At 48.9% G+C, this 71,734-nt stretch overlaps 1 protein-coding gene across 1 annotated transcript; it reads right to left on the bottom strand.

The window, feature by feature from the left end:
• Nucleotides 1-29,593: 29,593 nt before the first annotated feature.
• On the bottom strand, nucleotides 29,594-71,507 carry SMAD6 (SMAD family member 6). The gene is made up of 4 exons (XM_065641571.1): nucleotides 70,452-71,507; nucleotides 68,058-68,114; nucleotides 66,658-66,735; nucleotides 29,594-30,462 (listed from the first exon to the last, which is right to left on the bottom strand). The coding sequence occupies exons 1-4, from the start codon at nucleotides 71,239-71,241 to the stop codon at nucleotides 29,921-29,923; spliced, it is 1,467 nt and encodes a 488-aa protein (XP_065497643.1). The 5' UTR covers nucleotides 71,242-71,507; the 3' UTR covers nucleotides 29,594-29,920.
• Between the last annotated feature and the right edge of the window lie 227 nt (nucleotides 71,508-71,734).

The raw sequence follows: 71,734 nt of genomic DNA, 5'->3' as shown, positions 1-71,734 counted from the left end.
ACCTCCAGAGCAAGATGCCTCCAAATCCACTCCCATGCCTCATAATGCCAGATCAGACCCCAAAATCTCAACTATAGGCAATGCCCAGTGCTTAAACCACATCTTCTGCCTTTCCATTGGAGAAAGCTCTCTGCTGGTCTCTGAAGCACCATCCCATTATTTTGACAGATGTAACGCAAGCCTGCTCTAATTAATTGTACTCAAACCAGCTTGCAGTCAGTGTGCAGTAGCTGCGTGACATACCTCAATGGAAGCAATTAATGCTTGACAAGTATTTGAAAACAAAGAGGATGTGATATCACTGTAAACAGCTTCTCACATCTGGTCATTGCTGCCCCACGGGAGTTCACAGGAGGTCAACTACGAGCTGCTGCCCCATTCGAGGGGCTCTCCCTCCCTGCATGCAGCTCGTTCCTGCTCCATCCATCCCTGCTCCTCTTCGCTCCCAGCTTCTGGGAGAAGAGTTGCAGAGAGTTGAGGTCACATCCTGGGGGCAGTAGTGAGGATAGACACAGTGATGGGTAGAGGTGGCTCAGAGTTCATGGCCATTACCTTCCCCAATGAGCTTGAGAAGCTCTAGTGCTCTTCCAATGGCTTATATTTCAAAGTGGGAAACAGCTGTGAGTTTCATGATGTTGGTAAAGCCTGATGCCACCAAGTCAGCCCATCCTCAGCATGCCCACTCCACCACCAGAGTGACGGGGTCCACCGTGTCCCCACCAGTATGACCCGCCCAAAGCCAGTGCCCCCAGGGACACGCTGGGGAAATGGGACAGATTTTGGACACATCTAATAGCCTTACCTGCCATCATGCCAGGGGAAGGAGTTAAGTATTTTCCAGGAAGATCCAGAGAACAAACAGATTTTAAAGCAGGACCCCCATCAGCCAGACCCATCTCCCCATCACCTCCCAAAGGAGCCAAATGCTTCTCCATCCCATGTGTTCAGGACACACCAGCCCTCAGCCACATTACTCCATGGTTCTCTCCTAATGTTTCCCAGCCAAAACAGGGCAAATATATTTTGGTTTGAGGACTGAAGGAAAGCTCGGTGCTTGGATTCACAGTTCTGTAGTAAGCACAGTGACACTATTTCCTCAACACATTTTTTTCCAGCTTCACATGTGGAACAAATTAGCAGCCACATCCACCCCACACATGCTCCTTGCTCCTCTGGGTGTTTTCCACAAGCTCCTGATGGTTCGCAGTGGCTAGATGTCACTTTTTGTTCCCTCCACTGTTACGCTACAAAACCTGAGCTATCCTTCCAAATAAAGACAAGCGGGGACATTCCATTTCTATGTCCTTTCATTGTTTTTCATGGGTATTTTCTCCCCAGGCTCCCTTTGATCTAAGTTGGGATCCAACCCCTCTAGCCACGGCACGCTGGTCCTGCAGTTTTTGGGTGCTTTTAGACAAAGACCCAAACCTCAAACCCTGTGTAAGTGCAGCGCCCATTCCCAAGCAAAAGGACAAGCTCTGTTGCGGGTCACGTTGATGTACCCACCAAGGGAAGGGGGAAGAAAGCTGGCAGAGTGAGGAGGCAGAGCTCCAAACCCACAGTCTTGCCTCTGCCCATGGCCAGTCTAATCCCTGGGTGTCACTCAGCATTTTGTACTAGCACAGAAGTCCTAAAATCTTCTGGTTTGCATTCTCAATAACTTTTCTTACTTCACCCTTTTTGGTTGGGATTTAAGTCCGTCTTTATTATACTTTGATTTCTTCTCATAAGACCTTTGTATTAGCTGTTGGTTTCTCCTTTTGCTTCCCCAAAGTCTGTATTTTCGTTTTTTCCCTTTTTATGCTTCGGGGTTCATCATCTTTCCTGGTCACCTTTCCTCCTTGCCACAAGACCTTTGACGTGTCTTGTTCTTCCCTGCAGCAGGAAAAATCTCACCCAGATCCCACACATTTCCACCTGCAGATGTAGCTGCAGATCGCATAATCCCAGGTTTATTCAAACCCCAGGGCTGGGGCTGGTGGCCACACATGACCCTAGGGGCTCCTGACTGCTTTGAGCCTTGTCTGGGACAACTGTCCTACCCCAAAAAATCAAGACATGTGTTTGAAGGTCTCAGCTTCCTGCAGAGATGCAAAGTCACTCTTGGTATTAAGAAGGCAGATGAAGCATCAAGACACATGGCTACCAGTGCTCACCAGGTACAGCCACACCTTGGACAGAAAGGTCCATGAGACACAGTTCTGGCCATGCCAGGTACATTTTCAACTCTCAATTCAGTCTCTGGCCCCAGGCTACTGAAAACAAACCCGCAGTAAGTGGTTTTTGCAAGAGCAGCCAAAAGCATCTGACAGGTGTTATCTTCCAGCCTAAATCTTAAGCTGCCATTATCTTCAATCAATCAGGTTTCTCCTGATGATCAGCAGAACTGAGCAAAGCTACTGATCCCACAAATAAAGCCAAATCCCAGGAACATTCCTCTCCCAAAGGAAAAAGCACCAGCTTTTGTGAAATGAATTTTTTTTTCCCCTGTCACACCACTGTTTTGAAACACTAATCTGAGCTTCTTTCCATTTCAAAGGCTGGTTTGCTGACAGCTGTCGCAGCCCACGGAATCCCACTGGCTCCCAGGGTCTGCGGCACAGCTACAATCAGGGTTTCCATCTCTCCCCACTTTATAAACAAGATTTTAAACTGGCTGCAAAGTTAACCACCATGAGCTAATGGCAAGTTGCAAAACAGGTTCCTGTTTTATCTTGAAAGCTTCTGTTCTCAACACAAGTCATTGAAAGTATCATAGGAGATTTGCACAAGTGTGTGCAGGCAGCATTTTAGACATTTACTGAAAACAGTGTTACTGTGAACACCAATTTTTTTCTAGACCTACTTACTGCTTGCTATCACAGCACAGACAAGGGTAGAAGCTTGCTTTTTCCACCAAAAAAGGTCTACCCAGTGGCTCCCCCGCACATCCTCCAGCTGCATGGCCTCAGCCTCGCCATCAGCCCTCGCTGGGAAATTCAAGCTCACGTTTGGAGGGGTCAGGCAGTCAGTGTTTTGCCTTCTGACCCGACTGAAAGTCTAATTTTCAGGCAGTCCCAGCCCACCCCACCTAACATCCAAGCTCCTTCCAGGGTCCGCATGATGACCGATTAAATCAGTGGTCATTCCCCTTCCCTACCCAACCCACCCATCCAGACAGATATTTCAGCAAAGCCTCAATCCATGGTTTCAATCAAGCCACACACACCATGGGACAGCACCTGCTTAAATCAATTCCAAAACTGTTTTAAATAAATTATTACAACTTGCCTATAGACGCGTGGCTTGGAAATTGGACTTTTGGCTTTATGACAGGAAGAGGTAAGGCAGAACCATGAGATGCATTTTTTTAAAATGCTTGATAGGAACAAATGTGAGACTGGTTTATCGGGCATATGCACAGCACGTGGCCTCCTGGGTATCTACGTTTTTCTCACGGCTGAATCCTTCATTGAGGTTTTTCCTTTCGGCAGCCTTTGAAGCTGCCAGCTGAGGCTGCTCAGCAGGGGGATGTGTTCAGAACCCAGAACCCACTTTGTCAGAGAAACCCACATCACAGGCATCCCAAATGCTACTTCCATCATCTCATAATCCTCCGGTGCAGGACAACATGCCCACTTAAGCAGGGATAGTCCTGTTTCTGTGGGAGGTTTATCTCTAGCCACTCCAAGTCTTTATCCAAGCTTCTCCACAGAGAGAAAATTTCCCTCAAGTTCATTTCTAAAGGGTTTTTTTGAATGCTGACCGCAACCAAAACAGGGCAATAACTCCCCAGACTTCAAGCTGTTTCAAATATCCAGGTTGCTGCTTAAAACTCGTTATTGGCTTCAAGTTGAAAATGGGAAAAACTCCCAGAAATCTCTGTTTCTATAAATAATCCCATTGTGGAGCTCTCCTGTCACGGCCCCTGGTTAGTCATTCTGGATTAGCACCCGGGAAGGGATATCTTTCACATCAAGCTGCAGCTTAGTTGCTCACACTCATACTATGGCAAACACCAGCCTTCACCCCAGCAGCTTTATTTTCCATGAGGAACCACAAACCTTCCCAGAAAGCAAGGATCATAGCAAAGTGCTGTTACAAGCACGGGGAGAAGATGTCACTGGGCTTTTGGTCCCAGACCTGTTGCAAGCAGAAATTGCTGCCCTCTTCCATCCCTTCTGTCAAAAGGTAACATTGCTTTGCTTTTTGACATTGCAGCCTTTCTGTACGAATAAATCTTGGGTTAAACACTGCTGAAACACTATGTAAACAGCTTCCAAGAGAAACAGCATGTTTTCACTCTTGATTATATCTGAGCTGTTTGTACATATGAGCAAGTTCCTAAGAACTGCAGAGATTTGCAGCCTAAAATAGCCCAGATTTTTCCTGTCAAGCCCACTAGCCTCAGCAAAGTTACTCCAGGGATGACTTTGGTCCAAAGCAAAACATTTTAGAAGGAATGTTCACAGTGAGGCAAAGCTCAAAGTCATTGGTAAGGCTTTTGGGACACCACTAAAATTAGTATTATCAAAGGAAGAGGAAGATGGAGACTCCCCTTTTACAAGGAGTCACGTGGAAAAGACACAGGATAATGGATGCAATTTACTCCTGGGGAGATTCTGATTGGACACACAAGGGCAATTTTTCACGATGAGAACAATCAGCCACTGGAATAATCTCCCCAAGGAAGTGGTGGATTCCCCAACACTGGCCGCATTTAAGATTCAGCTGGACAGGGAACTGGGTCAGCTTGTCTAGACCGTGCTCTTGCCAAGAAAGGTTGGACCAGATGATCCTTGTGGCCCCTTCCAAGCTGGGATTCTCTGATTCTATGAAAGGAGAAGTCAGACAGTATCATATTAGCAGATTTGCTAATTGCCTGGTCTGTGGTTCAGCTCCAGCTGCACCTCCACACCTGGCTCTCAAACACCACCAGCTTGGTCTCAGGCTGGCCCGTGTCCCCAAGGATGGTGGCTGTCCCCTCCCCACCGCAGTTTGCACAGCTGTGATTTTCCTCAAGGTTTCTCAAAACCTTTCCAGCAACATCTGGATGTGCCAGCTATACGATACAATATACCGATGCACTTAACACCTTCACACCCTTTGTTGGGGCACATGGAAAAAGCCACATAAGAAAAGCCAGATTTATTTCTCCAAAATCATCACCTCCCTGGCCATCTCTGCCTTGCTGTGCAACCCAGCAGCATATCTGCATTTATGAAGCAGAGTGTTATGCTTACCAGATGCTTTCAGATAACACTGGGACTCATTACAAGTAATACTTTTATCTTGCATGAATTCACCAAAAAAAAAAAATCAAACAAGGGAGCCTGTAAAACACGTTGGCTGCCTAATCTATAAAGACATGTTAGGCTTTAAAAACACCTATGGGGACAAGCAAAGCTGTGAACAATCACTGTCAGCATATTGGGATTTCAACCTGAGCCACAAAAGCCAAGACGCTGCAGTTTTAGCCTAATTCACATTTGGTGAGCAGTCATTCTGTTCAGCTCACAGCTCAAATTGGGCCAATCTGAACCCATTTTGGAAACACAGCATTCTCTGTGGAACTTCATTTTTATCACCCAGATCCCAACATGAATCCTGAACTACAGGAACAAGTGTAAGTGACCCCATTCATCTCCTCCATGGCAAAGACAAGTCCTCCAATCTGTGACAAACCGATACCAGAAAAACACACAACCAAACAAAAACACAGTAAGGTTTGTTGCACGTTTGCTAACCATGTAGCATCCTCCAAGCAAGGAGCTCTACAGCAAAGGTGACATACAGCATCCTCTAAAAACCAGGCAGGTACCCTCCCCAAGGCAGGGCAGCATCCTTGCCACATGCAGGACACCAGCATCACTCTGACCAGGGGAAGAGAAGCCTCTCAGGGATCCTTTTCCAAAACAAAGCTTGAGAGGAGCTGTTTCAAGCATAAATCGTCCCTGCTATGTCCATCACAGCCTCCCGTTCCCCTGAGGTGACAGCTCTGCAGCAGGTTGCACCACAACTTTTCAAGCATCCCTCCCTGCTTCACACTATAGGTGAGCTCTGCCCCATCCTCTGCCTTTCAGCTAACCTGCCAAAGCCTGCCTTAGAAATTAAAGCTATTTTTTTGCTGTAATTCGCAGAATTTTTCAGTAGAAACAGTGCAACTTCCCCTCTGCATGTCAGCTCGTAATAACAAGCACAAGAGGTCAAACCCACAGATAAGCAATCTCTCAAGCACAGCTTTGAAAACCATTGTGAAATGCAGAGGTTTTCCCCTTTCCATGCTGTCCATATTTTCCCAGTGAGCTAAACCACCATATCCTGTTTGTAACGAAAAAGAGCAAAAGGATTTCAAGTCCGTCACTGCCACAGCTCGAGTCAGGATCCCACCTCTCCTTTGCACGTCCAGATGCTCTATCACACAACAGAGCTGATGGGCATCAGTGATGGTGCTTTTCACCAATGTTACACTAAACTGCAACAATCTGGCATGCCATTATCCTCTTCTGTCCCATTCTATAGCTCAGTCTGCCATTAAGCATCTTTAAGGACTTGTACTATTCAAGGGTTAAAATACTCGCTGCTCACACACTTGATGAGAATAAGACAGAGGCTTTTGTGCTGATTAATCATTAGCAGTAGTTTCCTCAGCATTTCCTGCAGAATAGTACCTAAACAGACACCACACCAAGACTCCTCCACGAGCACGTGATGCTTTAAATACTTAAAATATACATCATTGCAAGTGCAAAAGCAGCTCTTTTGGGATAATTTAAAATAGATTAACTTCCACATAGGGCTATATTAAGTGAAGCAAAGTCTGGGTAAGATTACACACCTTGCAGAAAGCCACATACAAAAAAACCTGATTAGTGCTGCAGAAGATTGAGCTGCAAAACCTCCTCCTCAAATGCAAAAAGTATGGAAGGGTCAGGCTTTGGTTTACAGAGCAGACAGATGCACAGAAGAGGGACATTTTGTCCCCTTCCAGGCCACCCTTCGCCCTGTCCTGGCAGGAGCTGTGGCACCGGGACCCCAGCACGGATGGCACTTACTGAAGGAAGCGGCTCTGCTCTCTCCATGCTGTTTCAAAACTCACCTTTGGGAAAACAGGCACAACTTGTCCTGTGACATTTTTCTGTTGGGCACGTCTCCAGTAAATCCACACGCAAGTCCCCAGCTGAGGGTGCACAGGGTGGCCACAGAACCCGTGTCCCAGCAAGGTGGCTCTTGGCTCAGCAGCTCAGACCCATCTGCTTTCCCTCCCCTGCCTTGTCCTGGCTCCTAATGCCCAAGCTACAGGATCGACCCTCTTGCAGGAGACAATTGTGCTCTGGATGTTCCCAGTCACTCCTCCCACTCCTCAAGGAATTCAGGATGTACAAAAAAGAGCAAAAACAACAAAAAGAGTGATGTCAAGATGAACTTAGCATCAGAAAATGCTGTCTGGAGGAAGGAGCATCGCTTGTCCTCACTGATGAGCTTTTGCACATAACGAGCAGCCGCAGCAGCTGCTCCCCGGTGGATGTGTTCATTGTGGTGACATCCCTTACGGGACCTGCTTGGGCAGGACAGGAGGACCATGGTCTTCCACCCAGCTCCATCCGCCGGGGCCGGCGGGCATGCTGACCTGCTGTTTGGCAGAGCCAGGATGCCAGCGCCTCGGCCACCTCTCCAACCACCGCAGTGCAGGTGGGGACGTGGGACCAGGGCACAGCTGCTCCAGGCTGCTGCGTGGGCTGCATTCAAAGGCCTCCAGCAATGAGGCCACAGGGGTTCCCTGTGCCACGTGCTCAGACGCGACAGACAGACATCTGGCAGAATTACTGCTGAGCGGGCTGTTAAAGACACATGGGGACCGATGGACCATCCCCTTCAAGAGCCACACACAGCAAACCACTCTGCCAAGACCCAGCCCAAAAGGCAACAGCGCTATGGCCAGAACTTCTCATCTCCCTACATGTGGGACAGGGGCTTGGGGACTGTCCCACACACCCAGTTGCTTGGGCTTTGGTATATAAATACCATGAAAGTCACATCCTCAGAGAGCTGGAGTAGTGCCTGACTTGTCCTTAAAGCTCAGGCCTAGACCCTTCTCCCAAGCCCACAGCCAAGGTCTGCACTCCCGCACAGAATATCTGGGAAGCTGGTTTCTCTGAGGTCATTCCCGGGATGCTGGCAATCTGATCTAGTTGAAGATGTCCCTGCTCATGGCAGAGGGCTGGACTAGATGAGTTTTGAAGGTCCCTTCCCACCCAAACTATTCTGATTCTATGATTACACCACTCCCCTTAAGGGCTCTGAGGAGCTTCCAGCTCTTCCTCACAAACCCTGCTTTCTCCAGCATTTGCAGAGAACAGCTTGTAACCTTCTCTAGGACAAGCCATCATGACCTGCTATGGAACAGGCTCCCTTCCCTCTCCTCTCTCTCTTCTGGCTGCAGCACCAAGATCGATGCCAAGAGACAAGGGCAGGCTGGTGAAGCAGAGGGGAAAGCCACTTCATCTGGATGCAAGAAGGGTTAAAAGTATGGAAATTTTGCCCTAGTGACTCCAGTCAATGGCTGTTATTTAGGGTTCAGCAAAGCATTGCAGTCTCCTCAAGGTGTTGAACCTGTTCTATAAAGCCACCCCCTTTCACACACTCTTGTCCGGGCTGCTGCCAGGTGCCGCAGCGCTTTCCTGCACAGGAGATTCACAGGCTGTAACGACAAACCTTCTCTCCAAGGGTGACCTTCAGCATCCCTAAAGGAACAAAAGTATCTCAATGGATACCCAAGATAAAACTAGAAAAGGAGACCTCTGGAAAAAAAAAAAAAAATCCACAATCAGAGGGAGTTATAATCATATCCCAGCCCCAAGGCAGGCTCATACACCCAGCATGGGGGTATATATTTACACCTGGGAGACAAACCTGGCAAACTTGAATATAACTCCGTGCTTTTGGAGTTAGAGTTGGTGTGAGGAAGGTCACAAGGAAGCGTAGGCTCTGACACTGAAGCCAACACAGGGCGCTTGCCTTCCTGATGCCGCAAGACTGAGTACAGGGCAAACCTGGAATATTTACCTGTCCCTACGGGCACAGGGAAAACGAGTCAACTGATCTTATGAAATCCGCTAATTAATGTTTGTAAAGATTCAGAGATGAGAGTTGCTATATAATTATTTTATAGCACACCCAGTTCCTTATCAAGAGACCTGTTCATAACCTCAAAGCCTAGAATGACGCCCCAGTTTAATCCGGCCCTTTCCCAGCCCGATTTAGCAGTAGCCAGGCTGGTGCGGCGCAGAGCGTGACTTCTCCAAGCCCTTGAAGGACATGTCAGGGTTTCAGGGCCCAGAATAGCCAGGAAGATAAAACTCATGTTAAAATGCAAGAGACATTTTGCATGAACAGCGCTGATACCATGTAACATCACCGATACCATCTAAAACCACCAAACTCTTGCACAGTCCTTTTATTTTCAGCCAAGACAAGCCTGGCATGAATTGGGAGCAATTCCACTGTGATATCTGTGAGAGGACCCTTGGAAGACCCCTAAAATGCCAATCCTGGCCATGCTGGCAGCTTGCAACACCCGCTCAACGGCTGCAGAGACTGGAACAACTCAGCACCGAAGTGTTACAGCAAGAAAGCAAGCGCATCCTTGCTTGGCATCTGCTGAACTGCTTGCTGAGCCAGGGAATGGGAGCCTTCCCATCCGCACAGGTAAAAAAATCACACATGTGCTATCAGTTTGCTGACAGCCACAAGAGCTAGACACCTTGGAAAGCATCAGTGCAGGAGCAGGATGCAGCTGGGATGACACATGGCACACCACACAGCAGCAAGATTACTCTTAGGAGAAGGTGGTTTCTCAGGTTAAGATCTTAATATCCGATGAATTTTGGTTTTGCGCACCACTCCAAACGCCTCTCCCTCCACTTTCGGAAAGACAGCAGCATCAGATTTTCCAGCAGGAGAAAGTCTTCTGTGAAACAAACGTTTTATTTCAGCAATGTGGTAAAGAAGTGCAAAGGGTCACAGGAGCTTTGAGATGACATCAGCCCCTTTACTATTAATCCTGTGTTGAATATTATCCAGGAGAGAGTAATTTTTTAATGGGGCCCTGGTTCGTCTTGTTTAAACTTGCACATACCTGAGCTACTTTTAGGCCTAAACCCACAGAAAAGAAAATAATGCATCTTGGCTTTAGTGCAAGCAAGAGAAGTGCTAATTCCACCTTCTTTTATCTCCGCATTTACTCAGTAGTACAGAGTAAATACATGAAAATGGAGATTGCTACATTAAGGCACACCTAATAATACTACACCATTCTTAATGCCAATTAACTCTGGGCCCTTTCAACATTGCAATCACTCAGAGTGCACTTCAGATAATACAGCTGATAGAGTGAAAAAAAAAATTGTGGTGTGATCAGCAGCTATAGGTAAGGCCGAGCTTCAACAAGTGAATTGAAAGCGTTTATCACGGCAGCACACAGCATCTTTGTTCTGCAGGGCTCCAGGGCTTTATCGATAAGTAACCCAGCTCAAACACCCTCATACTGTTATTAAATATTACTGCTTTTGTATGTACAAGAGGTGAGCCCCAAGCAGCCAGAAGGAAATTCAGGAACCCAATTTCAGTGCTAAAGTTTCAGCTTATCCCAGATTTACAAATAAAACCAGGTGTAAAGGGGCTGAGCAGCTGGGTTAGGCTTGCCCAGGCGTCCTGCCCCCAGCACACTCAGAGCTGGCTTGAGTCTTGCTCCACATGAGCAGAAACTGCCCAAGGAGACAACCATTATTGAGAGCAAACAACCAAAATCCAGCCCGTGTAAAGGACATCATTGCAGTCCGTGAAGATGCGTTCTCTCTGCCAGAATGCGGATTACACAGTTTTCCAGCCCTTTTATTAGTAGTGTACAGATGTAGCTCTGACAGTAGGCCAGAAAAGCCTATAGAAAGTATGAAGTTACATTAATAACCAAAAAAGGCTTTAAAATTATTTTATAATCATCTATTGTCTCCCATGAGACTGGTGTCCAGGTCTGACGCCGATGCCCAGTTAACACTGCCAGACAGCAGCAGAAGCCAGTGCCCGCAGAGACACGTGGTTCACAATCCCGCTCCCAAATAACTCACGAGACACCCAAAGTTGACAGAGAAAAACCTACAGACAAGCGGGGAAATTCCACGGCTGATGAGCGAGCAAGAGGCTGCAGGAGCCTGAACCGCTCAGGTTCGAGACGGAGCTTTTCATTTTCATGCTCCGAATTAAGTCATCAGGTTTGGTTATTTTTGAGATGGAAGGTATGATCTTCCTTTCTAAATATACGCGTGGAAGGCTGCCAGGGGGAACACAGTCCTCCAAAACCAACAGGCAATTCAGCTTTCAGGAGAAGACAAGCCCTCGGAGACCTCGGGAGCCGTTCGAAAGGTCTTTTTTTCAAGGCAAGGAGAGAAGATCTCGGTAGGCTTTGCAAATGGGGAGAGCCTGATGCAAACTGAAAAGTGACAGCCTTCAAAGCAGAGAAGATGCATGTAAGCAGAGCAGCCCTGCAGTTCAAACAAGCCACAGCTCTTGATTCAAAAGTCTTGTGTTAATGAGCAGGACGGTGCCCTGAGGAGCTGGCGATACTCCCTGTGCCTTTGGATCGCGCTCACACCTTCGACTGAATCAGCTCAGCTCATTTTAAACCTGTTTATGGCCAGACCACAGCATTGCCTGTTGTCATTAGCTACCTAAGGGTGTGGGGCCTGCCTGACAGGAGCTCCAGACTCTGACAAAACCCACCGAGGCTTTGGTGGAGGAAGGCTCAGGCTCCTCACAAGGGTGGGATGCTTTGGGAGCCAGTGCAAGCACCCACAGTGGCATTGCCCAAGCCCTGGGACCCACAATACGAGGGGCAAGGCGGTGCCATGGGCATCATAGGACGCCCTACAAGTAAAACCCCCAACTACTTCCTTTTCCCATCAACCCCAAAGGGTGATCAGATAATTGGGGGAAGGGGTGCTAATGCCACTTAGGCCCCAGTACCCCCCCAAGACAGCAGAATGCTCCGGACTTCAATATGCCAGAAGCAAACACAAAAATAAAACCCTCAAGAAGGGACTGGTCACACACATACAAGTGCAGCATCACAGGACAGGAGCTCCCTCCAAAGCATACCGATGGCTCTGAACAAGGGTTTTCAAGTTTCATAAAAATTCCAGCTTCTGCAAGCATTGCTTCTCTGATTTTGCCCTGAAAATCCAAGATTTCCAAGCACTAAATAGTTCTAAATTTTCCACTGGGGATGAAAAAGCATTTAGGGGGAAAAAATGGGGAGGATTATTAAAAAAAAAAATTATGATAGGGTGGGAGAAGTAACCTGCAACACTTGTGCCGGGCAGAGAATCAGCTCAAAATTCAAACCCAAGTCAGGAGTTGGTAAGTTTAAGAAAACACTTGTTTCAACCTATAAAGGCAATTGATTAAGTCACAGAATCTGACACTATGGAAAAACGTTATTGCTTGAGGGGGAAGGGAAGAAGAAATTTTTTTCAAATGTAAATATAAGTAGACTGATTTGTGCCTTTTGTTTTTTTTTTTAAAAACATGAACTGTTTGTTCTGTAGCACAGACCAGGGAAACCTGGTTTCAGCTCCGAGCTCACGGTTACGGTATAGTCACAGAGCCGCAGAAGGGAAGGTGAGCTAAAAGAGCAACACCCATGAATTTTAACATAATCTCTACTGACTTTTATCTATGTCTTGCTGAAAACATGAGTGGGATCATGGCAAACCAGGTTGTTTCACACCATGGAGCCAAAGGGCTCTCTGGGTCTTGCTGCTCGGGTAGAAGATGGCTCAAGCCAAGCATCGCTTGCACACCACTGACCCACCAGGTTAACCAGAAACAGCCCCATCTGACTTGGAGACTAAAACCAGTCCTATTGCTGCTGTGTCAAACGAGCAAAACCCATCAGCAGGTTTCCAGTGAATTTTTCTTCTTTTCTATTGGGCTGGATCTAATCTGGAAAGGAACAGCACCACCAGAAAAGTTAAAATCAAGCTGTCCCTTCAATTAGGGACACATTGCTGGCAGGGAAGAAGGACCTCTGGGCCACTGGTTTGCTGTTGCTGTCTTTGGTTCGGATCTCCAGGAGCACCACATGCCCCCCTGCCTTCAGACCCCGCTTGGTAGTTGGGTGATAATTTAATGAAATCAGGGTTTTCAGCAATAAAATAGGCGACTTTCTGGAAAATGCATGAGCAGGCACAGGATGACTAGGACTGCTGACCAGGTCACTGCCCTAAAGCCAGAGCTGCTCCTTAATCCAAGAGGCAGAAAAGGAACAGAGACAGAGGTAAAACAATATTGCTGGCTGTGCCGGTGCTCCCCGGTGTCCCAGAGCTCCAGCAGGCACAAAGGAGGAAAAGAGGCCCCGCCTGGACCCAAACTGACCTGCCTCACCCCATAAAACCAGCCTATGTTACGCCAAGGGAGGGATGCTCTCACTAAAAATTCATCAAGATTTCACCCAAACCCACTACAATCATGACAAGAAGATTAACAGGTTTAATTACTAGCTCCTGGATTTGGGTGTTGCTGCCAACTCCTGAGTGCAATACCATCTTCTGAGCACGCATGTGCTCATGAACATCAAAAGACTTGAAGATGCCGCTCGGGATCTGGAAACCAGGTATTCTGATGCAAATGCATCCAGCTCCATTACGCAGAGCTCAAAAGCAAAGCTCAACCAGAAATACGGCTTCTTCAGACCGGGATCCCTTGCGACATCCAGTCTTTCCTGCTTCTAATAAGATCTGGAATTGCCCTGAAAGAACCTTTCCGAAGATAGTTCAGAAGATCTGGTTTTAGACTTCTCCACTTCGCAGCACATATGTCTGCTGAAGGTCACAGGATAGGAGGTGGTGACAGCCCCATCACTGACTTCCAGCCTCCCCAAGAGTCACCTCCAGATGTCTCCTTCCTTGTGATGTGACAAGGATGTCATAGAAACCACACAAGGATCATAAAATTAAAGTATCATCTTCATTTTACAACCCCTTGAGAAGAATAGACTTGCCTGAAACCAGAAGCAGGATTACGGACAATAACCTGTTAGTTCCCAGTTTACCAAACCAGGACATGACTTACTACAGGTTTCCTATGACAAATCAGCAGCTCCTTGGCCCAAGTAGCAAAAAAAGCTTCTGCTCAGTGTTTCAAAAGGAGTGACTTTAATGAGGAATATGTCGATTTTTTTACTAAAAGAAAAAGAATTCTCCCAAAAGACTGCAAGATTTATAAAAAGTGGACCCAAACAATAGTAAGAGAAGAGGCCATTCCTGCACTCTGTTAATGGGGTGTTGAGTTATCCCAACTACATGTGTCGCAATGTCACATGTTTAGCTCTGTAACAAGCAGTAAAATCTTGGCATTGCTTCTGGCCAAAGGCAATTGCTTATCAAATGCAGTGCCAGAGAAAAATGGTAACTATTTCCTAACGCATTAGAGGAATTTTGCACTAGATGCAAAGCTTCATTATCCAAAGACAAAACCATTGTGATCACATGGTTTTAATCTATGTGGGGTCTTAACCAGTGCTGTGAGAACACATTGTTGCAGGGAGGTCTGTGGAAAGAGGCTCCTGTTGAAAATGAGATGAGCAGAGAGCAGCCAAAGACACATGCACTGATGCGTGTTAATTTACTTGCACGGGTTTTTATTATTATTTATTTTAAAAGCTTGCTTTCTACATTCAGCAAGCTGCAAAGAGGGAACATCAGTGGCACAAAAAGGTTTTCTAAGTGTTCATTATGCCACATGAAGGATTTATAGAGCCATAGAATCACTGAGGTTGGAAAAGACCCTTAAGATCATCAAGCCCAAGCACTGACCTCACACTACCAAGTCCATCAACACCACCAAGTCCACCACTTCAGCAAGAAGAGAAGCTGCAGAATCATAGAATCACTTCAGTTGGGAGAGACCATCAAGATCATTGAGTCCAACCATTCACCCAACCCTGGCACTAAACCATGTCCCTAAGAAGCTCATCTACATGTCTTCTAAACACCTCCAGGGATGGTGACTTCACTGCTTCCCTGGGCAGCCTGTTCCAATGCCCAACAACCCTTTCCAGGAATATTTTTTTTTTTTCTAATGTCCCATCTAAACCTTCCCTGGTGCAACGTGAGGCTATTTCCTCTCATCCTACCGCTTGTTACTTGGGAGAAGGAACCAGAAAGCCGGGAAGAGCGTCCCAGGTGCAGCTGCCTCCAGTCCGCATCCACAGCAGCTGGACACTGCAGCCTGGGTGAGCACAGCAATCCTGAAGCACCAAGCACAACCCTACCCCTCCAAGCACCATCCCCACCTGTAAAAGGGAGAATAAAAATGATCTGCTACCCTGAGCAACATCCAGATCTTTGGTGGAGACAGGACACACCAACTCATTGTGTTTGGAAAGCCAGGAGCACCGCAATGTCAGGATTGCTCTAAGTCACACAGGCACTCTCAGATTTAGGTCGCTGGCTTGTTTCAGCCTGGTTTGGAAATCCCGCAGCAACAGCTACAGCCTCCACATCCCAGCCCTGCTGGAACCTGGATGGGAAGAGCCTGCACTGAAGGAAAAAATAACAGGTGGGAGGAAGAAAGTGAGCTGAACTTTCTTTAACCCCAGAAAGAGTGCAAAGGGATTTCTTATTTTCTTCCCTCTGGTTTGTCCATCCCTAATTAGTATCTCAGAGGAAGCCATGTTGGTATTTCATAACTCCGCTAGAATGGGGAGGCTCAGCCAGGATTGCTTGGTGTTGCAGGAATTTATAGTTTACGCTCCATCCTCCCAGCACTTCTTCCAGGCCAGACCATGGGGTGCGTGCCAGGGGCCGGACTGCCAGACATCAAGGAACATTTTGGGCCAAAGAGTCCTAAAAAGGTGACTGAAACAGGATCTTCTGGGAGCCAGAGCACTCTGGCCCAAAGGCAGCACTGGGAAAATGCTGGATCATACCAACCATGGAGTTATAATGACTTCACCATCCAAAGGTTGGCCCACAAAGGAGGTGAAACTGTTGCTTGCGGTTCCCAACTGTCCAAAATTTTGTCTATTTAAGCTCAAAGGTGAGGAGCTCAGCTTGGGATATTGCATCTACCCAAGACACAGCTCCTATAGATGTGGAACGATAAGGATGCGACCCGCTCCCTCCCAAAACTGCAAGTTTAGCAGCTGGTCTTGGGAATGCAAGTACTTCTGCCATCGACTACTAGAAAGCAGGATTTCTACTCAGTGGATATTTATAGATGCTTCTCAGGAACGCTGTGGCAGGGAACCATGGACGCAGTCTGTAAATTTTGGTGAAGACTGAAGCAATTTTAGTCACACTCAGACTTTGAGAACTACTTACTAGGAACAGGCATGTCAGGATTAGTTATTCAAAACAGTCAAACTAAACCCAAAATGTAAGAAGTTCTAGACTTGCCATTAAATATTCACAACAGAAATCAGGCCTAAGAGCTACACTCAGGCCAGGGAACAAAATCAATGCTAAATAATCTCTTACTCAATCAAGATAATTAAATAAAAATGCCATGACTTAACTAAAAAGCCAAAATATGAGATCACTCATGCAGAAACATTGTTGGTCAATTCACCAAATCCTTCCATTCATGGGCCACCAAGACCTGACCAGTACCTGCCTTTGCAGATGGCAGAAGATTTTAGACCAGACATTGACAACCAGCATAAGTTCATCTTCAAAGCAACAGCACAGCTTTACAACCCATAGCATCTGGCTTGCCAGAACTTACTACTGACCAGAAGGTTGTAAGAGGTATCTTTAATATATATATCTCTCTCTATATATATATCTATCTCACACCCCCCAGAGTGTGCCCACCACAACAGGGCTTGCAGATGACTTCTCCTGGAGAAGTGCAGTCATTAACAGCAAGAGGAGGGGTCTCCATGGAAGGGATTTACTCCAAAGACAACACATCCTTCCTGATAATGTGTTTCAGTTTCCTTTTCCCTATTAACATCTGGGCTATATTTATAGGTAGCCAATTTAGCTTCAGCAATCCCACATATGGTACTGTAGCATCGCCTTTTTCAAGCCCTAGCACTTGCTATGTGCATTCAGAGCATGGAGAAACCCTTCTTCTGGAAAGCAGCAAGAAACCATCCCCAGCACTTTATAAAGTTGAACAAGAAGTTGCTAACATGTAAAGAAACAACAGGGGAAAAAAGGAGTATAACTTCTAATAAAGTGGTGCAACAGCTCTGGAAAAAAAAAAAGCAAAAATTATCCAGTTTGTATAAGATATTCCGAAACCCGGTGTCAGTCCATCATGTTTCATATTAAACCCAGATGTATATCATCTTCTCATCAAAGAGAAGTGGCTGTAGTTGTTACAGTCAGCCAGCTGGTTTTAAGCTCCCCTTCTCCCCGTAGTGTAATATATCCCGTGCTCATTGGAGCTTACGTCTCATGGAATATCTTTGCAATTTGTAACCAGCACACAATACGGCTCAGCTGTAATTTCATAAATCACCCTGGAGCCTCTGTTTAATAATAAATCTTCTGATAGCTCCGGATTGCAAGGGACCAAGCGAAGGTCTGAAAGGGGATTTTTTTCTCTTTTTTTTCCTTTCAAAGAGAAAAAGAGATAGAGACATTTGTAAAATCCACAAGGGGTCAGTGTCTTGGCAGAAATCCTCCTTATACATTGAGGAGCACAAGCCTGGTCTCAGCTGCAGGATGTTTTTAATACTCTGAGACAAGGGTAGGATTTGCGGGGGCAGGGGGTTGATTTTTGATGTTTCTCCCTCCCTCTCTTTTTAATGAAAAAAGCAACTCAAGCAGCAATTCTGCTTTGCTGCACTGGTTTTTTTTCTGCTTGCTTTGGCGCAAGTGACCTCTTTGGAGGGGGAGCACCCGGCCAGAGCCAGGAGGGGGGATGCCAACCTTAGACCCACGTTGCTTGACCATGATAGATGTTGGGGCCAGGCAGGGAGGGGGCTCAGCACCACCAGCCTTCCCAGAAGACCTTCCCATTGCTCAGAAACATCCTCCGTGGTGGGACAGCAATGCCACAAGGGGACAGTGGGATCACAGCCTCTTGGGTTCACCTGGTCCCTCAATATTGGTGCAACTCCATGGCGAGTTTGGGTGCCCTGGTGCTTCCCAGTTTAGTGGTGTCGCCCTCACCATGCCTGGGGACATCAGTCCAGCCTGGGCATGAGTCAGGATGGAGCAACGTGAGGCTGCGCGGTGAAGTGGCAGCAGAGCAGTAACAAGCCAAGACTACCCAAACCACAGCCCAAAGCCACGTCTGACCATGGGGCCTGTGACACAGTGAACTTATGTGCACACGATGCCTTGCAGCATCACACAGAGCTTTAAATAAATATCAGCCTCCAAGTCCTTTCCCTTGAGCTCCTGAGGGCTACGTTACCAACAGCAGGTCTAGAGAAAGGAGGAAGGAACGGGACATTTCCCAGCTCATCTCCAAACAATAAACCCAGAGGTGTGTTTTTAAAATAAGGGAACGTCTTGTTCAACATTGCCATGGGAGTTTTCATTCACAGCCATGTAACAAGTAGGCCAAGCTTTCAAAGTTCACCTCCTACATTTCCCAATGCCATTTTCCTGGCCACACAGAGGTTTTCAGGATTGTTTTTCAGATGTTTTCAGTTGACTCAAGGACCACTGCTCCAAGAGGTGATGGCTGGAGGCTTTACGAGCCTTTACTTTGTTTCCCTTACTCTGGTGCATAGTATTGAATTCAGTTCAAACACAGAGCCAGGGTTTCTTATGGGGGAGTGTAGGTTGGTGAGAGAATGAAGATTGCCCAAGTCTTACTCAAGGAGCAGCTCTGACCTCCCACCTCCCCCTCCACCATCACTTGTCATGAAGGAAACGTATTTCACCATATGTTAAAAAAAAAAAACCTCACAGCTTTCTTTAACTTTTAATAAACCAAAGTTTGAGTGTTAATCTGATATCAAAAACATTCTAGAAATCTCATCTCAGCTTGCCTGGTTTCAGAGTAAAAAGGCACAACCATCTTGGCCAACTCCAAAATCATTGCACTGTCCCTTTTTATCTTGCTCGATACCAGCTTATATGCGCATTTTTGTGAGATGTTTACTAATGCAAGAATTCAAGGGCATGGCTATCAAGTTTTTTTTAAAGGAAAATAAATAGAGGTCAGTTCCTATCAGGGCACCACACGCTTGAAGTCAGTTCAGATGTTGAGAGGCTTCCTGCCCAAGTTACTACACACACACTGCAATTTAATCAGTTACTTATACCAGCAGCAGCATAGAACCTCCAGTTTGTGATCTATTATCCTGCTTCTGGAGATTTGCAAGAACTCTACATGCAAGTCAGAAGAAACCAGAAGTGACAACCAACTATGCACAGATCCTGCAGATCTTTCCCCAGAGGCACAAGGGGAGAACACAGCAAAAGCAGAGAGCACCAAACCAATCAGCTGAACTAAAAGAAAAGCCCTGACTTAAAAACCCCCCATATATATATATATATATATATATATATATATAAGACAATACTTTTTGATCAGAAATTTCTGATCTGATGGAACAGGAACAATTTGCAGGACTGCAGCCTTTTGGACTAAGCTGTAAGTGAAAACGGCAAAGCTGAGCTTTCTTCAAACTGCTCAGGTTCTGTCTTAGTTTCTTCATGATCTTTAAAGCAGGAAGAACAGACAAGAACTCCAGTGTTACAGGACAAAGGAGTTCTTGGTTCATCACTGTGTTTTGGGCATCCTTTCTCTGGAGAAGTAATTTAGATGCTTCTTTGAGAGTTCATCCTCCAGTTCACACATTAAACCCTCCAGATCCCAGTGTGGTGGTGCTAACGGCTGGGGATCCACCTCATTAGCTCATCACCATGTACGTGTCCGAGCCGAGTGACAGGTGACACATCAAGCTACATCCCAGCCAGACATCCCACTCCCAGGACCACTCATGCCAGTAGATACAGGTGGATTTGTCTCCTGCTCTCACCCACGCCTTCATCTTACACCAGACCACAGTATTTGTCTCCAGTCTAACGAGAAGGAAAGCCTTGCTAACAAACTAAGGTAATGTCTCAGGCAGCCAAACCCCTTTTTACTCCCCCTCGCTCAGTATCATAGAATAGTTGGGGTTGGAAGAGAACCTTCAAAGGTCTAGTCCAACCCTCTGCAACCAACATGGCAGTGAAGTCCAGACCTAAAGCCTTGTTTTTCCAAGGAACCTGTTCCTTGGCTTGTCCAAGAGGCTCCAACCAGGCACCCAAGAGGTCTCTCGCTGGGAATACATGGACACACGAGGAAGGAGCAGAGTTTTCAGAAGTATTTTAGATCAACAATGTCAAGGGTTCCTTCCAGCCACTTTCTGGAGCAGAACATAGGTCCTACAGGGCATTATTCTGCAAACACACAACCAGCTGGAGGAGGAGAGCGATGATTTACCCTTATGAGATACCAGAAGCAATGACCAGAGGGGAATCTCGTGCAGTTCACTGCACGCAGCAGAAAAACAACTCGGCAGGGACTTTCCTGGTGGGTGACATTTTGAGCAAAGCAGAACAGTCTTATTGACCATCTATGTGCCACTGTTCCCTGAAAAGCTGCAAGTAGAGCAGCTAAAAAAAAAAAAAGCACAGGGAGAGAAGCATGAGGGACATTTTAGAAATAAATGCATCAAACCCGCAAGGTTAAAGCACTGAAGGCATTCCCACGTGCTTGACTTCTTTTGCTAGAACTGAGGAAAGACATCTGTAGGAGGAAAAAAGCTTTTGGAAGTTTCCCATGCCAAGGGTTCAGCTCCCGAAGAACATCCCTTTGTAGGAGCCTCCTCCGCTTCAAAGCCCAGTCAGGACTGGGGGCTCCCTGTGAGCGGCTGGGGGGCCCTGGGCTCTGTGGGGCAGCTCGAAGAAGAGAATTGGGACTTGGGCCACCAAACTATTTCTAAGCCAGCATATGCTTCAGTTTCCAGCTTTATCTATTAATATTACTTCAAAGATTTGAACTTAGAGAAAGCAAACTGAGCTTGACACAAAGAGATCACAGCAGTCCAAACCAGTAACTACTCAAACAAAACCGTTCAAAACAAATCATCTCTAGAGACCAGCATTGTGCACTGCTTTCCACTGGTATGACTGTTCGCCTCCACCACCTTCGCTATTAGATTTGGGACTAAAATCCTGCTTGAAAGAGGCTGAACGTCAAATACACATGTATGGGCCGTAGTGTCTGGAGGGACGGAGTGAGTAGAAGCTCTCAAGGCACCATAAATTATGTTTTCCAGGCAGGCACAGACAGGTCAAGATCCAAGAGACTGGACACGGACCACATGTGGTCTGAAGATGAGAGAAAGGAAGATTCCATAGAATTCAGATATTCAGCAGAAAACCTAAGATGTTTCTGCTGAAACCTCTAATGCGTTTTAACTTTTCTCATGGTCTTCCAAGGCCAAAGAGCAGCTCTGCCATAGGAAAACAGACCATTTCTCTATGAACACCATCCACATGTGAACTCAAATGGGACACCAAGAGCTCTGCAGAGATGAGCAGAGACAAGGGCGACGGCAACATCCCTGCTGCAGTAGCACAAAAGGCAACGTGTAGAGAGCCCTTCTCCTGCAGACCCAGCACCAAACCGCCACAGCCAGAAATTCACATGCTTGGCAGTTTTCAGAAATAACTATGGGTTAATTATTGACTCTGAGCTATTTTTAAACAGCTGTGACAAAGAACTGCAGAAGCTCTTGTAGCATCAGCTTCCCAAGAATGATGGGCCTGCTCAATCCCCACCATGCAATGTGGACCATAGGTTGGCTTGAAGTCCTCAGAAGAAAGGGAAAAACATGCTGAATTCCCCAGCATTTGAATCACTTAAGTGTTTGCCAAGAATGGGCCTCCCTCGTTACAGTTTCATAATTCTTCAATCCTTTCAGACTAACTCAGACACCGTTTGGGTAATAATTAACCGTTCCCAGCGCCTGCTCAGTCGAGCTCCGCATGTTCAAGCTTGGCATACAAGATGTTCAAAATTAACAGCATTGCGAAGTTTATTTCTGTTAATTATGCTATTTTGGAAGGAGAAGAGGAAGGAAAGCAATTTCCAGAGACTAGCGGGGGTTTTCTTCTCACCCTCCCCACCCAGTGTCCTTCAGGAGGAGGCACTTCGCACTCATCGTGTATCTTCCCCAGAAATGTGTTGTAGCTTCAATTCTGTGCCCAAAAGCGAACACAGTGGCGTGTCAGACATGCCTGCTGCCACAGGAGGAGGCACAGCACACCATCCTCACAAGGCCCTTCAGATGGTGGTATTTAGCTCCCTGGAATTGTCGGTACCACCTGCCTGTAAAGCCTCATGTCCCAAACACCATCCTATTGCACAGCACCACAACCAGTGCCGAGATGGGGAGCACCGACCAGTTTAAAACACACAACTCAAGCTGGAAGATGATGGGTGAGACAACCAGGGACAAGGTGCAGAATCTTCTCTCTCCAAAAACCCCAGCTGGGCTGCAAGGGATGCTCTGGGGACTCTTGCCTTTCTCTCCCATCCATGTTTTCTCCCATTGCACATTCTCTTCCCTGTGACGCCAGGGCGTGGAGCCAGTTTTGACCTCCTGCCACTGCACGATACAGCCCCCACTGCACTCCAGCACTGTGCTCACACAGGCAGGATGCTGAAAATGTTGTGTGGCCATTCCATTTGGCTCCTGCCCCACCACGGGCCCCTGGTCCGGATACACCAGGGACTGAGCAAGTGCCAACATCTCCTGCACCACAATCACATATTACCTGGCAGCAGCAATGGGCAACCCCATCCTGGCCACACTGGGAAGCAGGCAACAAGTCAGAGGTGATCTCAATTTATTATTTGGAAAAAATAAATCAAAGACATTTGTGGGTCTTTTCTATGGACAGAACAATCCCATTTCCTCTTTCCCCTGTGTCACAGATCGATGTTCAAACTCTACAGGACCTGTGGAGGATCCAGGCAGTGCCATCACATACACCACAGTGCCACTGGCTTGTCACCCAACCTGGCAGCTGGGGGGTGCCGAGGAAAACACTCGGTAGAAGTTGCAAAGCAACAGGGAAAACAGGAGCTCCAAGGAGCCTTTATTGGGACCGCAGGCTGAGAGCGGGACAGGGAGATGCCACCGGTCCATGAGACCTGGCAGCAGCCAGTCTGGCATCCCCGAGACCGGTTCCCACTGCCAGCGCCAGCCCCCCACACAGATGTGGTCACGCCAAATGCAATCCCATTAACAGCATCCAGATGTGATTCGGGAGGCTAAAGAATAGTTCTTGATCTTCTAACAATAGTGCCCAGAAGGATTTGGAGAAGTTACAAAAAAACTTCAAAGCTTTTTGTCATGTGCCAGGACTTCCACAGTGACAACTCCATCATCTCTGAGCACCCTTCCCACACCCAGAGATGCTGCTGTGTAAAGAAACACGAGCCTAAAATTTGCAGAGGTCTCGTGCTGTGCATTCAGGAACCGGGAAAGTCGGTGCTGCTCTGTTTATCTGTCTCGCTAGTCTAGAAATTGCATTGCTGTTACCCAAGAAAAACTGCACTTCGGACATTTCCTCTGTTTCCTGGTCCAGGCTGAAAATACTGTGGGAAAAATTAATCCCAGAAAAAAAAAAAATTGGTATCTCTAAGCCTGGCCCAACAGCAAGCGGAAAGCAAGAGGCAGGAAAACAGTGGAGCTGCACTTCTCTAAACTAGAGAACAGCTGATTGGGTTTATTTTTTAAGCAAGTTTCCTAAGAAAACATGGGAGCAAGCCACCTTGTCTGTCCCTCCCCGCAAATCCCGTTCTAACAAAACCCGTGCAAGGATGAGCAGTCACAAAGACATTTCACGGGGTGGGACATGCCATCTCATGTGCCCCTTGCAGGAAAAGGCTGTGGCAGGAACAAAGCACTTATTAAATAAGGAGCCTCCACAAACAGGGTGCATTTTACAGCCCCCTCCTGCACACACCAGGTTTCATCTCAATTCCCAGAGGTTCATTTTCAGCTTTGTCCCCCGAGCTGGGACTGGAGGGCGGCTGCGAGAGTCACATTTCCCCAAGAAATTCCGGGAAAGGCGCTCCTGCTTTTAACGAGGAGAAGATTTTTTTTTTTTTCATTTTTTTTCTGCCAACTTCCATAGCCAAGCTAATAAAAATGGAAAGCAATAAGAAATTCCAGCAGAAGGGAGGTGTGGGGGAGGAGAAAAGGGAAGATACTGCTCATTTGAACCTATCCTAACTAGGAGAAGATAATTAGACACATATATTCCAGAAAGAATAGCAACAGTATATGCAATTATTGGGAATGCACACTTTAAAAGCATTTGCCAAAAATGCCTGCTTTTATTAAAAAGGAATGGTTTCACAAAGGCCCAACTGTAAGAAAGGTTGTAATTTGCCCAAATAAAACTTAATTTGATCCATGAAATAGCTGTGGTTTATTGTGTAATATATGTGCTATGTGTTTTAATTTAATAGAATCCAATATAATTGTAAGCCAGTCGAGTTTCAGAGCAATTTTGGGTTGTTCCCACAGTGTATATCGTACAGATGCTACTTTGTGCATCACACCAGCACATACATAAATCAGGAATACAGAAAGGATTATCCAGCAAGCAGCAAGCAATGCTTCCTCACGCACCAAATGGAAAATAAGACCTTTGAGGAAAGCAAAAGAAGTTATTTACAGGAAATAACTCTGGATGCTCTGCAGTTAACCGCTGCGTTTCACATTCCTGGAGCCAGTCTTGGGACGGCGGCTGCAGGGACCAGCCCCGGGATGTCACCCAGCACCAAGTGACACTGGGGACCCCATCACCATGCCCTGTCACCCCCAGAACACCTCTCTTCTGGGGGCCTGCCAGATTTGGCAACCCAGCCCACCTCAAGTGAGGGGAAAGGGACATGAATCTTTATTTTTGCTTTCCAGGAAAGTCGTGGTCCATCCGTCAGACCAGATCCACGTTCGGGGAGGAGGGACACGATGGGGTGAAGGCACCAGAGCCTCTCTGGCCCCACAGCACAGTTCTACAGCCACCCCACACCCAGCTTCTCAGAAAACTGAGCTCAAAAACAAGCCAGGGCAACCAGGTAGCAGCAGATTCTCTGTCAGCGCCGCTCACCAAATCCAAGAGCTCCAAACCCGACGCACGGCACCCACAGCAGTTCAGCACAGCCCATAGCCCCCTACCCATAGCCGTCTCCCTCCGCAGGGCCATCGACCTGGGTGAGACATTCGATTTTTGGTCCTGGTACTTGACAAAAAACCAAAACCAAACGCAAACCGAAAAAACCACACGCCCAGAAAACTCCACTCTGGCTCCTGGGGCTCGTTTCACACCCACCAGAGGCACCAGGAGAGCAGCAGCTCCGACCAGACAGCTGGTTCACCCTCCGACCCAGGACCACACTGTGTCCTGTGCTGCTGTTACACATATGAGCACCTCAGCAACTCTGGTCCCATTAAAAGGGTTAACTCGCATCCCAAACAAAGAGCTGGACATGTTCCATGACTTGCAAAGACCATGAAGCCAAGCAGCATCACACCCTGACACGAACTTCCAGCTCCTTCCTCTGCACCAAGAGTTTGTTTTGGGGCTTTTTTTTATTTCTTACTTGCCAGCCCACGCATGCAATATTCAGCTTTTAATTAAGCATTGAACAAGTCCCCCACACTTCTACTGCAGAGATAAAATCCTGAGAAGGACGATTACTATCTAGAGACTGACTGACCCTGTAGAACTGGGGCAAAACCTGTGCCACAGAGGGATCTTCGCCTCTCTTTTCAACAAAAGCTGAATGTGTTTCCTTTTAGCATTCATTTATTTTCTGTTCTGGCTAGCAAACCGTGTTTCTCTGTCATGGTAGAAATGAAAACCAAGGACAGGGATAACGAACATCTCGTGAGAGAAGCAGCAACCTCTAGGACCTACCGGCAGCAACTGCCTGCGTCTCATCAGCCTGTTGCAGAGTTTTAAAATGCAACATTACTCAAATTAAGAGGATCCTGCCACATAAACACACTCCACGAATCAAAGCCCATAAGGACTCATGTCCAATACGAGGAGAATTACCAGTTCAGGACTTCCACGTGAGTAGGCTTTGGGTGTATTTGGCACAGGGAGGCCAGACACACACCGCACAGCCTTCGGCCTCCTGGGAGCACCCGTAACACCGTGAGGAACCAGCTGATGCCCGTCAGCGCTTTGGCGCTCACAGATAAATGTGTCCGGCGAGTTTCACTGCCTGACTAACACCTTCGAACATCTCCGTGTCCCACCACCCCCACCGACGATCCACACAGCAGCCAGACCGAGTCAGACCATTCACCTCAGGCTCTCCTGCAGGACCACGATCTTCACTGCCCGTTGACAAGGCAATTTGAGGGCTGCGGTCTGGGGAAGATCCCCCCGAGGAGTCACTGCCTTGGAGGGGTGAGACGCACCAGTTTCACCCAGCTGAGGCACCGAACCCCTGCAGCACCCCCACCCTGCAACAAAACCGTGACCTCTTTGTACACGTACCTGACGAGCTGGAGCAAACTCCAAGGCCAGTGCATTGCTGAAGCCCTTCAGCACAGGTGGAAAAGCGTGTTTGCTCAGGGATTGGCTGCCCCTGCGTCTCTTCTGACCACGCAAAAGTTTTGATGTGCTACCATGGCACATCCAGCTCAGGGTTTGACCCTCTGTAACTACATGATGGGTGTCTCAGCACTATTACAGGAAAAAAAAAAAAGCACTTTCCTGCTGCACTGCCCAACACATCCCTCCAAAAAAAGGACTTGGTAATAATGTAGGCACACGGGTGATGAAACAACCTTTCCAGAACAAAGCTAACCGAGCTCCAGCTCACAAGCAATAGCACAAAACTCTGCAACACCCCAGTATTGGGGCACCCAAAGCAGCATCAGGAGCTCGGTCCAAGCACAGCCCAGGGGGAAACACCCCAGCACCCTCCTGCCAAGGGAATGCTTTCATTTCTGCCCTTAAAATGGCATAACCACATATAAACCTCAAAGAAATGAGAAAAGACAACGTGCCACTTACCTCTGGTCTTAGAAGACCACAACTGCTCCAGGAATGGGAAGAAAACACATCCAGAAGACCCCAGGGCACTGCATAAAAGAGAGAAGGTTGTGGCCATCCTGCTTTTATAGGGCTGGGGCAGACACGCAAACACCAGCAGCTGCGGGCACAAGAGAGACCCATCGGGTCGTTAGCAAAACCTAACGATGCCCAGCTGCTCCTGCAAACCCTGGCAGGGCAATAATTCCGCTTTCCCTGATACCAGTGCCCTCCACCCACAGACACCCCAAGGGTTGCTCTGAAAACTGATTTACAGTCGCTGAACAGCCCCCGGGTTCAAACTTGGTGTGGGGGATCGCACGGGGAAGGCTTCGGCGTGGAGTTCAATAGCTTGGAAGTCCTAAAGCTTCTTAAAAGGCTCCTAAGTTTGAATGATTACAGTAAAGTATTAAAGAGGAGAAATGGGACAGAAAAGAATACTTGATGTCCTATTTCATTGCCTCACCATAAAATCCTTTTCTATTCCCTTTAAAGCCTCGCTGTCAACTTAAATAAAACTCCAGGTTTATTCTTGGGGAAGTGTATGAGTAATAAAAAAAAAGAAAAATTAAGCACAATGAGTGGATTGCACAAGGGAAACCCCAAAGTTAACCCTCAAATTTCAACACACAAAAATGTTTTTGCTGATGCAAATGAGGAACGGAGCTGAAAGGCGCCCGACCAGCCTGGCCAAAGGGCTAAGTCAGGAAAAATCAACGGCACATTTTTATACCATGTGGGTGGTATAAAAGCAAACAAGAATGTCCCTCCTTGGTGCTATTTTGTCCAAAATATGGAAGAAGCTGGTATAAAGTCGAAAACAATGGCACTGCTGCATCTATGTGCGCATGTGAGGAGGAGGAGGGCAGGGAGGAAGGCAGCACCACCTCGGGATGTGAATGCAAAACCTTGTGGGTGGTGGTGGGAAATGCTGGGAAAGAGAAAAGGAAATGGGGAGAAGCGACTCGGCTTTTGGCTGGTTCTTCCCAGTTAAAATGAGGATGGTATTAACAAAAATCTCTTTAAAAAACCCCAAACCATAAAAACGGAGCCTTGACCGACTGCACAAAAGCGATACAATTAGTGATGTAGGTGGTGTGGCAGGACACACCAAATCTACGCCAAAGGAGATAAAGAAAAAGCAAACCTGCAAAGCTCCTGAAAGCTGGCTTTAAACGATAGTGACATGTTTTGACATTGTTCCCTGACAACAATGGCTGTAACACAAACAAAAATTAATGATGTCAAGTATTAATACTAATGCTGCATGAACTCGACCAATGTGGTCCCAATTAAATATCAAGTATGGTTATAATTTGAAAAACGACTGTGGAAATGTCATTGCGACATTCCTTGCTCGCGTCTCTCCCCGATGTTCACCCCATGTCTGTGTGTTTCCCCGGTGGGACCACGTCCCTCCCCTGGAGGGATGCTGTCCCCTTCTCCGGTGGCATGTGGTCCCCACCTGCCCCATCCTCACTTGGGGCTGCTGGACGAACACCAAGTCCAGTTGCCAAAATGCATGACCCTGACACGCACTAGAAGGGCTTTTAAATAGTAAGTTTATGTCCTCTTTTACTCTCTCTCTGGGTTTGGAGCCATTAAGGAGGTCTCATTCCATGTTTTCCTCTGCAAATATGAAGGCTACAAAAACATCCCGTAACATCAAAAGCTGAGGTGCTTCTGCAATCACAAGACTGCAGAGGCCAGGTCTTTATGAAAATCAAACGTACAGGGATTTGTAATGCAGCTCTACACCAGTCACTGGCAATAAATAACTTTAACTAACCAAGTGAAGCCAACCTGCCCGTGTAGACACATAAGTGCTACAGCACTGACAGCAACGAAGCTCACGCAGAAGTCAGATTTTTGCCTGATTTTAGCCAGGATTTCCAGAGAGAGTAAATCGTCTGAGACAAGCTCATCTGACCAGGACTTCTTCTGGCTGCAATTGCTCCTCAGAGCAAATATATTGTTCCCAAACAATTCTGTATCAGTTTATTGCCTGGACAACAGACTGGGGGAGCCGCAGGACAAATCTGCGCACGGCTCATCCAACTCACCTCCGCCTTATTTCAAGCTACTGGAGGGCTTCCCAAAATTCGGGCCACGCTACGATGTCTCCAACTGAGGATCCACCCAACCAGGAGTTGTCCAAAAATCAGCATTTGTTTCTCAACCACCAAACATAACCAGAAGGTACCGGACTCAGAGAGAGAACCCTTTTTAAAGCTAATAATGCAAGCTGGTCCTACTGGGCAGCTTGCAGGGCCACAGTCTATTCTGCTCTTCCCACCAGCACTGATCGCCATTAATTTGCAGTGATTCCAGCAATTAAGATAGTGTTTTTCTAATGGTCCTGGCTGAGATGGAGACAGTGGTCACCCCCCTGGAAACCCCTCCTGACTTCAGAGCGCCCGAGCAGACACTGCTGCGGACTTTGGTCAGGGGAAGAGAAAAAAAAAATAGACAATTAAACCCCCCCCCTATAATGCGAATACTTTATTATCAATGAGTGACTGGTATTAGCTTTTTGTCTGGGTATTAATAATATTTCAAAAAACCATACATCAAAATTAGGGTTTTCTCCTATTTTTGCTGTATAATTTTTCTTTTTTAAAAAAATCTGTATTGAAAGAATTATATAAGCCAAAGTGCATTTTCTGGTTTTTGTCCATATACACATTGCACCATACATAAATAATTACATTGTAAAAATGACTCCATAATTACAAGTATAATATATATTTTCATATAATATATAAAACTTTATATTAAATCTAGGTAGATGATATTTGGGATAGTCTGTGTCTTTTTTTTTTTCTTTTTTTCCTTTCGTCAGAGGCTGACCGTTATCGATTGTTACTGAGTAAAATCTCCAGCCAACAAGGACACGACGTGATAAACTGTCTCGAATAACACGGCCCCCAGCCCTTGGCGAAGCTGATCCGCACGCTGTTGGGGTCGTAGGGCCCGTCCGTGTAATCCAGATCGGCCGTGTGCTGCAAGAGGCAGGACTTCTCGTAGTCAAAGACCTTGATGGAATAGCCCGGCATCACCTTGCGCACTATCAAAGTCCTACAGTTGGGGATGTCCAGTGTCGGGGAGTTGACGAAGATGGGATGCTCGCTGCGGTTGTAAGCCCACACACCGTCCGGTTCTTTGCTGAGTAAAATCCCGTAGCCGATTTTACTTCGAGTCCTTCTCACAGTCTCGCTCCTGTTTTCCAGGTTTAGCTGTCCGAGGCAGAAGCCGTTTCCTTGAGGTAGGTCATAAAATATACTGACAGACTGTTCGTACACTGTGTAGAGGCGGCCGACGCGCGTCCGGTGCTCCCAGTAGGCCACGTTGCACCAATGGCTCCTCTTCACGGCATCGGGCGACGTACTGGCATCTGTGGGGGAGAGGAGAGGAAAAGGTTTGCTGTGACCACCTGGGAGAAGAAAGGTATGGAGGGTAAGCAAACGGCTCTTCCCACCCATCGGCTTTGCTCACGCAGGAACTGAACTTGTGTTCAAACCAAAACTTGCCTTCAACCCAAAGCTCACCCTCAACCCAAGGCCCACCTTCAACCCAAAACTTGCTTTCAACCCAAAACTTGCTTTCAACCCAACGCTTATCCTCAACCCAAGGCCCATCCTCAACCAATTATGTCAAACACCACCAAGAAAGAAGGCTCAAGCAAAGGCTGGTGACCCAACAGGCCCCCCACCAGCTCCTGTGGAGCTCAACATCTCTTTCTCTCTCTAATGTTCAACCTTGTGTCCAGCAGCTGGGACCCTGTGTACTCAAGACATGCATATCTCTATGACCAAGAGCGTGTGGGGACTCAGTACCTCGATACTCTCACCACAGCTCAGCCGGCCCTGAGCTTCGCAGGTCCCCAGGCTCCTCCAGCATCACTGTGGTGCTGTGGCCCCATTTTTAAAGGTTAACTTGGGTTGAACTGAACCACAGAGGTTGCCCATGAAGTGCTCGGACAACCAACCCAACAGTTCTCTCTGCTATGAAATATTCTTTCACTGTAGCAGTGATGTTCTCATGGGGAACGTGAAATCTGAGGAGGCATTTCATGCCAACGGGGAGTAGTTGTATGAACTATGCATATCCTGCAAAGCCACTGGAACTCTTTCCAGAACAATGAGAAACATCTATTCTTTCTAGGAATTACGTTCAAGGAAGACGGGAGGAATGCAGACTGCCAGAAATCTATTTAGTTTATGATGCCTCCAGAACTTATGATGCCTCCAGAAGGAAGATGGGAACTCTCAGCCCTAAAAGAGCCCTGAAGCAGGTGAATTAACCTCTTGCTGAACATCATTCCCATTCCTACCACACCGGTTAACAGAAAACCACCCTGGGCTTTCAAGCAAGGAGCTCTGCGTCGAGCCGGCCCTGCTCCATGCCCGGCATTAAGCTCCCTGACAATATATCACGCGCCCGTGGCCCGCTGACCCCTCTGCCTTCGTGCCATCAAGTCCGATTAACTTGCACACGGGGTGATGCCATTATTTTGCTTCACAGCCCCCACTGACACACTGGATTTCAAGCGCAGCCCTACAGCCCCGTTTCTTTTCAGGCTCAAATTACCCCAGAGGGGAACGGGCTCTCCTCCCCATTAGCGATCTTTGAATTAAGCAGCTTTGTTAGAGTTTAACTTGAGTTGTAACTATACAAATTTAAGGGGAGGGAGAGGGGGAGCAGGGGGGACGGGGGGCAATTGGGCAAGAGGGGAGGCGGCGGGGCCGGCACGACGCCCTTTGCCGAGGGCAGCGCTCATCATCTCGCACCGACCCCTTCACCCACCACAGCTCTAAACCGCCCCCAAAATGCCAGATTGGCCCCTCCCTCTCCCATCACCTGTTTAAATTTAAATGTTTAGGATTCTGCACAGCCACCAGCAGCCCATTTTTGGCTTGACGCACATTTTATCCAGAACTGGGAAAGAAACCCCGCGACGATTAGACATCTCAACCCCACTGGGAAAAGAAACACCATTACTCTTTCACTGATAACCTGTATTTCCTTTGCCATCTCAAATGACCCTCCTGCACATGGATCACCAGGAGTTAAACAACCCAACTTGCTCTGAAAGGGTAATGACTCCATTGGCAAGTGCATGATGAATATATTGTACCCAAGCACATTATAAATACTGACAACTGGACTTGACTCTTCCTGACGTATCTTATGATGCCTTGCAAAGCACCATAAATGGGAACATGATGTTTTACAGAAGACAGAGAAGATTCAAATGTAATTCCGGGTTAGAACCCCCCACCCCCAGGTGCCTAGTACCAATATGATGCACCACGAACAGAAACTTTGATGAAATTGGTGATAAGTAGTTTCAGAACCTCTTTGCAGTATTTCTGCAGCAGTTGCAAAAATGCTGCTAACCAAGTCTACGGCATTAACACAAATCTGACCCAAACCGTCTTATCTAATTGAATGTTCCTGAAGCAAGACCATCCTTAGCTACATCTGTACAAATCCTTGGAATCAACAGCTCGGCATGGAGGAAAATCATTCTACCTTCTCCAACATCATCCCTTGGTCTACCACCATGCAGACTGTCAGTACATTTTGCCCTTTCAAATGCACTATGGCAAGTAATTCCTTATTTTCTTTTAAGGTGTGATACAAGATGTAGCTCATAAATGACACAACAGCAGAAAGAAGAGGTACTGAGCTTCATCTGCAGGTCCATCTTCCACAGCACCCAGTTTCCACCAGGACATCATAGAGTTGAGATGTCCCCAGTGCTTTTCCGAAACTCTTCTCAAACGCTGAACGTTGCTGTTGTCCCACTCACGTGATGCTGGGGGGGCTGCAGACAAGCTCAGAGCTTCTCATCTGCCGGGCCCGGGGGCTGGTAGCAATTACCGAGCTCTGCATCTGCTTAACCTCCCAACCTCCACAAAGCCCTGCATGCCCATTAGGTAAGTGGGTTTTGTTATCGCATTTTTTTTCAGAAACTACCACTCAGCCCCTGAATTTCCCTTACAGACTAAGAATGGGATAACTTCGAAACTCAAGTTTCCCCATCAGTTGAATTAATTAAGAGAACAGTCAGCAATAAACATTTAAATAGATGTTTTCCTACCGTTTATTGCAAATTAACATACCTAGTGGGGCAAAGCAAAGCAGGAGGAGACCAGCGGCTGTTCTACAAGAACATCTCGCTGTAGGTGCCACCATCCCTGCTGCCATCTCTGCTTTCCAGGAACTAGCAAATATTTTGGTAAAGTCACCAACTGACACACATGCTGAAAACAGGGGAAGGTGTTTTCACCCCTCTTGCTTTGATGCATCTAAAATAGCCTTATTAAAATCACCTCTGTGCAATTAATGGCATGAGCTTCAGTCCTTCCATCCATGTGAGCATCTCGGGGGGCAAACCCTCCCTGCCAACCTGCTTCCCATCTGTGTCACCCTGTCACAGCTCCTGGAGATGTCCTGTGCTCCTTCAAATGCATGAGGACACGAGCTTTAGGTAATTGCACATCAAGCGGCTAAAAGTTTCCTTTCCACTCTGCTTTTCCTGGCCAGGGGGTGAAGAAAGGCTTTAAAAATCCATGCAACCAGCTGCAAAAGCACCCTGCCCGTGGCCTGCAGGCAAATAAAACACCCTGAAAAGAGACGGTGAAAAGGCTCATCTGAACAGCCTGTCTCTGGAAAGCTTTCGGTGGGGTCCCCCTTGCCCCCAGCCCCATCCATCGCTGGCTCCCCGTGCCGCAGCGGGTTCCTTTGCCTCCTTTTATCTCCCAGCGCACTCAACCAAATCCTGAGAAGATGAACTCATCCCGCAGCCCTGACATAAAACAAGCGCTTCAGCGAGCCCCGAAGATGAGGGGCCTGCGCTGTGTCTCATCCCCTGCCAAGTATTAGTTTCGCCTCCAGCTATTAGCCGCTACCACTCAGCAGACGGCAGGGGCGGCCGGCAGAAAAGCATGTCCTCTGCCTTTTAAATAAATATTCTGTTTTTTCCTCCCCTTTTTCCACGCTGCCCTTTATGCACAAACAAGAAAACCCAGTTTGTTGGGGGTTTTTTTGCCCTTCTGCTGGAACAGAGGCAGGCTTGTTAGCTTTCTTTTTGAAGAAAGAAAAATATTTTAGTCCTGTGGTGCCTCCCTCGATCGTATAGGACGCATTTTTAACAACTGTCATTGTAGGCAGCCACAACTTCTAGCAGCTACATTTCGGCTGGCGTCAGGGCTATCTCTGCCATCAAAGCCGCCCCTATCGATCAGATGGATGGGCTGAAGCTCTGGCTCTTGTTTACTTGTTCCTCCGAGTCGCCGTTTCCTCCGCTGCAGCGATGCCTCGCAGCAGACACATCCAAAAGGAAATTCAAACAATTTAAGATAAAAAAACGAGATAGAAAGGCAAGACAGAGGGTCGAACCCAGAGCTTAATGGGAAGAGTCTCGCATGGCTCAGGCAAAAGGAATCCAGGTACAGGAATAAATGCAAAGAGCAAATACTGTAAATCCTCGCGGCGTTAGCAGCACAGCTGCTTTCGCTCCCTGCAGAGCGTGGAGGTAAAGAAAATAACTTGAGGTTTCAGATGATTTGTGATTTGACAGTGCTTTATGCCAGTAAAGTTCAAAGCAGTGCATTAAAAGAGAAAAGAAAGACGCTTTTTTCCAAAACAAAACACTGCACAGTCCCACTGCTTGATGCTGCACTTAAAAGCAGGATGGAAAACATGGGCAGATCACAAAACACACAATTAAAATATCTCTGATTAATGCTTCGGCTCTTCTGAAGCCACCAAACCTCTTCTCACCAGGTCAACCCCCCCCACATGATATATGGCTGCAAGTAAGATCTTGCTGCGTAAGGAAAAGGGGGTGAGAAGGGAAGTTTTCCGCAGAGCTTTGGGGAATATTCCTATTCTTGCACGGACTCCTGAGGAAACAGTCAGAAGTGGCTCTGTGTTGTTTTTCCAAGCAGAGTCCTCTGTGAGGAACGGGTGATCCGGTCCCCGCTTCCCCATCCAGCCCCAAACCATCCCATGAGCTTTTCAAAGCACATTGATGAGGCGCCCACGGGGAAGACCATGAATGTAAAAAACCCAACCAAACAAAAAAACCCAACCAAACAACCACCACCAAATCACTGCATGCTCCAGCTGTGACAGGGACTCAGATGCACATCTGGGCACCTGAACAGATGGAGTGGGATATTCAGGAGTGTCCCCACAACTCAGCCCATACCCCATTTTCATGTCCTACCCTCCCGTACTCCTGCACCTTGGAGCAGCATAGAGCTCAGTTACATCCTTTGTCAATGGCCAAGGTCTTTCCATTCAGTTTTATTCCACTTCAGACTCTATCAGATACACGCTCAGCCTTTTTTCTCCCCTCTGCCATAGCACAGATGTACGCTCATACTACCAAACATGCAGGGGAGTGGAAGCAGGATGGTTATACCCACACATGGGTTACTGTGAACAAAGTCCAGATTAAAAGCTTGGAATGAAGAACACGCACGTTTCCCTAAAATCTTTAACAGTTCACCGGGGAGCCATCAGTTAAAATAATCCCCCATTAATACCCTTAGAAACAAGCTCCATGGTAAGGAAGGGGTTAAAACTTTGCACAGCAGAAATGGAATTTTTATGGCCCTTAAAAAAAAAAAAAAAAAAAAAAATTAATTGTCAATCTGCCCTAGCAAAGCTCACAACCATTTTCGTTAAGCCAATATACTTAAAATACCTCTGCCTTACAAGTTTCAGCTGGAATGCATCACTGTGGCCCCCTGAGAGCCCCCGCGCTGCAGCCACCCCCGGCACCAGCCCCTGGCCCTTGGGGTGGGGGACAAGCTGAGCCTTGTCCCCAGCACAGGGCTCCCCAGTGCAGATGCCCCTGGGGACACCGGGCCACAAAGCGGCCACCGTCAGTCTGTCCATCTCACTGGGAGCCGTGGGGTGGGACTTTGAAAGCACTTTGCCACCCTTGGAGGAGCTGCAGGTGTTGGTGAACCACGTCTTGGCCACTCTGTCAGCAGACGGGACTGATCCAGCGTTGGTCCACCACATACATTTAAGGCAACGTCCTGAGCCCACCAGCACACGAAGGGCCCAGGCTGCTGTCCCGCGGTGGCCCTGGGGACACTGGAAGAGCAGAGGCAGCAGGAGGTTCTCCAGGCTGCTCCCCCAGCTAAAGCCGGGGAAAGTCCTCACGAGGACAAGGACAGTTCAGGCCCTCTTTTTAATAATTTCTGGGTTTCTCCAACGAAGCAAGAAGCTCTGTGTTACAACATGACAACGGGCTTGTGCAAGGAGATGGCAGTTGGGTGGAAGCAGGAGGTTGGAGAGCTCGAGGCTCTTCCTGGATCGTTAAGGCCCAGAATCAACTGAGAATCATTTAATGTCCCAGCCGTGACCAAGACAAACTTGCTCCCTGATTCACAGAGGCCCTAAAAAGCTTGGGACGAGCTCTCCAGCCGATGACCGATGTCAGCCACGGCCAACAGTACGGACCTTCCCCATGCTGCAGAGCATCAAACTCTCTCCAGGCTGCTGGTTTGCTCTGCTGAGAGACACTTAAAGGTTCAGCCCAGCTCACGCCTCAATTATAAAATAAAGAGTGTGATTGCACATTGTGATTAACCTGGTGTCACCGCTGTTATGGCCAAAAGGGTCCCAACTCCTCCGACCTCAGCACAGCTCCTGGCACACGTTCCTCACGTTGGATGTGGCTGTTGTGCAACCACAGAGCTCGCTCATCTGGCAAAAACCAGCACCAAGAAGGTCCTCGCTGCCACCGTACCCACCACGGAGGAGGCACCCCCACCTCCTCCAGCCTTTCCCTTGGAGCAGAGCCCTGGTGCTCCCCGGCATCCTCCGTGAGCCCATTTAATTCGTTAACCCAGTAGATGATTAACTCAGAAGAACACTTGCGCTGGGTTAATTAATTAAATTAGTTCAAAAAAAAAAGGTCTGACGGGCAACAGAGGCAGTGAAAGAGGCGCGTGGAGAGGTCTTGGGGGGAAAGGGGGACATTTCCATGGCAGCCCAAGAAACAAAAGCAACACAGGACAGGAGCCAATGCCAAGAATTGGGATGAAAACAATTTTCCCTGCATAAAAGAAACCACTCTGCAAAATCATCAGCTCATGCTAATTTTTTTATATCCTCCAAAGAAAAACACATGCCTTGTTTAGTTCTGCCTGGAAATTTGTCAGCCAGCATCAGTTAGCTTATTTTCAAGCTAAATTCAAGGAGTTTGTTTCTAATGCACCTTCTCTGGCCATTAGATACACAATCCAGAACATGATTTTAAGGTATTCAAGCTTTTTTTTTTTTTCCCCCAGCTTCCCTTCATGGTTTACAAAGGTCTTTTCAGCCAAGGGTGAAAAGTCCTAGAAAGTAAAAAAACTGGAAAAGCACAACTAAGGTATTTTTCACAGACATTTTAATGTGTTACTTCTAAAGGCCAGTGTTTTCAGAGATTTAGGTGATTTTTTTTTTTTTTTTAGTCAAACAGTCTCCATATAATCCCAGTTTCCCTTGCTCACGGCTTTCACAGGCGCATTCATCGCTTTTAAGTTCCCGGGCTGCGCATGTAACCTGGCTTTATACCTGGCACGTAAAAGTTAGCACAACAATGTAAATACATCTTCAAAAGGAGCCCAAAATGTAATCACCTACGCTGGCTGCCAACTATGAAAGCACCAGACCTGTCATCAACCAGAATTTGGCTGAGACTTCTCCACTCTTGGAAAGCAGCCCTGGGTAAGTCCAAGCCCGGCAAAAATCCCAGGGTCGCGCTCGGAATCTCCGTGAGCACCCAGGTGTCCCCACCCTGCACCTAAAACAGCCAAAAAACCGAGAAAATAGATGAGATGGTGGAAGACACAGGGGATAGGATGGGGGGAAGGTATCCACTAAGTGATTTTCTGTAAAATTGGGAGGTTTGCTGAAAATCTTCTGAGCATCACGTAGTTGGGGTTGGCTTTTTTCTCTGCCTCCCGCTGCCAGCTGGGCAAGGCACCGACTGCGCTTAGAGGGGAGAAGGCTCATTCCCCAAGTGCCTTCTGCAGCCTTTTTTTCAATTTTAGGTTGAGAACTTGTACATTTTCAGCTCCTCCAAACAACCATGTATGTGATCCTTTTTTTTTTTTTTTCCAGAGCCTGAAAAACGCTGAGAATCTGGGAGAAATCACCCCATAAATCACCCGATGGCAGATTTCCCTTTTAGTCGCCGCCGCCACAACGTCCAGCGCTCCCTTCCCGCCTGGAGCCCTGCCAGCCCTCACTATTAATTAATCCGGGGGCCGCCGGCTGCAATCCCGGCTACGCCAACCGCATCCGACTTTGGCTGGGCTGGTGGGCAGAAGTTGGGGCTTGCCAAATCCCATGGGACCTCCTGAGCTCTCTTCTGCTTTTCGAACCCGTTTCGGCTTTGCAGAGCAATTTTAGGCGCTCTTAGAAATCTCAACTGATGCTCTCAGAGAGGGAAATTATTTGCCCAATGACCAGAGCTGCGGCAAATGGGAGCATCCCGTGGTGGAGGAGAGACTCTGGAAAATGGTATAAATAAATAATAATAGTTTTCACTTGTACAGGAGTTTCAGCCGAGCACTTCAAAGCGTTTTAAAAGCAGAAACTAATTAGTAGGTCCCTCTGAAGAGAAACAGGAATAACATCACTTTGTGCCTCATCACAGCTCCTGGGAATCACCGGACGGAGGGTGATGGTCCAGAGGCACGAGGCTGGGGCTGTAACTGAACCAAAGCCCTGCCAAGCTCACACCAGCATCAAATAAATGGGTTTCTGCTGGGGTGGAGGGGACACTCAGGGGGTGGGGCTGTCTTGGGAAGCCAGATGCTGAGTTCATGAGGATGTTGCCGAGGTGGCTGCAGAGATGCTCCTGAAGATGCTCCAGCCTCCCCACTGCCACAATTGCAAAGAGCATCGGAGCATCCCCGGTGGCAGGACCACGAACCCAGCACAGGATGCCTGACGCAGGTACCTCCTCTGAAAAAAGCAGTGGATTAAAATAAAAAAGGCGGGGGGGTGTGCTTTTTTTCCTCTGGTTGTTAGATAATATGAGGGTGTTGAGCTCCTCTGAGCTGTCCTGCAAAGGCCAAGCAGCCAGGCAGTACACTGTCACCTACTCACACTGCTCCAAGCACAGCCCCAACCCCAAATTACAGCTCAGCTCCCTCTGGTAACCACCAAAATTTGCCATTTTCAGAAGGCAAATGCTCAGCAGTTCCTCTACACGAAGCCTCGTTCAGATGTCTCTGGCTGGTCGTGCAAAATTCGCTCCCCAAAACCACCGGCAAAGCTGGAAACTTTGGGCTTAAGAGCTCACACAGGGCATGGGAAACAAAGCAGGCTGTGAGTGCAGCAGCTTTGCTCCGTTCTTCTGTTTTTACTAACCAAAAAATGAGTGGAGATGCTTCCCCGAGTGGAAAATCAGAGCAAAACCAAATAAAATGTCACCATCGGATATATTTTGAGAGCTCTAGCCGAAGCTGTCCCCTCCAGAGCGAGCACGAAGCCAGCCTTGCCCTGCTATCGCGCTCTATCGGATTGACGCCTGAGAACCAGCCGCAGGGTTTCGGAGCAGAGGCAGATGACATGAGAAGCAGCGAGCGGGCTGAAAAAACCCAAGGCCACCCTGTTTTCTCTGCAGCGAGGACGCCACGCAGCCACAAGCAGCACCTTCGAGAGAACACCAAGGCGCTGGACAGATGTCTGTCGGCTCGATGCCAATAACACTGCAAATATCAAGGACTGTGAAAGCTTTAGGAAACTATCACCAACCTGGAAAACAAGCTGTGACGGAGGAGTGCCGGGCTGGGGAGGCTCCCCGGGGGCCACGAGCAGGAGCCCATCAAATGTTTTTCTCCGTATGGGCTGGGAATGAGCCGCTTTGCTCCTCCCTGGCTGGCTGGGTACGGAGTCCAGCCCCGGGCAGCCACAAGACCCCAGCCTGGGACCTTTGGGAGAACAAAAATCTTGGGCTTCCTCCCCAAGCCCCCACCAGCACCCGCATCAGCTGTGGATCCCTCATCCCAACCCATCCCCTGCACCTCAAAAGGGCTCCAGTTGATGCCTCCCCTCGCCTGGTAATTCTCCCCCAGCATCCTTAGAAGTCATTTTGGTTTTTGCTTGTCTTTTTTTTTTTTTTTTTTCTTCCAGCACGGTATCAGTGCCCTCACATATACGGGAAGCAAACATGGGTTGAAGTGGAAATTCAGGCTTTGTTCTCACTGGCCAAAGCCCAAGATCCTTCTCCCGATAAAGCTCTCCCCGAGACTCGCTGTCTGAGCAAGCACCGTAAGCTGGGGAGCCACGGCTCCGTGGCTGCCACCGCATGTCACGCCGTCTGTGGTCGCTTCAAGTCCTCGCTTGTGGCAGATTTGCCCCAAGTTTTACAGGGAATTAAAGGATTCTGGGTGCCAGCGTGGCCTTTGCAAGGCAACAATCCCTCTGGTGTGCAAGCCAAGTTGGTCATGCTAAAAGGATAAACCCGTATGGGGAGGTCCTAGGGCTCATATCTGTTGGAGAGGAATAAAAGCAATGGGGATGGAGTCTGTGTGCAGCAAGGCAGAGGCAAGTCCTCGGTCCTGCGGTGCTGGTAGGGAGGATGAGGATGGTTTCTGCTCTCCTGCTCGCACATATATGTCTGTACGGCCGCAGCCGGGTGGGACGTGCAGAGAGATGCGTGCATGCGTGTGCACCCACACACGCCAGATTTTCCGATAGCTAGTTCTTGTATTTATATGTAAACATTTTCTGGGTCTATTCCAGCCCTTGCTCCAAGCAAGCAGCTCGTTCCACTGACAACGGCTTGTGGCCAGCATCCATGGGCTTACTCCCACTTAAAGCAAAGACTAAACAATGACTTAAGCATCTCAGGATTTAAGCCCCATAGTTGGTCCCTCACATTGGCAGTCGAAGCAGCAAGGATGCTGCAGTGGTGGTTTCTGCTTTGCAGGAGGACTTAGACCACGGTGACCGTGGTGGATAACAACCCTTGTGACATTTGTGTGCCATGGTGGATGCACCGGGAGGGGTCTCCTGGCACTTTTTCTGTAAAATCCACAAATTGGCAACCCAGAGGAGCAGATGCAGCACAGGGCTTGCATTTCTGCTAGCCTGGGATAAGATCTGCCCAAAAGAACAAACATACCTCGTCCTCTTTTCATACTCCCCGAAACGGTGCTGTAAATCTATTAAAGTTCGGATAAACAGCAAGAAAATTTCTGCAAGGGATGGAGGATGAAAAACCAAGGTATTTGCATGAAATCCACAACATTCGCAAGCATCACTGCAGCCCGGCGAGGCGGTGACATGTGGCCTCCAAAAGTCCCCGAAAGCATCTTCACAATGATCTCCCAGATGATGAAATTCCTAACTCTGTATTTGCACATGGAGAGTAGAGGTGACTCATGCTAATTACCCTTCCTGGCCAAGAAGGGCTTGTTTTCATTTCTGAAAACCACAGTTTCTTATAAAAAGGTGGGGGAAAGAAAAAGGAAAATACCAAAATACACACACAACTCCATGGTATACATCCTGTGCTGCTGCACCAATGCGAATCCCAGACACCCCGATACTCCAGCTTCACTTGGGATGTTCAAAGAGAAAGGGATTAATGAGTTATAGCAAGGACACAGCAAGAGATGCTGCCAGCGTTAGCTCCATGTCTCCTGATTTCCAGTAACACTCATTCAATATAACCCAGCTAAAATGATTTGTGGGTGTATGAGCAGAACTCAAGAAGGGTCTTGGTTCAGATTAAAAACCCTCCCACCTTTCTTGGACAAGCCCTCATCTTTCTTGGAGGGCAGCTGAAATTTAAAGCTAAAAATAACCTCTTCAGGACCGGCTCATGCAGGGTTCGTGGCTGCAACTCCTCCGCGAGATGTTTCTAGTGGGGGGAATGCATGGGCCGCAGCTATAAACTCTACAAATTAAGTACCAAAGTAAACGACTTTCCCATCAAGAGGAAAACGGGAAGGAGAGCGAGTCGGGCTCTTTGTAAATCAAGGACAGGGAGATTAACGGAGCATATGAATGCTTCGTTATGGCTAACGAGTTCAAGACTGCACACACTCAACACAGCCGAGCGCTAAAAGAGAAACGGCAAATTCTTCCCCTCCCCTCAAGGGAAACTGATTTTAAAAAATAAAGGCATATTGGGGGGAAATACGCCTAGTATTATACATTAAAGAGGTAGCCTGTCAGCAGCCTACAAGAGACTCCCTTCTCTTCTCCATTCTCCTGTAGGTCATATATATATATATAGAATATCCATATGGATGCAAAGAACTTCCCTGTACAAAACTTAAAGAACATTCTAGAGAATCGGGGTCAGATATTTTGCAAAAATACATTCACAAAGCTCCAACGAGCAACACAGTTCCCGCTTTGGACAACTTTTGCTCATTATTGCAACATTTCTGACTTTTTCTGCCAGGGCTGTCGATGATGTGGAAGTCTCATCGTTCAACCTCAGTATTTGCAGGGTAAAAACAAACCAACGTATTGACGTTATAAACTCTGTCAAGTTACTGCACTAGAATCTTTAAATTGTTAAAAATAGGGAAGAAACTGCACAGTTCACATATTTTATAAAGCTGGGTTAAATCAACATCTGCAAAAAACATCCCTGTTAAACGAAATAGCAGGATTTCATTAAGTAAATTGCAAGTTGGCAAAAATTCTGAAAGAAAGGGAAAAAGCCACAGCCAGCCCTGTAATTTAAACCTTATTTTAACTGTGAAAGCATGACTGCAAGAGGCTGCATTTCCAAAAGAAAAAATAAAATAAAGTCTAAAAAAAAGTACCTGTTCCCCGTTCCCCACTTTAGTGTACCACAGTGTCTGCAGTCATTAGACTAACGAGCTGAGATGATGAGGCAGCGGGACCCATTCCTGGCCCCGCATCCTCCGTATCGAACCCACCAAACCTACAAAACGCAGTGGGCAGCGTGAGCCAACGTGGGTGCCCGTTGGGTCTGGGTGCCGCGGGGACTGGGCTACTGGCTTGGGTGTCCCAAAAAGGTCCCTAAAGGGACAGGACAGTGGCGCTCACCCACAGGGAACCCCTGTCCTGGGCACTGGGGAGGCCAAACCTTGAATCCTGGGGGCAGTTTTGGGCCCCTCACGCCAAGAAAGGCCTTGAGGTGCTGGAGCGAGTTGAGAGGAGGGAACGGAGCTGGTGAGGGGCTGGAGCACAAGGGTGATGGGAGCGGCTGAGGGAGCTGGGGGTTCAGCTGGAGAACAGGAGCTGAGGGGAGACCTTCTGATCTCTGACCTGCCTGAAAGGAGCTTGGAGCCAGGGGGGTCGGGCTCTGCTCCCCAGGAACAAGCGCCAGGACCAGAGGAAACGGCCTCAAGTTGCGCCAGGGGAGGTTGAGGTTGGATCTTGGAACAACTTCTTCCCCAAAGGGCTGTGGGGCATTGGAACAGGCTGCCCAGGGCAGTGGTGGAGTCACCATCCCTGGAGGGGTTGGACAGACGGACATGAGGTTCTCAGGACATGGGGCAGTGCCAGGGCTGGGTTATGGTTTGACTCGATGACCTTAAAGATCTTTTCCAACCAAAACAATTCTATGATTCTCCACTTTTAGGGTTTTCCTTTGAGGGAAGTCATGGCACCATGCGCATGAACTTGGGGGCAAAACCATCCCCAGCCCCACGGCTTTAGGCTGAACTCAACCCCAACGTGTGTCCATCGCTTGGGGTGGGCAGGGCACCGGCAGGGAGCAGGCAGGGCGCAGGGTGCGGGCAGGGCGCGGGCAGGCAGCGGGCAGGCAGCGGGCAGGGCATCGCCTGTCCTTCCAGCCAGTTTTCCGAATCTGCCGAGCTCCTTTCCCCTTTCCTGGCCGGGGTGACTCAGCCGGGCCGGGCCGGGCTGCGCGGGGAGGCCGCGCTCTTCCCACAGCACCGGCCAAAAGCCTCTGCAGGAGCCTTCCCCGCAGGAGACAGGGACAGGGACAGGCCCTGCCCGGCTGGGTGGGCTCCCTGGGCCACCTCCTCCGGGGTGACACCCAGCAGTGGGCACCTGGGGTCCAAATACTAGCCCCACAATGACGGTGATTGCCATTTTTCCCACCCAAAAGCTGAGCTGTCCCAGGGAAATCACCTGGGAGCAGCACTGTGGGATCAGTAAAATGTCTCATCCGGCACATACTGAATGTTTGCTTTGAAAATAATTGCAAAACCTCAGAACAAAACCTAAAAACAACTGGTCCGATACACAAACTCAGAGCTGAAGAGGAGACCTCTAACAGAAAGACCAATTATTTGCTCACAGCATTTTGGCTTCGCTATTTTTCCTGGCACTTACGACACCCGAGTTATTTTGAAGGGCTGTTTGCTGCATGCGGAGCCGAGAAAACAGCGATCCTATTTCCTTTCTGATCTAAACATCCGTTTGCCGTGCGAGCAGGACGAAAAAAATTTTTTAAAAAATAACCTGTGCATCTCAGGAAGAGCAAAGCAAGGGGCGGTGGGTGCACACGGGGGGATCACACAGGCACCCACCGCTTGCTAGCCAGCTCAGCAATGTTTTCACCCGTTGCCATCCAAGGGGAAATCCATCCCAAACCATCCCTAAATGACCGGGAATGGCCACCCCAAGGGCTCTGCGCTGCTCTCTTCGATGGCTGGACCCTTGCATGTTCCTTAACGCATCCAAGAAGCCAAAGGCTGTTCGGCTTGTTGTCACTAGCAGCTGCAAACCCACCATCTCACTGCAGGATTCAGCAGCTCCCGAGGCTGAACAACAGGCACTCATGCCAGGGGAAGCAAGAAATAAAACCTGCGTGGGCACCTCGTTGGCACGCTACAGATACAGCATCGCTGGAGCCTTGTAAAGTCGAGTTTGGGAGCAAAAGAAGGGCACCTGTCCTGGGGCAAGCGCAAGGCAAAGCAGGCAAACCCCTGCCTACCACCCCAGCTTGCTCCGAGTCACATCAAGCTGTGTGGCACAAGTCAGCTCAGCACCCAGCAGCAAGCGGGATGCTGTTGGGGTGCAGATGGGGTGAAAGTGCTAGAGATGCTCAGGCCTCCCCAAAACCAGCCGTGCAACAACTGCCTGCGTCTTGGACGCCCTGCAAGTCAGAAAGAGCGCCCGCGTCAAACCAGCCACCTACAAACCACGACGTCGGCACCACCCGAACCCCCAAACCTTGCGACAGGACCCCAAGGCTGCACGTCACAAATCAAACCCCGCACAAAGACAAGACCTTGCCCTTGCAATTGCTGCAGCTCCAGCAAGGTGCCTCCTGCCGGGGCCGGGTGGCTTTGGCCATCGCGATGCCCCGTTTGGGGACACACGTGTCACCCCAGGACCTGTGCCGTCCTTGCCACCATCTCCTCCCAGCTATGCTTTCCACCTTTGGGTGAGCAAAGGGCCAGCTCGCCGTCATGTTCCGAAATTTCCTGGCTTTTGAGGAGACAAGCCAGGTCATTAACATTATTTATAGGTTCCTGTGTATGAGTTTCCATGTGTTTGTCTGCTTAAAAACAGTTGGGTGAAAAAAAGAAATTCCTGAAGGTCAGATAAAAAAAAAAAATACAAGTCCACAGTCTGATGGACCCAAAGGATCAGCAGCTCCTTTAGAGACATAACTGTTTCCTTAAATGCTTATTGTGTAAATATTTAAGCTACTTTATAAAATTTTTACAATGTACTTAGGAAGCATAAATCTCCCCATCAGAGCACGGCAGGCCATCGCAGCGGCGCACGCTTAGATGGTTTTAAGAACACAAACAGGGACATTTCCAATGCTAATGCTGGACCCAAGGGGCCCCTAAGGTCACAATCCTACGGAAATAATTACTAAGCTGATCCTGTTCATTCACCCCAAAACAGAGCACGGTTATGTGCAACAAGTTATTGCAATAAGCGTAACTCCAGTGTCACTAGGTTTGGGGTTTTTTTTTAAATCTGCTTACAGTTACTGCATAGTGGACAGCATTATGGATAGAAGTCCTGAGATTTTTCCCTTTGAAATGCAGAAGCAGATTTAATGTCATACAGGCAAAAATTATGTAAGTCCAAAAAAAATTGACTAATACATATCCAAGATTTTTTTTTCTTTTTTTTTTTTCCGAAGGCCATGTGGCAGGTTTGTAACAACACCTAATTCCTTACAGCCGACTTCTGCATCCCTCACCAAACCAAACCAGTGCCAAACATCCACCACAGCCACTCTCGCAGGTGCTGTATGGAGAGATGCACTTCTCAGGGGTGAATATTTCCTTGCATTAGAGAGAGAGAGAAAAAAAAAAAAAAGTGCTGACTGCCACATCTGTATTCAGGGTGGTTTCCATATGGAAAGCTATGCAGCTTTACAAGATCTGCTTGTACACGGTGTTTCCCAGCTCGAATTCTTCAAATGCATGCATATCTTCCTAATGCAGGAAATAACACGTTAAGCAATTTTTCCCCAGAACAGCCTCTTTACTGTAATTTAGGTGTGTTTGAGGCAACGACAACAACAAATGGAAACGAGGAACTGGAAGTTTATTCACTTTGCAAAGCACAGCTTTCTGTTGTATACGATGAAGTGCAAAGAAAGTCCGGAAAAAACTTGGATGGGAGTTCAAACGCCAATGTTTTGAAGATGAAAGCGCGCTCTTCGATTAGATGTTTGAATAAAGTTTTCTCGTACTAAATCGTTTAAACATTTTCACATTCCTCGCATTTCTAGAAGCACCGTTGACTTTTATTTATTTTCATAACCCAGTGCCCTCAGCAAGCCATTACGGCTATTTGAGGCAATCTATTTGCTAAAGGGAAAGTTCTTGCAGGACACTAAAACTCCATGACGAGCAAGGTAGACTGACTCTTATTCTCCAAACCATGCTTATTCTCCAATCACCATCATATTTTCCTCTTTCCTACAAATCAATTATTCCACACCGCACACCTGGGGACTGCCAGGTTCTGCTCCAAATATTGACCAGAAGTTCCAAGTAACTCAACTGACTTCACCATGGTTGTATTTAGACAGCTGTTAACTCGGAGCAGAAATTGGCCTGGGCATTCAAATTGTCTTTTTTAGAAACGCTCAGGCCATTCCAGTGTGCTGTCAGTGGTGAAGTCAGCCTTACTCATCCAAACACAGCGTACGGCTCTGCCATCAACACCATGAAACAGCTCCAAGGAGTCTAAAATTTGTGTACAACTCCTTCTAATGATGCATCTGATGGAAAGGTCCAGCCACAGATATTTTGGCCATCCCCTGCTTCCCAGCAATAGCATCTCACCCAGGTCACACTTGCAGATGGACAGTGATGCTGAAGAAGCCAGTGCCCTGATGCCACTGTGACGTGAGATACTGGGAAAGCTTTCAAATGCCAATGTGACTTTGCAGCCACGCTCAGACCTGGGATGTCTCATTCATCGAGGTGCCGTCTAAAGTCCTTGAGGTTCTTGGGAAGGTACAACTCTCGCAGCCATGAAGCACAATTCTCAACTCCTGCGATGCAATGAAGCTCTAACCTGCCCTCCCGCAGCCTATGCTACAAAGCTTAAAGGACTGAGTTACTATAGAGAAAACCAGAATAAATGGAGATAAGCTTGCCACAAGTCAATTCAAAGTCGAAACACTAAAAACGTTTTTATTGCAGGACAACGCAGCAGTAGCAGAGGAATAACTTCTTTTAAGGTAGAGCTTGAAAAACATAATGCAGTTTCTAAAGACGGAAGGCAAATGAGCTAAGTCACCCAGTGTGCTGTTACCAGCCCTTACATTCTTCCTTCCTTGTAAATCCACCATTAAAGAAAAAAAAAAAAACAAAAAAACACACAACAACCCAGACCCAAGGGGACATTAGTCTTCATAAATCCCGAGTCCTGCTTGATGCTCAGCGTACCCTGATGGTCTCATCCCCGCTGAACCTCTCCCCACGAGCTCGCAGGGCTGTTTAGTTTGCACATCCCAGTATAAAACTCCGTATTTATTTTGGCACTATTCATTCAGAAGGCCCTAAAACCCAAATAAAGTCCATTCTCCTTTCTGTGTATCTCCAGCTATTGACACCGCTCATGACCAATTTGCAAAACCAAACAAGCGCGTGTTGTGTAATGGAGCTGGAAAAACAATCAGGAAGGGGCTGGAGATTTGCTCGCAGGTTCCCGCGGGGAAGGCTGGAAGGGGCGGCAGCCCAGGAAAAGATTACAACAAATTAAACTTTTACTCTGATAACAACAGGTGCTATTTTCTGCCCATGACATCATGCTCCCAACCGCTATTAAACAATGGAGATGGTCCAGCGCTTGTTGAAGTTGAGGAGAACCTTGCTGTTTGTTTCAGTGGCCAGCGCGGTACATTTCCCTCTTTTAAAAATAGATTCTTTTTTTTTATTTCACATTCCTCACAACCACCCAAACCCCCTCCGCTGGCTCAGCTGACACGAGGATAAATCACAGCATCCCGGGTCCGTGTGAGCAAGCCCAGACTTTCACCGCTGCACTCCCCAGCACCAAATGATGAGACATAAGCACTTTCGGGGCACAACTCCTCTGACTTTCAGACTTCTCCCTTACGGAGAGGACAAATTGTGTCCTAAAAGTGGCTTTTTCTCCCTGTTGACTGCAGTTAAGTATCTAGAAAAACAGCTCAGACGTGGACATTTGTATTAACCTGAGATGAAGTGTGAGGATTTCTACCCAGACAGCATCAAAATGACCCTAAAAATTATCAGCTCCTTAACTACACATAAAAGCAACATCTCACTAAGGTAATTCAAATCTTATGGGTAATGTGTCATCATCATAGGTTACTCTGGATGTGAAATCAAGCTGGAAACTGGACTGTGAATGTAAATACATTAGTGGATCCTTCTACCTGCAGACACAAAACTGATGTGCAACGCGGCATCTAGCTGCACCTGCGTAACTAAAGCACGTCCTCAAAATTCAGTATTTTTCAGTACTGCTAAAAACAAAGCACACTCCCATGCCTTGAAGAAGGTAAATGAGATACCCTGACGGTCTCTTACAGCTACAACCTGCATGCTCCAGCTCTGCAAAAATCGAAGTGGCCAATGTAAGATTAAACGGACTATTTAGAGGAACTGCGGGCTGAAAAAGCGCAATGCTGTGGTGTGCAGGAGATGGTAAAGCTACAACTCATATCCACGCATCCCCCGTCTCAGAATCCATTGATAATAAGAGCTGCTGTTAAATTCTCTTGCAGCTTGAAGGACCCTGTGATGGCCAAACCCATGCTGAGCAGAGACCCACCCCAGCCATGAAAGGGGCTCTGCATCCGCAGAAAAAGGGTTTCCTCTTGCGTGCAATGTAAAAGGCAGAACGTCAACTCTTTTTCAGCCTTGTTGCTAAGAAAGGCATCTATTACACACATCTTATGCACATCTCGTTCTGCTCTTGTTCACAGCACAGAGACGTGGTAGAGGACGGGGCGAGCAGTGCCCAGCCCCACACGCCCACCCCGGCCAAACTCACCTGGTTTCAGGTTTCCTTACAACCCCCGAAACATAAATATGTTTCTAATTCCGCTGGTGAAGTTGAGCCAAGTTTCTGGCAGGGCTGCGTTTGGGATTGAAACAAGGGGAAAAAAAACCCACAGCGGTTTTGACCCAAACCCAAGATCTCCCCCTTCGAACTTGGCAGTTCCCACCGCCTTTTATTTGGTCTCAAAACTCAGGGCTCAAACATCCCCCTTTGGGAAGGGGTGGGATTTTCAGAGCCCTGCGAGACACCCAGCTCACGTTGGACGTCTCGACGGACGTGCGCTGGGACAGACAGAGCTTCTCCAGTGCAAAGAGGTGGCAATTACAGCTTTTAATGCAGCGGAAACCCCAAAATGACGGGAGCCCGTTCGTAAGCCCTTGCTGCAAATCCCATCTGTGCCCAGAGACAACAGCAGTCAGAGGCTGCACACAAATATAGCTGCAGGCATCTTTCCGACTGCTGCTAAGTCAAGTTTAAAAGCAGGATGTTTGGCTGAGCAGCTCTTCCCTCAAATAAACACCCATAACCTTACTCAAAACAGAGAGGCACCGCTCTGGGAGCACTCGAACCGCCTTATTTCCAAAAAACCCAGCCGCGATTTTTCCCCCTCTCGCTGCAGGACACCGCTGGGCTGGACGGTACCTCGGGAAGGGAGCGATGGCCAGAGCACTCCACGGGGCATGCAGGCATCCCGGCACACAGAGGCAAGAGTTCTTCTCCTCATCCTTTTTGCAGAGAGCTGCTAGGTTGGGCTTAGCCAGAAAAAGTCACATTCCTGAAGCTCTGAAATGTTGAATTGTTGAGAATTTCTCCCTGCTTCATCACAGCAGGGGAAAATAATTTAAGGTATCAAGATGACTTATCTATCAAGTCTGGGAGTGCATTTGTGTTTAAAGCTCACTGTTGCCTTTTTAGCATCCATTCAAGTCAACCTGGAGACCACAAAATTCTCCACTCTCAGAAGCGGCACTGGAGGAGACCCGGCCCATCCCTGTACCCTCAGTTACGACGGGATAAAGATAAAACGCTTTGGAAAACCATTGCTGCTGCCTGCACGTTACACTATACTCCAGCTTATTTACAAGACACAAGCATTAAGTGCAACTTCAAAGGAGAAATAAGTAATAAAAGCTCCAAGATAAGCCCATGCTCTTTCCTTCAGGTCAATACACTCACCCCAGCGCTGGAGAAAGGCTCTTTCCCTCTGGCAGGGCAATAAACCACCACCACTCCCGGCTGCAGCTCCCTTTGCCATCTGCAGGGCTCGACCGAAGGGCACGGCCTTGGGCGGCCATCGGAGACCCCCGCCTAGGTGGGGAGCCCAAGCCAAGTCACTAATCCTGATGTTGGTTTTAGCTACAGCCCCCCGTTTTCCAGTTTGTGCTGCCTGCACCAGCTGGGCACTGCAGGGCGGTCATGAGGCGTTTTGGCATGTAATGAAGCAGAGAGGTGTGAGTTGTTAATGCTTTAACCAATTTCGCTTGCAATTAAATCCTCAACTTGCTTGCTTGCCTGCCTCGGAAGCATCCTCTGAATGCCTAAGACCTTCCTGGGTGTTTGAACAGGGTGGAAAACACGGCTTGAAAGCCCAGTGGAGGGTTCCCATGCTCAACGCGCCACAAGCTTTCAAACCCAGGGATCTGCACCGAGCCAGCCTGACCCGCAGAAAAGCCTCAGAAATAAAGCAGCACCATGTCTTAACAAACCTCTAATTAAAACAAGCTTGTGCTGCGATGGCTGGGGGCGGCAGAGCCAAGGCAGCGAGCTGGAAAGCCGTACGGCACATCCCGCATCCCGGTCCTCCATCCGCACCGCATGCACGGGCACCCAGGCAATGCTCCGACGTGGGACGGCTCAGGAGCCAGCCCAAAACCTCGGGAGTAAAAATACCGTGCGTTTCAAAGGGGAGAAAAACCAAGCATTTTGGAGGGTGAGGGAGAAGCAGGGGCTGAGCCGCGGTGCCAGCCGGGCCCTCGCCCGGCCCCTGCGCGCAGCTTGCTCCTGCCTCCGAGGGGAAACTGGCTTTGCGAGCCAGCTGTTCCTCATTGTGTGCCTGCATGGGGGCAGGAGAGCCTGCAGGGAAGGGGAGAGGAAAAAGGAGGGGCGAGAGTATGGGGATTAAAATAATATTGCGTACAAATCTTAATGAGAGGGAGAAAAGGGGGAAAGCGAGGAGAACCCAAGGTTTTCTGCAAGGCAGTGATGGAGCGGCGGCGATTTGAGCCGCGGCTGATCCAGGATTATCTTCTGGCTCTCAGAAATGTTCTGGTGTTGGCTAGTTTGTCCTCGTTTAAACCCTGATTGATCAGATCGCGTACATCCAGCCAGGGCAGCCCCTTCAGCCCCAAAGCATCACCGGGAATGAAGCCTCTGCATTTAATGTGGACAACGCACTCTCGGCTCACCTGAACCTCCATCGGTTTTGTGTTGGGCTCTGAAAGCAACTCTCCTCAGCAGCCCAAGACTTTGTGAGCTGACAGCCCTTCCATTAGCACCCTTTTATTTTTTTTTTTGGCTGCTGCTTATGCTTTTTAAAACTAACAATTAAAATTTGCAGCACATTGAGATGTGCACGCATTTGTCAGACCGGATGGGAAAAGGCTTCCAGCCCCACAGGGAAAACCTGGATGGGGACAGATCTGATACAGACACGCAAAACGCTAGACAGGTCCTCGCATTTTGGCTTTCGAGATTAAATCATTCTTTGAAAAAACAGATTTTGAGCCAAGAATTGGTGAGCCCTGCAATATTATTTTTACTGTTCACCTTTTTTTAAATAGCTATGGTCCAACTGCACCTCTTGCAATTGGCTTCTCACTGCAAAGATCTCAGTCAAATTTTATGGGACCAACTGTCTCTAAATCTCCAAACACCAGACAGGTCACCCGTGGGCTCCTTTCATCCGCAGCCAAAGCAAAGGGGAAGGGGCAGGGAGGGAACAACATTTATCAATCATGGAGACCAAACCCAAGGTGGCTGTAGCCACCCAAATCCCCGAGAGGAGGTGAGCCCGGCAGCTACGGTGAGCACTGCAGCAAAATGAGGCGCTGGTGACCCTCCAAAACGCCAAAATGCTCTTTCCTGCAGGTTTTAGCGGAGTCATTATCTGACGCTTCCCCACGAAGCAGCGGAGCTTCACGGACAGCGGAGCTCAGATTATAAAACACCAAATGCAAGCAGCCTTTGAAGCGAAGCCCTTCAAAGACAGACACGTACCAAATCCACTGAGTTTTTTTTTTTTTTTTTAACACAAACAAATTCAGCATGGCAAGAGCAAAACTAATTTGCAAAGATCTTTAAAGTTAAAAGTCTCAAATGACCGACCCTTTCAAGCACAGCTGAATTCAATCCAGTTCTAAAGGTCCATATTAATGATTCAACATGGAAAAGACCACAGACATTTCAAAATATGTGGCCGTAATTACCTGGAAATAAAAAAACAACTCTAATTTTCTCATTTCGGCGGCAAAGAAGCTGCCCAGAGCACTCCCATTCTAGAACTAGTGATGCGCCAGTGACTTTTTTTTTAAAAAAAACCATACTTTTGCTGACATTTCCCTTTCATTAAAATAGCTTAACAATGGGGGGAAGAGCAACTCACCATGCACATAGGATCTTTACCTTACTTTGTACTCGCAAAGGCATTTCCTTGCTCTCCTCTGGGGTGGAAGTTTCCACAGTCACACGCGAGTGGCTTTAGCAGAGCGTCCCACTGCCTCCCAGGAACTGGTTTGCTCGTTTTTTCCAGGAGACAGACGTAAATCTTTCGAGACTGGGTATCAATCAGCTCGGCTAAGAGAAGATGTGCTGCCAACGGGGTGCAAAGAGCTGTCCCCCTCCATGCTCATGCCAACCACCATCCCCAACGCTGGGCACAGAGGTGGCAGACGGGTGGCATGGACGCCCAGCCGCCTCCAGCACAGACTAGCCCTCTGTGCAAGCATTGAAATAAAACCCAGAGCAAATGGAAAAGCCAGATGGATTCTCACAATGGGAACTTCCCGCTATATTTAAAAGACAGGTCAAATCAGAAAAGGGCTTGTTCTGGGGTCTGGTCCTCCAAACGAGCCGCCACCTGGCTCACTGGGAAACAACTCTGGGGTTTGGTGAGGCCAGCATGACCCCAACATGGGCACGGGCTTGGAAGGAAAAGCACATAGTGTATCACCAGCTCATCGAGGGACATAAAATAGCTCGGGAGTCTCCTCTTGCCCACCCCGCAGAACCACACGACACCGATGGCTTTGGCTGAACCAGGAGGACAGGGATTGAATGACGCAGTAGGAGCCAGACCGGTCCCCTTCTGTGATGGGGATGCAGAATCAGAGCAGCTCAGTGGATTGGTGCCCCCAAACTGCTTCACGCTGCCCTGCAGCAAATGTCACCTCCCCAGAGGCCACGGCTCGGCGCTGGCAGGTATCAGTGATGGCCAGCCCACCACCAGGATCTGATGGGCTCATTCATACCACGTGAGTCCATCACCATGGATGGTTATAGACCACAGGAGGTCAACGAGCTGTAATTCGGACAGACAGACCTATTCACTCCCTTGAGTGTGGTGTTTCCCCAGGCTCCCCGCAGGAAAACTGAACAAAAAGGGCAGAAAACACAACACAGACACATCTGCGGCATCAATGCCAAAGCCCCAGGTAAGGCTTTTGCCAAACGCTGTTGAGCTACTCAACACGCGGCACCGAACAGCACCCGGCGCTCTCTGCAGCAGCCCTGCACGGCCACGGCCACCCCAGCCCAGCCCTTCCCCTTGAGCTGGACCCGGCGAGCAGAACAAATGCGCCGTGAATGCAACACCCATCCAGTGTCCTCACCCACGGAAACCCAGCAGAAACCCACCCGAGACAGAGGAGAAAGCCCCCAACCAGGTTTTTGCAAACTCTGGAGCTAGCTAGAGCTGTCACCCTTGCCCAACTCAGGCCCCAACCATAAAACAAGCTCCACAATAGTGTTATTTATTTTTTTTAAGTCACAAATTATTTCCAGCAGCAGGAGGGTGGAAGGATGCAGCGTGCTGGACCCTGCTCACCGGCACCGAGCCAGTCTCATAAATGGTTGGCAGCCAGCAGAGCAACAAACCCATTTCTATTGAAATGAGCTTGTTACTACTAATTTTTACTGGCTTCCCGGTTGATTCATAAAGTTTTGTTGGGCTTTTTTTGTTCTGTTGGGTTTTTTTGCAGATCTCAGAAAGTAATTCCTGAGACACTTGGGGATAAACAAGCCCTGGCCTCCTCACGAAGGGCTGCTCCTGCACCCAGGCATCCACATCCCCCTCAGAACTGGAACATCTTGTTCTCAAGACTTCATAAAATCTTATTAGAAAGAGTCCTCTGGTTTTGAACAGGCCAAAATCAAAACCTCATGACTTCAGTTTTACCATTATCAGCCCCATGGCAGAAATAGCTGGAGACTTCAATGGCAGCTGCAGACACAATTTATAGGGACGGTTTGGGTCTGAGACATTAAACTCCCAGTTTCTCTATCTGCTCTCTCTCCACAGCTGGATGCACCAAGTTGCACTAGACAAACCCAACCAGATCTAATCTTGGAGCCCGAGCTTTTTATAACTACCAGCAACTACCAGCTGTGAGACTCTGCACAGCTTTGCCCATTGATGTTGGCTCAGTGCCTGCATGGACATGACCTCCTCTTTTTGGATGGGCAAAGACAGCCAAAGCAATATTCCCTGCGAACGCTGAGGGCCACAACAGTTTTTACTCCATCAAAAACCCCAAATCGGAGTGTACAACGCAACACAGACCCATTTAACGGCTCCTGGACATGAGCTGAGGGCAGCATCAGGCAAGTCAAGCCCAGGAGGAGGATGCCGTGGGTACCAGCACCATCTCCCCCAGCATCACTTATCTCTGTGTGATATTTCAAAATGTCTTTAACACTTCAGTGCAGCACTTCCCATATGCTTTGCTTATTGCTTAGACTTAGCGTAAAGACCTTTCCCAACACATTTGTTTCCCTCTTTTAAGTGTTGGACCCTAAAGAACCCTGCAGAACCCAGCACAAAGCAATTACTCAGGGTAATTCCACAGTTCTCTTTTTGCAAAAAGCTGTGTTATGCTACGACTTCTCTGGATTTTAAGAAGAAGAAGAGGGAAAAGAAAAATAGGAATTCCCAGCCACCAGTGTCCATGTTTGCCTTCCCTGCGGAGGCAGGGATGCTCCGAGACCCCACAGCCTTTCCGTGGGGGGAGATGAATCAACCGCCTCATTCTTCCAAGTGGACAAACTCACATTTTGCTGGCACGGGGTCTCACAAACAGACCGTTGTCTGAGCACAGCACCAGGCACTCACCCCTAGAATAGGCCATGCTTTGTAACAGCCAAAAGGAAAAGAAGAAAAAAAAAAAAAAGAGGAAATAAAGGAAAGAAAAGCGAACAGCATGTCCATCCCTCTGGGATCCTCTGGAGACGGGTGGAATAAACCTACAGACAACACGACACTATCATCGCCCATCAAACAGACACCCAAGCGCTACACCTCTGTGCAGGTATCTATGTTTGGGGGGTTTTTTGGTTTTTGTTTTGTTTTGTTTTTCCCCAAATCCTTCAGTTACTGCCGTTTTTTTCTTTACTAAATAGACAACAGTGGTTTGCATCACTATGTGTGAAAACATAGAGCAGCTGGCATTTTTTTAGAAGTCTTTAACATTCTTTGGCTCCTAGAATGGAAAAATCTTAGCAAATGAGACCTTAATAAATGGAAAGAGCTGAAAAATAGCCTTTCTGCTGGTGCACTTCGCTCCTGCTAATGGAATATGTAGATAAAACCGACACAGTTGTGTCTGAGACCCTTCCGCAGCGCAAGTAACACTGCCCAGGTACCCACGGCGTGGTCCTCCTTGCATCAGGAGATGCTCCTGCAGTGGGATGGAGCTTCCAAATCCTTCTCCAGCCCCTAAACCAGCCAAGGGAAGAGCGGCCTGGTCCTCCCAAGCTGATAAAGAGCACTTAGGAGGACGAACATCTCCAAACCCATCAAACCCGAAGGTAGGCGGAGGAAGGGGAAGGCAGCAACCAGCACAGCTCTTTGAAGCCCAGGCAGGGAGATGGCCAAGCTGCAATGGGTCCAGTTGAGCATCAGTGTCCAGCTGGGACAGCAAGTGTGACATGACGGCGCTTGCACGAACTGCGTTCGGGGAGGGGAGGAGGGTTTTGGTCTGGGGTTTGCTCTGGGAACCGCACTTGGAGCAGGATGGGGAGGGCTGGGGATGCTGCAGGGCAGGACCACGTGGGCTCCGCCACAAGGGGCTCTTGAACCATCAGGAAAGGCCTCCAGCTCCCCCAGGAACAGAAAACTGCTGCGAAGAACAAAACAAATTCTCTACTGATCCCTCTCTCTTGCACTGTTGGGAATTTGACTTTTTGGCAGGTTTTGTGCACGGGCTTTTATAACCTGAAATGGAAAATGCTGAGAGCACAGAGGAGCATTGCAGCCCGTCTGTTCCCAGCCAGAGTCCGCATCCCCGCGGAGAGGCAGGAACAGGTTTTATTGTATGAGGGAATTCAGGTCTGGTCAGAGCTAATTCACCATCACCACTCACTGTGCATCCTGGACACAACAGTGGATGGATGTGGCTCAGCACCAGCCACGGTTCAGCCTCCCTGTGCTGCCACCCAACACGAGACATCCCTGCACCCCAAAAAATGGGCTCAACCCCCATGCCCTGGGCATTGAAACAACCACACAGCACCAGCACAAGCTGCTTGCCTTGAAACGGCTGAAAAAAGGCTGATTAAGGAGATGTTCCACCAGGAACAGGGCCTTGGTTTTAATTGCATCTATATCCTCTGATGCTGCTGGTATTTTCCCATAAGCAGAGCCCGGGATGACGAACCAAAGCGACGCTCAGCTTTTCACCGAAGGAAAAGCATCTCCAGGAACGGGGCAGCGCGGCAGCAACGTGCTGCAGCGCTTCACCACTGGAGACCATTTAATCCCTGCTCCAACCCCTGGAGCTGCAAAGGCCGCTACAAGTCAGTGTTTAGCAACTCTGGAGGAGGTCGGCCAAGACAGGCGTTTCCATGTGAAATGTTATAGAAGAAGGGAAAAAACAAACAAACATGAATTCAACAGTTCTCAGCATCTGAAGCCCAGACTCCGGTGCTGGGGGTGCATTGCACAACTTCTCATCAACCTCCCCTCTCCGAGCACTCAGCCCCCATAATGATGCTTTTTTCCAGGCTAAACACCCACTTTTGGGGGGAAATCAGCCAAGAGAAAGGTGTAAAACAGGAGGGAGAGGGAGTGCAGCTCGCTGCTGGGACAAGCGCCATCCAAAACCAATGGCCCATGAGCAAAGTGGGACCTCGAGGAGCCGATGTCCCTCCTCACCCTCGATCGCCACCAAAGTCCTTGATCCCCGCACGAGTTGGGGAGGCGGCACGTTCCTTTCCTCCCTCCCGGAGCCCCCGGCACGGCAGGACAGACGGACGCGAATCCCAGCAGCCACAGCCTAATCCCCTCCGATCCCCGGCACTTTGGAAGGACAAAGAGCCGAGTCTCCTTTGCCAGTAAATCGAACCTGCGGTTCCAGCGGCTCGAGGCACTTCAAAGCCGGCAGCAGCCCGGCCAGCAGCAGTAAAGGGATGTACTTTTCAGCTGTCGAGCAGCAAAGTAAAATCCACACAAATAAGCAGTGTTCCAGAAAACCAGGTTTAACCATCAGCAGCTCCAAATGACAGGGGATGTTTTTCCTGAAGGTTTTTTTTTTCCCTTCCCCCTCCTTTCCAGTTTGTGTTAGAGTACTTTTTTTTTTTTTTTCTTTCTTACTAAAACACATCTTGGGCTTCCACACCGCACAGCCCTTTTGGGTCTGAGCATCCTCCAAGAGCTAAAATGCTGAGTTAGGTATTGGAGTCCAGGAAAGGAGGTGCCTTTGATGAATAGCAAATCTACAGACTTCAATCGTTCCTGTGAGCGCCACAGATTTAATAAGTTATTTCCGTGGAAAACCTTCGTAACTCAGTTATGAATCAAGCCTATAAACACCTCTCAGTCATCAAAGTGCCACAAAAAAAATCCGTTACTGTAACTGTGAATACAAGCCTCTCTCTACAGGTCCCTGTGAGAAGCCAAAATTCCTCCTTCAAAACATTCACCATTTTCAAAGGTCATAAATACACTATGTCCAGTATTCAGCAAATCCATTTAAAAAGCAAAACACAGGCACAGAGAAAAAGTAAAGTTCAAACAAAGACGTACCATCAGATACGCGCTGTTTAAAAGACACAACCAGCGTTACATCAAAAGAACTTTTACTACCTAGAAAGCCATATCCAACTCCTAATAGGGTGCAAGAATGTAATGTTTTGGCTACAAAGATTAAACTAATTTACTTTTAAGTAACTTGCTTACTTCCCGATGTTTCTTTTTTTTTTTTTTTTTTAAGTGTGATGCTTAGGTACTTGGAGAAGTGAGGGGTGTGATTATTCTGTGATTCGAGGCCAAACATCATAACTACTCAATGAACCACAGACAAAACCATATTTTATCTGGGTGTTGTACTTACTCCAAGAACTTGTAGGCTGAAAACATCCCAAGTAGCTGTGAAAAGCCATCCCAGTTCCAGGTAAGGAAGGGAGAAAAAGAGCAACTCTCCCTCCTTCTCTGCAGAAATGTACTGAGAAATTCAGTGTATTTTCTTCCCAAATAACATCTGTGGTGCCTTCGTTTCAGGGCATCGTCCTGCCCGGCTCCGCCACAGCAAGTTCTCCTTTGGAGCCGTGGATCTGTGCGTACGCACGCACAAACGCGGAGGTGTCATCTGCAAAGCAGCTTTAATCCCCGCATTAGGCACAGGGCCAAATATTGACAGGAGCAACCTTCTTCCACCCCTTGTGCAAGAGGCAGCCTGTGTTACTCCAGATGGATGGTCCTAAGGCTCCGGCAGCCACTTTTGCTTTTTTTCCCCCCCTCTCTTTCTTCTGGACTAAGGACAGCTCTGATTGTCTGCGCTTCTCTAAGTGCTGGAGGGTTGAAGCAGTAGGATCAGCCATCGTAATAATCAGAGAGGAAAGATGTTCTTGCACGTGAAGTGAGGGATGGCAACGGGGGAGACTTCAGCTCGATTCACAGCTCTTGCCACGGCCACCCCATCTACCCTGGAGAAGTCACTGACTCCTCGCAGGGAAGAACACATGGGAAGAAGGGATTCCACCACCGCTTCATCAGTTCAGATGAAGAACATCACCACAGTCGTCTCAACTAAAGATGCTCCTCAGGGCAGGCAGGTCCTTGGGACACAGCAGCCCCAGTCAAACACACGATGCTATGGGAGCTCCTTCCCATCCTCCCTGCTCAGAACCACCAACGCACCGGGGAACACTGTTGCTCTTGCAAAGCATTTGTATGACTAATAACAAAGGGACATCTCTCCATCTCCCAGTCCAGAAGATACCTTCCCTCCTGGAAGACCGTATTTTGGGAGGCTGGCAGTGATGCTCTCTTGCTGTGCAGGTGCAAAAGCCTCAAAACAATCTTTATTTCCCTCCTCGGGAGATCTTCAGCACAAACCATCTCATCTCCCATCTCGAGCAAACTCCCCAGTGGTCCTTCACCAAGTTAACTCTCCCTCCCCACGTTACTAAACGGGCTCAGCTCTGAATTAGGCTCGTTGTGGGAGCTCATACCTTGTAGGATATTTTTATGAACAGGTGTTGCTTGCCTTAGAAACTCTTCTACAGCTGCACGGCCACTGCCGAAATGTCACCCTCCTTCTGGAGGCCCGTGCTCTGCACGGATGGGGTCACCGGCACCTCTCCTGCTTCTCCAAAGGGGACGCTGGGTACAGGTGGCAACACAAAGTTGTACTGTCACCCAAGCGTGGTTATCCGCAAGCTCTTCAAGAGCAAGCTCCTGCAGATGATGGCCCAATGTGAGCTGCCCTGCAGGGTTTTAATGGAGAAAAAACCGCATGCACAGAATACCTTCCCCAGCCTTGAGCTAAGATGCTTTTTCTTCAGTTGGTAAGTGAGGGGTGTATTTGTTCAGTCTCAATGCTCAGGACAACATCTTTAGCTGCATATTATCTACTCAAGTGATGTATTCTCTGCTGGGTTACATTGCTCCTGGAGGAAGCATTAACACCAACAGGCTTTGGACATGAGGAACCCACCCGGCTGCAGAATCAATGATGGTTTCCCTTTTTCCTTCTGCTCCAAAGAAAAAAATGTTTGAACCCCAGGAGCTGCTACCTGAGCCACCCACTGTGGCAAGCACAAACATAATGCAAAAAAACCCTGGCGGATTTATCATCAACCCAGAAAGACATTTGCTGTAGAACAAAAGAGCACACCTGTGTCTCCCTGAAAGGGACAAGCGCTAAAAGCCCAGGGCCATTGTCTCCCACCTTCCCTTTCGGGGATTAATTCTGTGATTCACCCCGTAGTTTGCAAAGCTGCCTTTGATGTCAACCCCAGGCAGAACCAGAAACTGCAATCGAGCAAACCCAAAGCAAAGGCAGGTTATTCTTTGGACGTTCTCCCAACTGTTGGGAAGGCTGCTGCTGTGTGGTCACGCTCTCCGACGGGGATTCCAGCATTCACGGCCGTCTATGGCCACGTGGGAAAAACCTTCGCACCGAGCAAAGAATCCCTCCCTGAAGTACACTGGAAAATAGATGCACTTTATTTCCCATTGGCAAACTGAAACTGTGGAGGAAAACTGTTTAATATAAAAACATCTGACAAAGTTCCTCCAGGATGTATTTTTTTGCATCAAAGAAGTAGCTCTTGGCAACCAGCTCACTCCTCCATCTAGAAAAGTTTTTAGCCAAACCATGATTGTTATAGACTGTGCAGAGTAAGACACGCCAGTGAACTTAAAGTTAAATATGAAAGAAAAAGGAAAGCAGAACCATTACTGGCCCAAATAAACATCTGTCTGTGATTAAACTGGATGCACAGATATGCTCTGGCTTTTTTTTTTTTAATGGATTTATGTTTTTGCAATAGGATGGGGGGAAGAAAGGATGAAAAGCCTCCACGGTGCTGCTGGTCAGACCCATCCTGCAGCCCCAGCGCTGCCACCCCGACCCGGCGCCATGGTGGGACCCCCACGCCGAGACACACCGAAGCCAGAGGAGATCACCAGAAAGTTGCAAAACCAACATTTCACCACCAGAAGAAATTGCCACTCTATTAATGAGAAAAATATCTTTTTTTTTTTCCTATTAACAGGTAATTTCACAATCTCTCCCCCAGTCTGGAAAGAGCAATGTTTGCCCAGTTTCCACACATATCCGCTTTACATATTTATAGGCTTTTTTTTTTTCCTACTCCTAACACACAGGATCTTCATAAACTTCCCTGTTAGCATAAATCCTTGCAGTGTTATTTCTAGGGGGAGAGGAAGAGATGTTCACTTTCTCCATTCAGTGGGTTTTAAAATATGCTTCCTGAAGTTCATCCTAAATATTGCTGGAAGCAGAAATAACCCTCCGGCTCTCGCTTTGGAGCCGTAGCATTGCTTCAGCTGGGCTGAATCATCAGCTGGGATGGACAGACACGCTCCCACCTTCCTCCTCCCTTCAGGGTACGGGGATCCTCCTCCTCAAATCCAACACCCCCAGACCCACACCATTGCCCTGCAAGCAACTTCTCCACTTTCCCAGGCCTCGGAAAAAAATCTGAAATAATTTAAATAAGCTCCAGTCCATTCAGTCTCTTTGTTTCTCCTGTCTCTGTTAATTCACAATTATGCTCCACCAACTTTAGAGGGGCTAACACAGAATAAATCACTGAGCAAAGCTCATCTCTACATGGAGCCCATCACCCTGTAGGCTTCAGCGCAGCTGCTTGGAGCAGACCCACACGTGTGTGGCCACTTTCGGGCACAGGTCCCCACCGCTCCGGAGAGGAACTGGTCACCCCTCCAACAGACCACTGACTCACAACTCCTTCTTTCGGATGCACATACCCAGCCAGAAATGAGTTCACCAGAGCTGAAACTCTTGAACTAGCACACGGGAAGTGCATTGATTCAAAAGTCTTAAAAAAAAAAAAAAAAAGTAGTATTCTTGGAAGAATCTACAGCAGCATCTCTTCTGGCCTCCTGCAAAGGCTCTCGCTGCTGGTTCAAACCCCACTGCTGTTCCCACTCCCCTCCCGCCCTTCTCCCATTCCCAGCTCTCACTTCTCCCCTGGTAACACTTATTTCTCCTCCTCTCTCTGGTCAGGTGCATCACCCAGCACCAAACCATCCTCGTTTCTCCTGCGCCCACCCAGGGCTGAGCATCCCCCGACTCGGAGCACCGTGGCAGGGGATCGGGTGCAGGACGCGGTTCTCCGGCACTGTGCAGAACTAAAGGGAGGTGGGTTGGACACTGACACCCGGGCTCGGCAAGAAGCCCGTTCCCTCTGAAAAATCCCGCCACACACAGGGCTCGAGCCTCGTGGGCCACGTCGGTTCACAAAGGCATTTCCATATGAACAATAAAACTTTCCGTGCAAACACCGGTATGACTCCTGATTAAGCACGGAGTAATGAGCAGGCATGTAGGGACACATGAGACAGGCTCTAGTGATGAGTGGCTCATTTTGAGGAAAAATAGCTATCGTAAGAGCTTGGCACTGACTGCCGCAGACATCGTCTTCAAGTATCTTCGGAGAGGACATTCAGCAAGTGTGGGACCTCTGCACCGCAACTGGGGACTTTGCTGCGAGGCGGCAGTGAGTTGCACCCATCACTGCTCCTACAGCTAATTACTCCTCCTTATTTATTATTCCTTAAAGAAAAAAAATGCCCAAACCTTTCTGCACTCTCTAGAGGACAGACAAGTTGCTTCAGACCTGCAGTGGCCACAAGCAATGGCCAAGTCAGCAGGGAGACCTGCGGGAGGCTCCCAAGCAGCACCACCACCTTTGGATCTCCTACTGGAGTTCAACTCTTCTCCCTCCTTAGGACCTCCAGAACTCAATCCCATCACTAACGAGAACACTGGCTGCTACTCGTAGAAATTCATGGGGCTTTTTTAGCCAGAAAGACAAACAGACGCATCACGTTGTGCAAGGGGAGCGCTGAGGAGCGCGGTTATTTCATGGTCTTCAAGAGAAGGTCCTTCCCAGGGAAGGCGAGGGATAGCCCTGTGCGATTTAGGAGAAGGGAATTCGAGAGCCCGTGGCCCACAACATCTGCTCCAGCACGTCCCCACCGTACCGAACCAGTTCCCGCAGCGCAGCCCTCTACACGCCTGGCAAGTCTAACGGGTACGGCAGCTTCTTGGCCTGTGCTGGAGGAGCCAAGTCTGAGGGGAAGGGAGAAAAAAAAAAAAATCACTACAAATGTTCCACCAATTATGAGTCACGAGGCTGAGCTTTTGTTTCTGCCTTGCTAGATTTTGCCCTTTCCCTGGTATTTCCCCAGCTCCGGCCAGGGGAGCCGCGGGGACACCGACGGCGGCCAAGGCTCCGCCGGCACCCGGGGACGGGCGCAGCCCCAGCCAGGGGAACCACCAACTCCCAAAGCAGCAGGTTTTCCTCACCTCTGCTCCCCAGACACACACGGCTGCAGAGATAAATCTAATGAGGAGAAGATGGAGCCTTTCTTCATGCTCCTGCAAACCCAAGCGTGACACCGCTTGAGCTCAGAAGATGGGAACTTCAGGACTGAACATCTCCAAGAGCCTTTTCCCACCAACCCATACCTTCCCAAGCCTTTGTACCTCACTGAGAACCAGAAGCATCCCCGACCCAAGGGAAATGCTGTGGCTGGACACAGATCCTTGGACAGAAGACTTCATGTCATGACCCAAACGCTCTGAACCTCGGAAGAAGGGGACTCGGGGGTCTCACCCATCGATCCAGCTCATGACACAGAAGGTCACATCTGCACTGCTGCTCACAACTGGTGCTTCCAGTTCGCATTGACTGTTATTCTGAATTTTATAGCAAGCCTATTCATTCATTGAAGACTTATTCCTGTTTTTAAGAACAGTATTATAGCCATGAAAAGGTCTACTTCAAAACGAAAGGTTGTGGGGTTTTGTTCTTTTGTTTGTTTTAAACTTACATATATGACAGAGATGATCTTTTGACTTCATGCTAAAACTTCCTGTTTAAAAGTTCATCAAGCAAACGAGTAACAGTAGAAGAATGGTTCTCTTTGTTATCCAAAATTGAATTTTGTGGTTTTAGTAGGAAAAGCCTTTTTGATGATCAAAGCTGAAGGAATAAATAGTCGTGGCTTGATGCTAGATCCAAAATGTACTTATTTTTGGAACGGGAGTTAAATGCACGAGAAAAGGCAGGGAAGACCACGTGCTTTGTATATCATTTATACAGGTCTACATTTCAAGCAGACCTATTAAATAAGTTGAAATGCAGAATAAACAAACTGAAATATGGCAGATAGACTAGAATCTAAGTGGCTTTTTTCCCTTTACTTCCCTGTGATGACAAGTATGGGTTAACTTCAGTAAAGCTCTTATCCTCTTTCAGCAATCATGAGCACTGGGGAAAAATAAATCACATAGCCCCAGACTCTTATTAAAAGTTACACCATTGGAAACTACACAGGGGGAGAGGAGGTATCTGATTTCAGTGCAATCTCAGTCACATGTTATCATTATATTGTTCAAGTAAAAGTTCAAGTCGCACTTCTCTTCCAGAAAATCCACCAGATGTGCCATAAAGGACTTTGCTGTGAGAGAAGCTAAAACATTACATCCTCAGGAACCCCGGTTTTCAAACTCGGCTGCTATAATTAATGGCAATTATCAAGTTACAATAAAAGCCATGGGCATGGGGAGCTTTACGGACGCGTATCCAGCCCGAGGAATGCTTGTTAGGAATTGCCAGCACATATTTATTATAGCACAGCCCCTAACAACCCAGCTCCTGGCTATCAACCGTCCCCTGCTACGGACACTCGGCAGCACAACAAGAGCAAGGCGGGCTGGATTTGGCAATGAGGCGGCAAAAACAACCCGTGGCAGGAGAACCTGAAAGGAGAAGGGAAAAATCCCAGGGAGAAATGCACCATCACGCCACAACACTGCGGTGCTGGGCTGTTTAAAGGCTCTTTAAAGCGCTGCGGAGTCAGGATGGGCTTGAACATCCCAAGGAGGTCGGGGGTCTCAACAAACTGGCCACAAAGTCTTGCAGGTGGAGAATGAGAAGACAAAAGCCGCGGCTAACGGAGCAGTACCTGAGGGTCCCTTCCACCACCACCAACTTGCAGCATCCCCGAGAGGGAGCAGCAAACCCCGTCCATGTGCTCAGCGACCCAGCAACTCGGCACCGAGGTCCCCAAGTCCCACCCCACCACAACAAGGCACATGGGACCTCACCAGGATGAAGGTTTATCTATGTTCGTCATCTCTCTGGCCATTAACTAGGTAATTTCTCACACAGAAATTAAACCTGGTCCTGTAGACGGGTCCCTCCTGCTCCTCACGCAGTCAGCCCCGGGTGGGACACCCAAGAGGGAAGATGTGCCACCATCACCACAGCCAAAGCCCAACGCCATCAAATGGAGCCCCCAACACTCCCCCTTCTTACAGGTAAAACCACCCCAGGCCTCACAGAGAACCATTAAATGAATGAAAGGTTGCAGGGGCGGGGCAGAGCAAAAACCAGGACCTAATTAAGCCGAGCTTTGTTCAGGAGCTTCAATGGCATTGTAGCTGGGAGCTCTGCTCATGAAAGCCGGGTTTGCACTGCAGGGCCAGGACCCAACAGGTAACACAAGCTGGACGGACTCAGCAAGAACCACCACAAAGCAGCATCATTTGAAACAGCCTCATCGCTCCTGCCATGAAAAGGGTGACTGTGTAAAGCCCAGCCCCATGCCAGCCCATGAGCCCCGGGCTCCAGCCAGACCTAGACGGCTTCTACAGGGGACAAGCGTGGCCCTGTGGCCACCTCCCAAATGTCCCCACTTGTCCCAGCACGGTCATCCCACTAACAGCATCTTATCACAACATGTGGAGCGCAGACACCTCTGAACAATCCACTCAAGTAGCTGCTCTTTCTTTTTTCCTCTCTTCACACCAAGAACATAAATGAAGAGCAGCACCACAAGCCCCCGTCTCCTCCTGCATCCCGCCCCAGCCACGGCACAGACCACACGTGCAGGAAGGTGCAAACATCTGCCAACCTGAGAAGTCTCCGGGCGTGATGTTGGGCGAATTTGTAGCCTCTGTTTCAGTGTAAGACAACGTGGAATCTGATAGATCTGGAAATAAAAAAGAAAAAGTACCTTTAGTCCTCCTGCCTTTGCAAGTGCTACATGAGCACCCGTGGCTCTTAAGCTTCCCATCATCTCCCCGAGAGAAACCCCCCACACCGGTCCAGAAAGCAGCGATTAACTTTGTACCTCTACCATGCAACTGCAAAGGCTGAATTGCTTCGACCACAAAAATAACTGCAGTTGAGTCGATCAAACAAGTAGGAACTTGGTGCTTACTGGATAAAGTTACATTAAGCCTCTAAACAATTCATAGTTACTATACTTAATTATCACCATTAAAATTCTTGAAGCTGTTTATTCTTGCTTCCTTCCTTCCTTCCTCTTTGCTGAAGCGAAGGAAACTTTGTTTTAACAAGTTAAGAGTCTTTGTTATTCTCTCTTGCTTACACCCCTCTAATTAAGTGCTCAACTGTTTGCTCACAGATTAACTATTATTTTTCCAATCAAACAAGCCAGTGAAGCAAATTTCAATTCCTGGCTGTTGTTTTAATAAAGTCACGTGTCGCTCACTATCATCTCTCCCTGCAGCACAAGCAGTTTCTAAAAGGAATTAACTTGGAACGGGGACCATGGGGAGGGACAATTTTTTTTTCTTCACCATACCTAACAAAAAAGAAAAAAAAAAAAAGGAAAAAAAACCATGCCCAGAAAGGACAGCCAGGATGCAGCAATGCCAATTCAAGACATCTCCAAGCCAACGTGCATCACACAGGACCAGGGTCCCAGGCTGCCCTGTGCCAGGCTCTCCAGCAGCCTCTACTTCATGCCCAGCCTACACTCCCAAGCCACTTTTGCCAGCCTTTTTTAAAAAAAGCTTTCCTAATTCACCAGGAAAAGTGAAATGCCATTCAGAAATTACACAGCGCTGAGTTTCAAAGAGTTTACGTCTCATTTTAATAAGCAGAGGAAGGGTAACAGCCGCTTCCTCCGCTGCACTGCGCAGCCTGGGCTGTATGGAAATGGGACCCGGGAGCTCCCAGTCCCCTCCCGCTCCGTCATCCCGCAGGTTATACACACAGACAAAACATGACGTCTGGTAATCTTTCATTACACCTTCATTAAAAATAGCGCTTCATATTATTTTGGAAAATATGCATGTATCTACATCGTAATTTGGTATGATAAACTGACATCCATTTACTTCTTAAAACCTGTCAGCTGATGGTTGCTCAGAAATAACGAGCAGCCATAAAATCCTGACTTGCTGGCTTTTGCCTGATGTGCCATGTTGGGATGTCTCAGAAGCAGCATCAGGACCGCACCACGCAAGAGAGCTGCCGGGAGATCAAGAGAGACAAAACACATACCCAGTGGCTTTTGCTCATCATTAGGAGACAGCCGAGAGTAGGGAGGTGGTGGAGACTCTGCAAAAACAAAACTTTATGTTAGTGCTGTGTTCGGTTTATCAATGAAACCCTCGGCTTTCCTCTTTCAGGGTGGGAACTCTCGCAAGGTTATAAACACCCGGTGGAAGAAAACCCACTTGGGAGCAACTCGAGACCAGGAGTTTTCCAAATCTGTGAAGAATGGTGGTTCCACCTTGACCTTTCAAAGTGGGCTTTACTGCCAAAACTGCTGCAGTTCTCCCCTACAGCCCCACCCCGAATCCCTGCCTGGGCACCCGTGACCCAAACCACACAAAATGGCATGTTCCTCCCAAAGAGCGATGTTTCCATCATCTGCGTTGGGAGACGACCCTCCACCCATGGCTCAAGCACACACTTGGACTTAACAAGAGCCTCCCAAACACGTGACAAGGACTGAAAAAGGGTGCCAGGTGATGAAAAGACACTTTTCCTGGGACATGAAGACACGGGCCAGGCTGGCTCCAGCCAACAAGCCACCAAAGTGACTTGGGTCCATCCCAGCGAAGCCCTCGGCACACGAGCAGAGGCTCCTGTGATCCCACTCAACCCAACCTCGATCCCGCAAAGCTCCCGCTCAGCTTTAAGCGGCAGCATATCAGCAGCCATGCACCTAAAGCTAACCAAGCTCTTAGAAGTGCCTTGCTGGTCACCTAACTGGCACTTGCTCTGCTTGAAAGAGTCAAGAGCATGTGAAATGCTGACAAAGATCTCCCATCATCTTCATGCACTGGTTAGAGGGGTTTTTTTCCTTCTGAATTATAGCAGTGACGTGCTTCTTGAATTATATCTTGCTAAGACTGAAGTATGTGCAGCTCTGTCATGGCAGCAGCACTGAGCAGACAGTGACTTCTGTAAGAAATTGTCCTGAGAAGCCAACGGCATCACGTTGACCTCAGACTACCAAAACAAAGGTGTGCTCCTCTGCTCACACACAGACTCGAAGGCAAAGCACTCAGCTCAGCAACTGCAGCTCAGCTCCCATTAGTTCATGAAAAACAACTTCAGCATCCCCTGTGTGATGGCTCTGGGGTGGCCTGTGGTCATTTATTGCTGCTGAGAAAAGGTTCCTCATCTCCCCTAAGAAAACGCTCCTCATCTCCCCTAACTGAGCAAGCTGCCCAGCAGCAAGATGCTCTTTTCGCAAGCCGCCTACCAGTCTCAAAAAATAATGGTGGAGACATCCCAGTGCGGATGTAACGGCCCAACCTGTGCCACGCACGGCGGGCTGGTCCCACGCTAGAGCCAGACCTGCCGCCACAGGGACTTCTTCAACACACCGAGGTGCTTTCACACCACCCAGCTACGCCACCCCACAGTGAAGTGGGTGACAAACACCGACACGGATGGTCTCTGAAGGGAGCCACACAAATATTTGTGGAAAGGGGCATCAAGGCCTTTCCTGGGCTCCTGCCACCGTCCCCAGCGCCCGTTTGGAGCGGGTAGGGCCTGGCACCGTCACCCACTATCAAAATGATAAGGAGCCACCCGATAAGAGCTCTGCTCTCCACTACTCCCTGCACAGGGCTTGCGGCCACACACCCCTGGGAAAACAACTACGGCTGCAGGAAAGCAACTAGGAAACTTTGCCCGTTTCTGAAATAAATGCACAGTTCCTACAAACGCACATCTACTCCAACTGAAACAAAAAAAAAAGCTGCTTCCAGCCTCTAGCGATCTTTGGGGGAAGCACGCCCAGCATCGAAGTTTCTTTCAAAGAAGTGATGCAAAGCGAGGCAGGATCCCGGATTGCAAAATAAACTTTAAAAAAAAAAAAAAAAAAAAATCGAAGTTCTTGCCAAGAAAGGGACCGTCAGCAGGAGGTGGGTGTCCTCCAGGATCCCTCTGCCCACAATAAAAAGAGAGAAAGAGAGAGAAACGCATGAGCTGCAGCTCGCCCCGGTTCCACGCGTGGCCGGCGTTCCCCCGTGGCCGGGACATCCCCCGCCCCTCCCGGCGGGGCCCTGCGGCTTTAAGCGGCGGCGGTAATTGCCCGGCTCCCCGGCCGCTCCGATAAACAGCGAGCCAGGCTGGCGCCAGCAGTATGCAAACTGCATATTATCGCCCCTTCTGCACCTAAATAGCAGGGGGACCTCCGCGGGAAGGGGAAAAGAAAAAAAAAAAAAAAAGGCTTTTTAAGCACAACTGAGAACGGCTCTTGGCTGGGGGCGGGGGGGGATGCCGGCCCCGGGGGGAGACCCCGGGCCAGGCACATCCCGGCCGGGCGTCCCCGCCGCTGCCACAGAGAGTCCAAATAAAAAAAGCCCCAAACCCCCAAATCGGGGCGGGGGGAAAGACACCGATACCGAGCTCTCCCCCACCCGGCCCGCTCCTCACCTGGCCCACAGAGGCGGCTGAAGTGGTAGGGGTTGCAGCAGACGGTGGGTCCGTCGGCGACGCCGAAGCTCTGGCACTCGCAGAGGGGCTTCAGCTCGGCGGGGTGCTGCAGGTCGGGCCAGCGGAAGAGTTTGCCCAGCAGCAGGTGGGGGGGAGCCGCCTGGCCCCCCAGGCGCAGCTCGGTGCGGGCCACCAGCACGCAGCCGCCGGGCATGCCCCCGCGGGACTCCACCGCCTCCAGCAGACTGTCCAGCGAGCGCTCCTTCAGCCGCTTCAGCAGCGAGTAGGTGACGGCCTTCAGCTCCTGCTCCAGCAGCAGCAGCCGCGACCGCGCCTCCCGGCCCCGCCGCTCCGGGGAGCCGCCGTCGGTCGCCTCGTCGGGGCTGGCGGGGGCGGCCCCGCCGGCAGCGTGGGGCTGGGGGCCGCCAGGCTCCCGCTCCTTGAAGAGGCAGCAGGTCACCGTGCGGCTGTCTCTCTCCTCCGCCCGCCGCGGGCTCGTCCCCTCGGCGCCCTCCCTCCGCGGCGGGGTGCGGAGCCGGGCCCCGCGCCGCTCCGCCATGGGGTCCCCGCGGGGCGCCGCCGCCCCGCCGCGCCGCTCCTCCGCCTCCCGGAGCAAACTGCGCGCTACCGCGCGGATCTCCGCCGAGGGGTTTTTCTCCGGGGTTTTGCAGCTGCCGGTGGCTCCGAGGTCGTGACCGCTCCTGGTGCTCCCATCTCCGCCGTCTCTGTCCGGAATGACGCGGCTCCTCCAAAGTCGCCGCACCAGCCCTGAGCGTTTGGACCTGAACATACGACACGCGGGCGGCCGGGGGTCGCGTCGCTCTCCGCCGCCACCTCCCCCCCGCTCCCCGCCGCCCCTCCTCCGCGGGGGCTCCTCGCTCCGCCGCCGGCTTTATCTCATCTCAGACCCGCCGCCCTCGCAGGCTGCCCGGAGCGCCCGGCGCGGCGGTTTGTCTCCCCGCGGCCCTGCCCAGCGAATCGGGGCCGCAGCATGGGGGAAGGCGGCGGGGCGGGAGCGCGGTGCGGGCATAGACGGCGCCGCGGGGGCTGAGCCGACGCCCGCGGCCGTGCGGGACCGCTCCCGTGGCGGCGCTGGGGCTCGGGCGCGCCGCGCCGTGCCCTACATCGGCTGCCAACGCGGAGCCAGGCGGGGAGCGGCGGGGGAGCGGGACGGGGAGAGCCCGGGGCAGCGCTCCGGCTCCACCATACGACGGGGAGCGCGGGGTGGGGGGGGGGGGAAAGGAGGATGGTGCGGAGCTGCCGCCGCCAGGCGCGGGGAACTG

Source organism: Caloenas nicobarica, chromosome 10 (genome assembly GCF_036013445.1).
Source record: "Caloenas nicobarica isolate bCalNic1 chromosome 10, bCalNic1.hap1, whole genome shotgun sequence".
Classification (NCBI taxonomy): domain Eukaryota; kingdom Metazoa; phylum Chordata; class Aves; order Columbiformes; family Columbidae; genus Caloenas; species Caloenas nicobarica.
Note: the sequence above shows the minus strand (reverse complement) of the source record. Positions and strands in the feature narration are given on the sequence as shown.

Coding starts and splice junctions, on each gene's coding strand:
- SMAD6 (XM_065641571.1), bottom strand. CDS start 71,241: ATGTTCAGGTCCAAACGCTCAGGGCTGGTGCGGCGACTTTGGAGGAGC. Junction 66,736..68,057: donor TGATGAGCAAAAGCCACTGG/GTATGTGTTTTG, acceptor TTTTATTTCCAG/ATCTATCAGATTCCACGTTG. Junction 30,463..66,657: donor CACGCCCGGAGACTTCTCAG/GTTGGCAGATGT, acceptor TCTCCCCCACAG/ATGCCAGTACGTCGCCCGAT.